Below are 72,089 nucleotides of genomic sequence, written 5' to 3'. Positions count from 1 at the left end.
GTAAATAAATAAACTTTTAAAAAAAGAAAAAAAGAAAAACGTCCATCTTAGAGTCAAAGAAATTCCTCTTTCCTAACCCCTACAAGCCAAGTGCCTCCTGGGCACATTCACTTCTGTGTCAACACCCCTGAAATTCAATCCATCACTGTTAATCCCTGAATCCAAATCTGCTTCTGTTTCTGTTGTCCATTTTTATTTCCATTATCAAAACCTGACTCGAGTCAGAAACCTTGACTCCTCCTTCCCCCTCATCCTCTACATCCAGTCAATTGCCGGGTTCTGCTCATTCTACCTCCTGGATCTGTTTTGGCCGCATCCACTCCCTGTGTCCCTGCTGCCCCCATCCTTGCTCATCCTGCCAGCCTCCCTCTCCTGCGGGACTGCACAATCCTCCCAATGACCTCTATCTTCTCCTCTCTGCAGCTAAGCAGTCTTTAGTAGTTACCCAAGGCCCTTAGAATAAAACACCAAATCCTTATTATGGCATCCCTGGCCCTCTGTTCTCCAGCATCACCACATACCGCATGTCTCCCCGCTCTAGAAATTCCAGCCACACCGACCTCTCTTAGTTCCTCAGGCAGTCACAGAAGGTCTCCCCTCCTCCCTTTTGTGCATGTCCTCCAGTCTTCAGTTAAAATGTCCCTTCCTCACAGAGAACTTCTCTGTACCCCGGATGAGCCCAGGTCCCCTGCTCTATGCCCCCACAGCACAGTGGTCCTTCATTTTTGTTAACACACGGCACACTCGTGATCATTTATCCAAATCCATCTTCCCCACTAGACAGCAAGTGGTGTTCCTGAACTAACCTTAATGCCTGGCACACAGAGAGCACTCCTTAAATTTTGATAAGTGTATTAAAGAATAATGTCCATAAAGGGCAAATGTTATTGGGGTGCCTGGGTGGTTCAGTGGGTTAAGCATCCGACTCTTGATTTCTACTCAGGTCATGATCTCATGGTTTGTGAGTTCCAGCCCCAGAGCCTGCTTGGGATTGTCTCTCTCCCTTTCTCTTTCTCTGCCCCTCCTCTCCTCATGCTCTCTCTCTCTCCCTCTCTCAAAATAAATAGATAAACTCAAAAAAGAACAAATGTTATTATTTTATTAAAGAATAAACATCCATATGTATACTCTGTGAGCATGGAGTCTAGAATCAGTCTGCTGGGTTCATGTCCCAGCTTCCCCAGTTATTAGCAAGGGGACAAGTTATTTCATCTTTTTGGGTTTTAGTTGTCCTTTTAGAAATGGGTACAACAAGGCTATTTATGTCTTATAAGTTGGAGCAGTTATGAAGCCTGAATAAATTAGTGTGTGGAAAGCACTTAAGACATTGTCTGGCACATAGTAAGCACTCAAACAAATATTTGCTATTATTATTATCTCATTTATCTGTCTTAACAATCTTAGCAGGAATGATAGTTGATAAATTGAGGGCTGTATACAGTAAATGTCTCCCGAATTTGAGGATGTGGTGAGGAAAATTCACTGTCTTGAGATGGAACCACCGAAAGTCAATATAAAAAAGCCCCACATCAGCCCTGAGTTGAAGTAGTCCTTCCTTCGGTGACAGGTCACATGTAAGCTGCTTCAGACAAAGCTTTGGGGATCCATCCAAATGAATCAAGGTAGCAAATGTATCTTCAGACCCAGTCTCCAAGATTAAAGGAGATAATGCACATTAAGAGCACTTAGAAAATCATAAAGTATGATATAAACGTTTGTGGTTTTGATTACTGCTATTAGTATCAGAGTAATTCTATCACCCAATCGATGGTATTGTGATCCAACTGTCTGAAACAACACGATTGCTTGTAATCACAACAACCTAATAGTGGGGCAGAGGAGCTGAAGAGCTGGGAAGGAAAAAGTTAGTATTGTTTATCCAGCACAATCTAATCAAGAGGGATGCTCGTAGGAGATGAGAGTCGTAAAGTTCGTGGAACAAAATTTCTCCTGACACCGTGCAAATATTTTGGCTCTAACTGTCGATGCTTATCAAGCAAGTACTTTTTCTTTGATCAGCCTTGCAGGCACCAGGAAAGGGAACAACTTGAATACTAATTGCTATAAAGCGAGTAAATGAGTATTCATTCATCGAACACTTATTGAGCCGGCACCACATGGCAGTAAGTAGTGCCTGCCCTCATGTTACGGTCCAGAGGGGAGACAGACAAACAAGTAATTGCACAAATGAAACCACGACTGCATCTCCTGCCCAGTGCTGCATTAGTAAGATTGGCTTTTCTGATACTTTACATGGAGCCAGGAGTCAACCAGATGATGGGATGAGGAGAAAGCTGTCAGACAGAAGGCAGTAAAAAGTTTGTTGTGTTGGGATGCCTGGGTGGCTCAATCAGTTAAGCATCCGACTTCGGCTCAGGTCATGATCTCACGGTCTGTGAGTTCAAGCCCTGCATCAGGCTCTGTGCTGACAGCTCAGAGCCTGGAGCCTGCTTCGGATTCTGTGTCTCCCTCTCTCTCTGACCCTCCCCTGTTCATGCTCTGTCTCTCTCTGTCTCAAAAATAAATAAAAACATTTTTAAAAATCTTTAAAAAAAGAGTTTGTTGTGTTTGAGGACCAGAAGGACCAATATAGACTGGAAGGAGTCAAGGGATAGAAAGACCACAGGAACGACCTGGAGAGAGAAGCAGGTCAGATCACAAAGGGCCATGGAAGCCACAGAAACCGTAGGGAATTATTTTGAGTACAAATTATAAAAATAAGATGAGATACGATGTCATTTGTGCTCTATAAAGATCCTTCTGATTGCTACAGAAAGAATGGGTTGGAGGAAAAATTAAAGTAGGAATAGACCAGATAGGGTATTTTGCGATAGTCCAGACAAGGGATAACATTAATGGGGACAAGAGTGGTGGGAGTAGATATAAGAGGACAGATTTGTGATGATATGCTTAGGAATAGGATTACTAGACCTTGGTGATAGACTGGAAGTGATGGAGAGGCAGTTCCAGGATTCCAGCCTGAGCAACTGGCTTGAAGAGGTGCATCCATTCACTAAGATGAGCAAGGGTAAATAAGGGATAGATTAGATGTGGCTGTGGGTGAGAATGTAGGTGTTATGAAGTAAACAAGAGTTCAGTTTGAATATGTGAAGCATATGAGATCCCAGAGGAAATGAGAATTATCCAATGGCCATTTAGATACATGGCAATGAAGTTTAATAGAGTGGTCCAGACTGCCGCAGACATTTGATGGTCACTGGTGTGTAAATACAAACAGTGCCTGAGATTAGAGAGATGACCTAGGAAGAAAATGTGGAAAAGAAGCAAAGAGGGGTGCCTGAGTGGCTCAGTCCATTAAGCGTCTGACTCTTGACGTCAGCTCAGGTCTTGATATCAGGGTCATGAGTTCAAGCTTCGCGTTGGACTCCACACTGAGCATGGAGCCTACTTAAAAAAAAAAAAAAAAAGCAAAAAGAACCACCAATCTCTTGTGAGCTATAATCTCAGGAGTCAGATTCTTACAACCCATCAAACTCTGGGTTGATTAATAAGATTGGATTTCTGAACCAGAGCAACCTGATAATCATTTCTTCATCCATGGTGACTCTAGTAAGGTAGCTAGCCAAAACAAGCAACAGACCTCTCCATCCGTGACAGCTATATTCTAAAACATGAAAGCTTTTATTGTTCCCATTTTACAGAGGGAAAAATGAGATTATGAAAGTTTAAGTGATTTGGTGAAAACTGCAGAACCAGTGAGCAACAGACAAGACTGAGGGTAATTCAGGGCATATAATTGCAGTTAAGAACTCTTCCTACCCTTCAGGAATAGGTCACGATGGTCATTGTAAGCTTGTGAAGAAATGCAGAAGTTCGTGATCCTGGTGGGAAGACCACAGAACAAAGAAAGCTATTAATCAAAACTAAGTATAAACCTGTGGGACGAAGAGATCATCATGAACTCAGGTAGGTAATAAAGGGTCCACCAGTGTGGAACCATGAAGGATAACGAGGAATTGGGGTAGGCGAAAGGGGGAGGGAAAGAGTCTCAGACTTAAGGACACAATGAACCAAGATGCAGGATACATTGAGGTGTAGAAAAGAGCTGATGGCAAATGGGCTTCCTTTCATAGGCCACCCCAATAGATGGTTGGTGGTTCAATGTCGGGGGATTAACAAGACATGTCAAGGGCAGGAGACAAGGAAGCAGGGGCAGAGCGCAGTTACCTTTCCCAGACTCAAGGGTCTGTGTGGGTAACTACAAAAAAACATATCTGGATAGACCAGAGTAAGGTCAGATTATTTCCGCCTGGAAAGCCAAGCTGGAAACATTGAATTTAGTTCAGTAATCTATGAGGAGCCTTTACAGGTTATTGAAGGGGAAGGAAATATAAAATCTTCAGGAAATGAGTATGTTGGTGGTGGTGCTGTGCTACAAGAGATAAAGAGGCAAAGAACTGGAATCCTAAAGGAAAAGTAGGAAGCCCTTAACTTGATATAAATCAGTGGCTTTTCAAACTTTCCTTAGCAGAGAATCCTTCCTAAAAATGAACTCTTGGGGCACCTGGATGGCTCAGTTGGTTGAGTGTCCAAGTCTTAATTTTAACTAAGGTCATGATCTCATGGTTCATGAGATTGAGCCCCACATCAGTCTCAGCGCAGAGTGTGGAGCCCGCTTGGGATTCTCTCTCTCTCTCTCTCTCTCTCTCTCTCTCTTTGCAAGTTTATTTACTTATGTTGAGAGAGAGAGAGAGAGAGGGAGAATGCACGTGAGTGCTCACAGGAGAGGGCAGAGAGAGTGAGAGAGAATTCCAAGCAGTGGGGGTCAAACTTACAAACCCTGAGATCATTACCTGAGCCAAAATCAAGAGTTGGACCCTTAATAGATTGAGCCACTCAGGTGTCCATACCTGCTTGGGATTCTCTCTCTGCCCCTCCTCTGCTCATGCTCTCTCACACACTTTCTCAAAAATAAATAATAACCTTTATAAAAACTAAAAAAAATATATATACACACATATATATATATATGTATATATATATGCACTCTTATTTGGGGGCACCTGGGTGGCTCAGTCGGTTAGGTGTCCGACTTTGGCTCAGGTCATGATCTCGCGGTCTGTGAGTTCAAGCCCCGCGTTGGGCTCTGTGCTGACAGCTCAGAGCCTGGAGCCTGTTTCAGATTCTGTGTCTCCCTCTTTCTCTGACCCTCCCCCATTCATGCTCTGTCTTTCTCTGTCTCAAAAATGAATAAACGTTAAAAAAAATTTAAAAATAAAAAAAAAATAAACTCTTATTTGAAATCCCAATGTATGAAGCCGAAAAAAATAGTGGCCCTTTTATTACAACAATTTATTGTATGGCTTTAAACATATAACATATGCTTTTAATAATGTGAAACAAAAGATAAAGGAGGTTGACTAAATAAACAGAAAAGTTTTAAATGCTTTAGCATCCAAATATCTAATTAATTTATGAATTTTATTTAGGTTTTATAATAGCACAAAAATCCTGATACACACTGATAAGTACCTGTGTATGGTACATTGTGTTCGTTTTTGTATTTTATAATTTGTCTGCAATTACAGGGTACTCTTCCGTTGAACTAATCTTGAAGGTACTGTTGTAGGATCTTTTTTTTTTCCTTAACAAAAGTATGAAGAGCCAGAACAGTGTGGAGCCATCTCCGGGGTAAGATGATCACGATTGGCCACGGTGTAGGCTTCACTTGCTACTGCTCAGTCACCGTGGCATGAAGACAGCAAGTTCGTGGAAGAAGCTCTTGAGTGTGGCCAGGCACCTCAGCAAGCAGAGTGTGCCTGTACCATGGTAGTGGATTCGTTTGTAATTCTAGATGTGCAGTGCACAGTCCTGAAGTGAAAAGAGAGCAGTGTAAAGTTTCAGCCTCCCCAATTTCAAAGACATTAGGTTTTGCACTTGTGTCTGTATCTGCTGGCATCACAATTCTTTATTTTGCTTGGATTGCCCCCAAGAAGAGAAACTAAGGTGGGGAGGGAGAGTGGGGAGGAGAGGAGGAGGTATCAGGTATGAGATATTTTTCTAACTCTAAAGAGAGTCTGTAACTTCTTTAGTAACAGGCGTGGGTTAACATAGATTATTTACAAATCCAGGGAACAAATTCCATTCCGGCACGTGAAAGCTGGGCAAGTGCACAGAGAAAGAGAGAGAGACAGAGGTGGAGAATCCCAAGCAGGCTCCACGCTCAGCGCAGAGCCTGACTTGGGGCTTGATCTCACAGCTGTGAGATCATGACCTGAGCCGAAATCAAGAGTCAGATGCTTAATTGAATGAGCCACCTAGGCACCCTTGTTTTCTATGCCTTGGACAGAAAATCAATCTTTAGGAGTAGAAAAAACCATTTGCACTTATTGGGATATTTAATTGATATTCCATTTTTTAAAGTTACAAAATTAAAAAAAATAAAGTTACGAAATTAAAAATCTGGTTTCCTTTGAGTTTAAATTAGTGATCTTGTTACACAAATTGAGACTAATTCTCTCACTTTTCTTTGATTAATATTTGGTTAGCTCATGGTAAAGAAATTAAATTAAATTAAACAATCAGTATCATTTACAAACTTGGATAATTACATCCCCTTAAACATTTTGAACTGCATTTATAAACTTAACAGAGTCCATTTTTATTCTAAATGTTTTAAATGCTTGCAGAGCAAATTTATAACCCAAAGAGGAAAACCTTCCCTAAGTACTTAAATAACTCTTATAAATCTAATGCATTAAATGCATACATATGGTTAATTAAATTCTCTTAAACATTCCCATTACGTGGAAAAAAGATGAGTGTTAATACTGACAGGAATAGGGTCTTGGGAAGGAGAGTGTAGTGTGATAGAGGCAAGCTGATGGAAGGCCTATCAGAGTGCCACAGGGCATTGGGACCAAGATGTCTGGAACACAGGTTCTCTGCAATCTGGGTCATGGGAGTCCCCACCCCAACCTACTCCTTCTCATCTGCTGTGAATATTTTGAAAAGGCTCCTTGATTCCTGGTGTTGCCCAAGTGTCCCTAAACTTGACATGCCTTCATCCAACCCCCATCTTACACCGTTGACCTGCTTGTGACTAGCTGGCTGGAGTGCAGGGAAAGGCTGCTTCAAGAGATGTGAATTTGGCAGCAATCATCTAGTGTTTCCCTTGTAAGCAATCCTTGCAATAAATGTTTACAGAGTAGAGCACCACAGCTGGGGAGGTCCCCCGTAGCGAGGGGGTAAAAAGAAGACACTCCTGAAAAAGAAATTATAAAATTCTGTGTCTAACTATGTCTTGGACAAATTAATAAAGTCCTAAAACTTACCTTTTGTACTTAGCACATATAAGTAACCAAGGGCTGGGTTTCTACTCCCCTCTTCCCTCAGATATATGTTTACTTATTTATTATCAAATACCTTAAATAGAAATCTGGTGCTAAAAATCAACATTTGAATCCTGACAAGAATGTAATGAGGGTTTAACTAATAGCCTAATATATATAGGTTCATTGCAGGGTTCGGGTAGAGACTTTTTCAGAGGGTCTCTCCCTTAATGATACAAAAAACTCAAAAGAAAAAGAAAATGTTTTTTTCTTTTTTAAAAACAGGAGCTGCCATCTGCCCAGCACTGAGTGATGCACTGGGGAGGTTGTGGGAGGAATTGAGATGATATTCCTTTCCTCCAGACTGTACAATGTAGTTGAGGAGATGAAACTAACCCACATATAACAATAACAACAACTTAAGATGACATACAATCAAATGCTAGGTAGGGTGTGACATTCAGTAGACGATGTGGGGGATGAGAGAGGGGAAGTTTCCGGAAATGGTTGCAGAAGGCAGGTTGGACTTCAGAGAGATGCAAAGACATCAGCTGAATATCACAGAATGGGTAGAACTCATACCCCAACCCAGACATAGATTTCTCTGGGTACCTTGAAAGAAAGGCCCATTAGGGAAATATTGAAAATTATGGGTACGCTGACCACATTTTCCATAAAAAAATATCAGAACACATGGTCCGACACACGGTCGAACAACAGGAAAGAATATTTTTAATTGGGGCTGTTCCAGAAAATCTACAACATATGGTTACTCCACTTATGGGCCAAGAAAATCCCAACTACAATGAAGGGCTGAACTGACCAACCCTAGGTAGACAGACATGGCCACTACCATTTGAGAAGCTCTCAACTATATTCACATAGTCATCAGAGTTTGTGTTCTTCATTAAAGTTTCTGTTCATCTTTCCAGAGGAAAGGTCAGTACTTCAACAATAAAAGACAGGCTGAGAATTTATATTCAGATTTCTTAAATTATGCTCCTTAATATTCTCTAAATTTACATAAATAGTTTTTGTGCTAGGCAGGGCATATGAATAATGAATACAGAAACATTTTTTTTTACCTGGGATTATAAAATAAAATCCAATGTAAAGCGTCCTTCACTATAAGAAAAAGGGAATATTCATACCCCTTGAAGTTCCTAGACTTGTTATCAGAGCCCTCATTCATACTCATAACATGTAGGTAAAATGTGTCTTAAACTACCAAGATTGTTATACGTAACTTTGCCTTTTGCTTCCCTGATGTCTCACTGTTTTTTTCATCAATAGTTTGCTGTCTAAAATAAAATACATGCCAGGAGCTTCCTTATCCAGTTTTGCAATTAAAAGTCGTAGCAATTATTGGAAAAGGAACAGTTTTAAGGACTTGAACTCAAGTCTTGGCAGGTGAAAACATCTTCCATTTCGCCTTTTAGCCCATCGCAGAGCTCCAAGATCACTTGCCAACTCATCCTCAATATTATTAAGGAAATGCACATTTTTCTCCTTTTATGGTTAGTGAATACATTGGCCAAGATGATGTGGTAATCATTGCTGAAAGACAACAACAAAGCCACACATTTGAACATTTCCCTTGCTTCTAAATCAAAATCTTAAATGTATCTTAAAATATATTAATTTCTGATAAAAGCAAAAATACATGTTTTTAATAAGATTTCCTGGCAGTAGACTTGTCCTTTTTTTTTTTTTTTTTTTTTTTTTTTGCAACCTTCCATTATTATGTCAGGCCTCAAAAAACTTAGGTATGTTCAAAGACAGAGTCCAAATTTCATCAGCAGAGTTGTCAAAAAGGGGGAAACACCAAGAGAAACAACAACACAAAGGGAATGTTTCACCACGATTAAAATAAAAAGTTGTTTTGGGGCACCTGGGTGGCTCACTCAGTTAAGCATCTGACTTAGGCTCAGGTCATGATCTCATGGTTTGTGGGTTCGAGCCCTGCCTCGGGCTCTGGGCTGACAGCTCAAAGCCAGGACCCTGCTTCAGATTCTGTGTCTCTGTCTCTGTCTCTGTCTCTGTCTCTCTCTCTCTCTGCCCCTCTCTCTCTCTCAAAAATAAATATTTAAAAAAAATTTTTTTAATAAAAAAAAAAAAACATTGTTTTTTAGCCTTGGGAGAGAATCCAATCTGACACAGGTTACAACATGGATGAACCTTTAAGACACGCCAAGTGAAATAAGCCAGACACAAATACCGTATGATTTCTCTTACCTAATGAGGAACCCAGTGTAGTCAAATTCAGAGAGACAGGAGTTCTGATTGGCAGGGGCTGGAATACAAATGGAAACAGGAGTTATTATATAATAGGTACACAGTTTCAGTTTTGGAAGTTGAAAAGAGTTCTAGGGATGGATGTTGGTAATGGCTGCATGATGGTGTGAACAGATTTAATGCCACTGATATGTACACTTAAAAATGGTTAAGATGGTAAATTTTATGTTATATGTATATTTACCCAAACTTATATTTTAAATCAAAATTTTAATTATGAATCAAGTTCTAGATATTCACATTACTAATTATCTACCTGGATAAAAATTCTCTTTCCCAATCCTCAAATGTAGGTCCAATGATGACTGGCAAATTATCAGTGACCTTTGGAGAATTGAGTCAAATCCTAAGTACTCAATAAAAACCGGATGGTTGGCAGGGTGGGGGTGGGGGGGGTGGGGAGGGTGGGGGGGGGGCGTGCCTGGTTGACTCAGTCTGTAGAGGATGCTCTTGATCTAAGGGTTGTGCGTTTGAGCCCCATGTTAGTGGTAGAGTTTACTTAAAAAAATAAAAATATAAATAAAAAATAAATAAAAAATTAAAGCAGGTTGGTATCATGATCTAACAGTTATTTTCCTTGCCTCTTTGTATAAGTAAATGTCAACACGTTAATATCATTTTAATATAATAATAATAGCTAAATTTCTTAAGTATTTACTATATACTGAGTACTGGTCTAAGTGTTAAAATCTTGACAATCCTATTATATTTTATATATGAGAAAACTAGCCTTAGAAAGATCGTTTGCGCTCTGTCACCAGCTAGTCACCTGTAGATCTGGGATCATTCTGGTTTCAGGGCCCATGCTTTAAAGCACTAGTCTAATGCTAGGTTTTTAGAAAACAGATGAACCTAGTGTAAGTACTACTATTCTCATGGGTAAAGGTCCTTGCTCAATCTTTCATTTCTTCAAACATTTACTAAGCACTTACTATGTTCCAGGTAATACGCCAAGTGCTGAAGATGAATAAAACTAACAGGACATGATCTGATGAACCAAAAAAGAGAGAGAGAGAAGTAAAAGGTACACAGAGAAAGTGTGACAAAGAATACTGTCCACATGACCACAAAGAGGAAGGGCTCAGTTCTACTTGGCATGGGCCACTTTGTCTATTTTTTTCCCTTTGCATTCTCTGAGAAACATTTCGACTCTATTTTTTTTTTAAGTAGGCTCCACCCCCAATGCTGCGGCTTGAACTCATGACCCTGAGATCGAGAGTCACAGGCTGTACTGACTGAGCCAGCCAGGCTCCCTGAAACCTTTCAACTCTTTAGTTTTGGTGGATGATATGTAAATAAATTTGGCAACAGAGAAAAGTAAAACAAGTATTCTAAGACACTTGAGGATACAAGATACTAGAGGACAGAAAACACTCTAGATGGTGTATTTTCACTGTAAGGAAACCAGCTGGAAAGGCCAGGCGACAACCTAGAGACGAGTAACTGGGATTGGGGGGAAAGGTAATAGGGAGACAAAGTAAGCAATAAACAATATTTAATGTACATACTAAAATAAAGTTAGATGAACTACCAAAGAATTCAAGGACACGTGCTTTATTGCCAAGGATCCCATAATCCAGCAGAGAGACAAAAGGCACAAATAAATACATTTTTCAAGCAATAATTCATAAGGGCAAATTAACATCACGTGAACAATATGTAAGTGTTAATCAGGGACCAGGCAGAGGAATAAACACAATAAGACCCCAGAGGTTTGGGGTCCAATTTAGAAATCAAGAAGGGATGATGTTGGTGAAGAGGAACAAGGGCATTGCAAACTGGGAAGGGCAGCATCATAGCATGGAAACTGGAAGAAACTGAGTCCCATAAATTCACTAGAACTTCAGAGGAAGCAAGCTTTGACAGTAAGTGTCCTGTAGATGATTATTTACAGATGACCTGGAGGAATTCGAAGGAATGCAAAGTGCCCACAGGTTCATGGACAAACATCAAAAATATACTTCTAAAGCTGTATAGATGTTAATTTTGCTGGTTATAGAAAAAGGGGAATCGCTGCAGTTGTGCTGATCCAGCTAGCCAAAGGCTGCACTTCGAATAGTTAAGCGGCCAAGTATTCATCTTATTAAAACATAAACAGGGGCACCTGGCTGGCTCAGTTGGCAGAGTGTTCAACGCTTGATCTCAGGGTCATGAGTTCGAGCCTTATGTTGGGTGTAGAGATTACTAAAAAAAAAAACAAAACATTAATTAAAAAAATTACAAAATAAAATGTCGTTAACAGAAGAGTTCAAATTTCTCATAGAGCCCTTAACATGTGGAAAAGGGGTGAGAGAGCAAGATACCTCCTCAAACAGAAAGCCTGCTCTGCAAAGTCTAATAATAGCAGCTGTCACATATCGTATGGTCACACAGCACCAGGCACTAGTCTAAGGGCTGAGGGTCTGCTCCTTTCATCCTCACGACCCTGCAGGAAATGGTAAGTGGCACCGCTACCCCCAGAGCCCAGGCCCCTCACCACTAGGCTATACCAACTTTCTACCGCTTTTCAAATGATGATGTAAAATTCTGTCTGTTCCTGGGACAGAGGGGCAATGAGTTATACGAATGCAATGGAACAAACATTTTCTAACCGTGATCTATCCGGCCTCAAGACTCTGTTTTATTTTTATGAACTTAAAATGAATTTAATGAATTTACTTACAGCATGCCGCATGCCATGAAGGATTTGTGACCCAAACAGATACAGGTTTACAGGAAGTAGACTGTGAATTAGGTAGACTCTGCATATGGTACCATAAAAATTGTTCTGAATTTTGAAAATTCTCAAAAATGAGTCACAGAGAAGTAATTAGACTGGACAGAGTTTATTCCCCAGACCTCTGTTTGTTTACAGCTCTGGAGACTTAGAACCAGCCGAGCCCTTTTTGGGAATCATGACATATGCTCATCTGGGAACTCAGCAGGTATCAATTCACAACCCAATCTGTTCCCTGAAAGATAATGAATGACTTTGTAATATCAGGCATCAAAGAATAAATATTCATTTTCTGACACTCTGAAGAGAAGATAAATTTAAAATGTCAGTTGCATTTCATCCTAACCAGATGAAAATTTGTTTTATTCCTGTCAACCTATTAAATAAAGAAGCTGCTTTATTTAACAAAAACACTAAAAAGAAGACAGAGCAGCAAGGACTGTAGGGCAGTGAACAATGCCCCTCCCTAGAAACGACCAGTAGTGCTGCGAGTGTAATAATAATGCCTAGTCTTTGATCCTAGCCTATCTCGTCCTCTTTTTGACGCCAGTGTTGTTTCATGGCTATGTTATGAGCTGAGTTTTGCCTCCTCCAAATGCACCTGTTGAGGTTCTAACCACCTGGTACATGGGACCCCTCAGAAAGTGACTGTATTTGGAGATAGGGTCTTTGAAGAGGTAATCAAATTGAAAAGAGGTCATTAGGGTGGGCATTAATCCAGTATGACTAGTGTCCTTATAAGAAGAGGAAATTTGGACACACACACACACACACACACAGTTCTAATGAAACGAAGACTCAGGGAAAAGATGGTCATCTACAAGCCAAGGACAGAGACCGGGGAATAAGCCAACCGTGCCGCCATTTTCATCGCAGACTTCTAGCCTTCAGAATTGTGAGAAAATAAATTCCCATTTTTCTAAGCCACCCAGTCTGTGGTAGTGTGTTAGAGTGGTCCTAGCAAACTGATGCACTGTACTCTCGCTAGACCATAAGCTTGACAAGTGCCAAACCACCTGGGTGATTCTCTACTCTTGCACCCCCAGTATATATCATGGGCTTGGTGCACAGTTGGTGCTTAATAAACATTGTTGAATGAATAGCTGGCTTTAGCGAGAAGTCTTGGTCCATTTTATTGGAGTGCAGGGATACAACCATTACCAAGTATTAGCAAAAGAAACTTTCTCCTTTTATCAAAAAAAATAACGTTATATTCATACCTTTGGAGGGGTTCCCCTCCATTCTGAAAAATAGAGAACAATACAAAGAAGGGGGAAAATCACTTAAAACCCTGCCGATTAGAGATGACCACTCCAACATTTAACACTCTCTGGTCTTTTTTTTTTTTTTTTTTCCTATACATAAATATACTTTAACACAATAGAATGATACTGCACCATCTACCCTATGTCATATTTTCCCTACAGTGTTAAAACTTCTTAATAAACACTTTAAGTGCTTCTAAATGTATCATATCATAGGTATCTTTCATAATTGAAATCCTCATCATTACACATACAGGTGTTTCTAATTTTTCCTATCATACTTATCACTGCAATGAATATCTTTGTGTGGAGAAGCTTTACTCCACTTTTCTGAATTCTTTAAAGGATGACATCGTAGCACTACATTACTGATTCAAAGGGTATGGTCATTTCAATCAATTGGTAGGGCCTTTAATACACATTCTTCTATTGCTTTGTGGAAGAGATGAGCTAATTTATACTCTTACAAGCAGTCCATGAGATTTCCCACCATGCTTTGCCCTTAAGTATGGTTTTTACAAATCTTGTTAATTTGATAAGCTAAAGTGGCATCTGGGAATCATTTAAATTTTCATCCTTTGAATATTAATGAAGCTTTCCATTTTCCTCCATGCATTAGCCATTTATAATTGTGCATTTTGAATGTCCTGCGTGTGCCTTTTGAAAAGGGGCTTTTGAGGAAGGAGTTTCCAGCTAGGCCTCTGCTACAATATTGCCTGCCCTTCCACAGAGGCCTCTACTTCTAAGTTACTGAAACCAACACATCCTAAAGCTGTCCCAGAATTTTATGAGCTGCTACAATGTAATGAACTCTTCACTGTTCTGAAGAGACAGAGAAACTTGTTCCAATTAGTCACTTCTTACTAACCAATTTTTGATACATCAAGTGCAAGTGCATGTCGATATATTTAACTTAGCTGTCTAAGTATGAAATCAGTTTTCTTTGTGGAACAAAAGTTCTCACTTCAAAAAAATGGAACTTTTAGAAGGAAGGCAGAGAGTTCTCTATTTCCAATACAATGTTGGCATAAATGCATCTATTTTCCTCAGCCGCATTTGTTCAATTCAGGACACGAAGGAAATTCAAAATACATATATTTTCCAACTGATTTATTCTAGAATTCACATCCATAGTGAAACAAAATCTTATGCCTAGAATAAACCTTAGAAGTCTTCTAATCAAGTACTTCTACGTTCAGAACAGGAAAGCACCAACCGAAATGTTTGTTAAGGTAGTAGTTGGTGGCAGAGTTCTGTTTTGGAGACAGAACAGTTAGAATTTGCAGAGAAATTGCTGATGCTGCATAGGTTGGGGGAGCTGGCCAAGTACAGTGAAGTAAAGACCGTGCAGGTTTGAATCACTTAGTTTGCTTCCCTTCCCCCTCCTCACTTAGCTAATCTGTACCCATCCTTGAGCTCTGTTTCAGTGTCACAGTGGAACAGGGGTCCTGGGCCTTTCCAAGGATAGCCCCTGCCCCTCCCTTCCTCATCCTCTCCCTTCACACCTCCGGATGTCATCTGTCTCTTCCCTCTCTTGTGTTGTCATCCTTCCCTCTCCATCTGTTCTCAGACTAAAAATACATTCGACTTTCCTTTTCCTAAAGAAAGCTTCATTCTAGGCTTTCCCAGCTAACATGACCCTATTTGTCCCCTTTTCAAACTCCTTGAAATGTACACGTTGTTTTTCTTTTCCACCCATTTCCTACCCACACACACATATTAAGGTAGCTGCTGCTCTGACTCTGCCCCCACCCCCAATTAGGTTTGCCTGTTCTTGAACTTCATATAAATGGACTCATACAGTGTGCACCCTTTTGCATCTGGCTAAAAGAAGCATAAATATGCATTTATTCTTTTTTTTTAAATTTTTTTTAACGTTTATTTATTTTTGAGACAGAGAGAGACAAAGCATGAATGGAGGAGGGTCAGAGAGAGGGAGACACAGAATCTGAAACAGGCTCCGGGCTCTGAGCTGTCAGCACAGAGCCCGACGTGGGGCTCGAACTCACGGACCGCGAGATCATGACCTGAGCCGAAGTCGGCCGCTTAACCGACTGAGCCACCCAGGTGCCCCTCTTTTTTTTTTTTATTTTTTTTAATCTTTTTTTAAAAATTTACCATTCCAACCATTTTCAGTATGCACTTCTGTGGCATTAAGTACATTCACGTCGTTGTGAGACCATCACCACTACCTGTCTCCAGAACTTTTTCATCTTCCCAAACTGAAACTCTGTACCGTTTAGACACTAACTCCCCATTCTCTCCTCCCCTCCAGCCCCTGGTAACCTGTAATAGTCTTAACTCTTTCTATGAATTTGCCTATTCTCTGTGTCTTATATGAGTGAATTCATACATGATTTGCCCATTTGTGACTGACTTACTTACTTAGCACAATATCTTCAAGGTTCACCCATATCCTAAAATGTATCAGAACTTTACTCCCTTTTTGGGGCGCCTGAGGGGCTTATTCGGTTAAGCAGCCACCTTCGGCTCAGGTCATGATCTCACGGTTCGTGGGTTGAGTCCCGCATCAGGCTCTGTGCTGACACCTCAGAACCTAAAGCCTGCTTCGGATTCTGTGTCCCCCTCTCTCTCAGCCCCTCCTCTGCTCGTGCTCTGTCTGTCTCTCTGTCTCTCTCTTTCTCAAAAATAAATAAAAGATTAAAAAAAAAAAAAAGAACTTCATTCCCTTTTAATCAACTATACTCCACTGTATCTTTGTATCACGTTTTGTGTATCTGCTCAGCCATGGATGGACATTTAAGTGGTTTCTGCTTTTTGGTTACTGTGAATGGTGCTATATGAACATTGGTGTACAAGTAACAGTTTAAGTCCCTGCTTCAATTCTTTTGACTGTATGCCTAGGAATGGATCATATGGCAATTCTGTTTTAAACTTACCACAAAATGGCACCACAATTAGCCACAGTGGCTGCGCCATTTTACATTCCCACCAGCAATGCCTTTCTATCTTCACCAACACTTGTTATCTTTCTTTTTCTTTCCTTCTTTTCTTTTCTTTTTTATAATGCCATCCTAATGAGCATGTAGTGGTATCTCCTTGTGGTTTGATTTATGCATTTATTCTTAAAATGCTTTCTGTCCTTGGTTCCTCTCTTCATATTGGCTCTTTGTTCATTTCTCATTCTCCTTGGCTGACTCGCCTCTTGGCCTCTTCATTGTGAGTTTCCCTGGTTCCTCGCCAGCCTCTCCTCCTTTCTTTGCACATGGTCCCTGGAGATTTCATCCACTTCCATGGTGGAAGTATCACACCCATACTGAGAGCTCTTAAATCTGTATTTTTTCCCGTTAGGACCACTCTCTGAGCACCGTATTGCCTTTAAATCATCACCTTTGGAAAATAAAAGAATGTGAAGTTTGAAACTTGGTTGAAAACATGGACACAATTAATGTTCTTTGATGCTGGTAAATGAGATTAGGGAAGGAGGAAGAAAGGAAAGACTCCCACATTGTTTTAAAATGGTAGTAAAAAAAAAAAAAACACTTAAAATTTACCATCATAACCTTTTTTAAAAAAATAGACTATTTTTTTTTACAGCACCATTAGCTTCAGAGAAAAATAAGCAGAATATACTCCCATATACTCCCTGCCCCCAAATATGCTCAGTTCCCCCATTTAAAAATACCCCACCAGAGTGGTGCATTTGTTACAATCAACGAACCTATCTTGCTACATCATTATAACCCAGATTCCATAGAGTACATGAAGGCTCACTGTTGGTGTACATTCCATGGGTTTGGACAAATGTAGAATGACATTTGGCATTTGACATCTGGTGCATATAATGACATATATGCACCATCACAGTATCAGACCAAGTGTTTCCACTGCCCTAAAAATCCTCTGTGCTCTGCCTATTCATCCCTCAATTCCTCCTAACCCCTGGCAATCACTGATCTTTTTAGTATCTCCCTAGTTTTGCCTTGTCCAGAATGTCATATAGTAGTTGGGATCACCTAATACGTAACCTTTTTAGATTGTCTTCTTTCACTTAACAATACATATTTAAGGTTCCTCTATGTCTTTCATGGCTTGATAGCTCATTTCTTTTATCACTGAATAATACTCCATCGTATACCACTGTGCATACCATTGTATACCACAGTTTGTTTATCCACTCACCGACTAAAGGACATCTTGGTTGCTTCCAAATTTGGGTAGCTATGAATAAAGCTGCTATGATCATTTGTGTGGACATGAATTTTCAACTCATTTGGGCAAAATCAAGGAGCGCAATTTGCTGGATCATATGGTGAAAATATGTTTAGTTTTGCAAGAAACTGCCAAAGTGGTTCCCCAAGCAGCTGTATCACGTTACATTCTCACCAGCGATGAATGACAGTTCCCGTTGCTGCACGTCTTCACAGCATTTGGTGTTGCTAGCCAAAGAAGGAATTCATAAGCCAGATTTCATTAAAATTGAAAACTCCTGCTCTGCAAAAGACACTACCAAGAGAATGAGAAGATAAGACTGGGAGAAAATATTTGTAAAAGACACATCTGATAAAGGACCGTTATTCTAAGCATACAAAGATCTCTCAAAACTCAACAATAAGAAAACAAACAGCCAGATTTTAAAAAGGGGCAACAAACACCTCACCAAGGAAGATACGGAGATGGCAAAGAAGCATATGAAACGATGCTCAACGTAATATGTTGGGAGAAAATTGCAAATTAAAACAAGGTAGGGAGTGCCGTGATACACTTACTAGAATGGTCAAAATCCATTGTAACCATTTTTATAGAGCTCAGTAGTGGTATTATTCGCATTGCTGTGCAACTAATCTCCAGAACGCTTTTCACCCTGCAAAACTGAAGCTATACACCCATGAAGCAATAAAACCGCATTTCTGCCTCCCTCCCAGCCCCTAGTAACCACCATTCTACTTTCGGTTCCTATGTATTTGACCACTTTAGTTTCCCACTATAAGTAGAACCATACTGTACTTGTCTTTGTGTGGCTGGCTTATTTCACTTAGCATAATGTCCTCAAAGCTCATCCATGTTGTATCACGTGACAGGACTTCCCGTGTTTTTTTTACTTTAAAAAAAAAAGCATTAATCCTTTCACTTAGGAAATCTATGCTGTGCTGGTCCTTTACCCCCTCTCCCCCCAAACAACATTCCCCATCCTTCCCTCCTACTCTGAGTCTCAGGAGGCTGACCCCTGTAGATTGCCTCACCCTTGCCCTCTAATTTCTGTTTGGGTTTGGCTAATGGAGACAACAGAGTTATTTTTTTGTTCCTCCACACAGCACTCCCTTCTTGCCTCGCCCTTCTTTCAGGCAGGGGCTGCCCTTGATTCTTCTTCCCCAGCATTAGCTCACTTCAGGCTCCCTTCACATCATTCCCTTCCCCTCCAGCCCCCACCCACCTCCCCAGGCCGCTTCAGGCTTGGATCAATTTCCTGTTGTTGCCTGTCCCTGCCTGCTTCACCATCCCTTTTTTGTTCCTATAACCTCACTCATACCTTGGCAAACAAAATCTCTTTATTAAAGTCTCTTCATTAAACCCTTCTGAGTATGCCATCTGTTCCTATGACTCCTGCTGTGATCCTGAATCAGACTCATGCAGCTATATAAAAAAAAAAAATTAATGTGTAGAAGGCTAGGAAGTGAAAAATAAAAATCTGTATCTACCCCCCATAGCCTTTTACTTCCTTCTATTCCATGTACAGTTGTTGCCATTTTGTTTGTTGTTTGGGTTTGGGGCGGGGGGGCGGGGGGTGGGGGGGGGGGGAGAGTAGTGGTGACCTTACCTTGAGCTCACTCATCTATTGGGTGAGCTCTGGCTGGTCTCAGACAAAGTGTTAAATCCTTCTCCCTTGTTGGTAACTGGTTCAAAAATCCAGGCCTAAGTCATCAGCACAGGGTATCTCCTTTTCCCGGGGGAAGGGGCTGAGAATGGGATTCTTGAGTCACTGCCATGATCCAGTTCAGGCCAATGAGAATCCAAAGAGCAATTTGCCCGGGGGGGGGGGGGGGGTCCTCTCAAGAGCACCATGCCTGAAAGTGAGGCCTAGAACTTCTAGAACCAGTTTGAGGAGTCAGCAAAGGAGGCTGAGACAGGAGAATCAGGGCAAGAGTTGGGTCAGCAGGTTAAGCTAACCCTAGACCCAACCAGCCTCCACACATCCAATTATGGTATCTGATAAACTTAATGGTTTTCTGTTTACTTGCAACAAAAGCATCGTAAACAAGACTTGTACATACTGTAGAACACACATACCCCAACGGAATCTTACCACAAGTATTGTAGAGCAAATTGCTTTTTTCACTAAACCACAGAATCTTGAACACCCTTCCAGGTAAGCACATGTGAATCAGCTTCTTTATTTTAAATACTGCATGGTATTTTGTCAAAAGGAAACATAGCTTATTCATCCTTTTCCCTACTGAAGGACATTTAGCTTGCTTGCAGTTGTTCCCTATTTATAAATATGGGCAAAATGACACAGGCTTTGGTGTGCCTGTTTTATTAAAAAAATTTTTTTTTAATTTTTAAATGTTTATTTATTTTTGAAAGAGAGACAGACAAACAGACAGAGCACAAGTAGGAGAGGGGCAGAGAGAGAGGGAGACACAGAATCCGAAGCAGGTTCTAGGCTCTGAGCTGTCAGCACAGAGCCTGACGTGGGGCTCCAACTTGTGATCCGTGAGATCATGACTGAGCCAAAATTGGATGCTTAACTGACTGAGCCATCCAGGCATCCCTGGTATGCCTGTTTTAATATGCACATAAGATAAATTCCCACTAGAATTGCTTGGTCAATAAATCTGAGGATTTAAAATGTTCATGAATACTGCTATGGTGCCTTCTGAAAGGTTACACCAATTTACATTTCAACTAAGAATAGATGAGCATAATTATTTCTTCACACCCTTGCCAACATTGGGTATGATAAAAAGTTTAAACCTTTGGTGATCAGATAAAAATTACATATCATCAGTGTATTAATATTTTTATTTATGAGTGAGGTCAAAGCATTTTTATGGTTTTTTTCCTTGTAAACTAGTCATGTCCTTTTGGCCACTTTTCGATTTAATTTTATTTTTCTTATTGATCTAAAGTAGCTCTTCGTGTATACTTTTAAAATAGCTATTTATTACAGATGTTATACATTCTGTTCCCCTGCTTTTGTTAATCATTTTCATTCATTTGTGGCACATTTTAATGAGAAAATTTTATGCAGTGTAATGTATTGATTGATGTTTACCATCATTATTTAAGACTATTGCTTTATGTATAGAGTCCTTCTTTCACTCCAAGATTATCTGGGTTCATTAATGTTTTCTTCCAGTAATTTTATGGGTTTAAATTACATCTAAATCTCTGATCCAAGTGAAAAGTTTTTACACAAATCTGTACTCTTATTTTGTTGCCGTGAGTATATACTAGTATTGTAAGTTTTAAAAAATTGTCACTAGCTAGTCTAGCACAGATAGATTTTCTGTGAAAATCTTAACCAAAAAAAAGACCAATAACAGATGTAATTTGAAAAACACCGATATGGCAAAAGAATGAAACTAGGCTTCCCATATTTTGCTTTGAAATGTGAAAGAGCACCATATGCGAGCCTCTCTCTGCTGTGTCTAAACTCCTCTTCCGTGTGTACATACCGTTCAGCACATGAAGACTTCCGGCTTGGTTTTGGTGGCCACCCCTCCTTAGGCTCCATATCAATCCACAGAAACAAAGGAAGAAAAGAAGTCAAGAGAAAAAGTAACAGAGTAAGATACAAGCATAGTAAGATGTAAGTAACCTGTTGTAACCGGTTAGAAGCAGAATCAACAGTTTCCATCAGGCAGCAACAACTCTTCCTGACACATTGGGACTGCCAAATAGCACAACTCATTTCTCCACTCCCACTCCAAAAAAACTACTCCCCCAGCCTCTCTAGGCCATAGCCCCAAAGTGTCCCCACTTTGCATGAAGTTAAGAGCACAGCCTCTAGAGGGGCATCTGGGTGGCTCAGTCAGTTAAGTTTTGGCTCAGTCACGATCTCATGGTCTGTGGGTTTGAGCCCTAAATCGGGCTCTGTGCTGAGCAAGGAGCCTTCTTGGGTTCTCTCTCTCTCTCTCTCTCTCTCTCTCTCTCTCTCTCCCTTTCTCTCCTTTCCTCTCTGCCCCTCCCACTCACTCTCTCTCCCAAAATAAAAAAACTTAAAAAAAAAAAAAAAAAAGGGCAAGTTTTGGAGCCAGATTGCCAAGTTCACACTGGACTCTGCCACTTATTAGCTGTGAGACCTTGGCACATTGCTTGAATATCTCTGGGCCTCAGTTTTCTCACTTGTAAAATGGGAATAATAAAAGTAGTACTTTCCTTGTGTAGATAACCTGTGGAAGCATTACCTAATATACCTAAAGCATTTAGCCCAAGCCTAGAATATAATGGTGCTCACTATATATTAACTCCTATCTTTATCAGAGACCGATTAAGTCTGTCTGAGCTACAAGTTCATTGTAGAAGTCCAAAGGTATATCAGAAAGTTAGGAATTGTACGACATTCCAGTTTTCCTGTTGTTTGACATGTTTGCAAAGATCACGCAAGCTCTCCCTTTCTACTTCGTTAAGCTATAATATATGGATAATTAGTTTCTTGTTGCAATTAACTGCTAATTGTAGAATGCAGTAAATATGCAATTTGAGGGCTACTGTTATTAAAAGGGTTCTTATTCACCTGACTTAAAACATGTTATTTCTTCTCCAAATGACTCAGTGCTCTACTCACTATGATTACGCAGTGAAGTTAGAGAGTTACTGAATCATTTCAAGCCTATTTATTGATGCTAAGATCTCTCTGTGTAAACGGCAAAAAAAAAAAAAAAAAAAAAAAATCTTAGTCACACAGTAAGACAATGGCACCATAATGTAAAGAAAAAAATGTCTTGCTTTGTAAACAGTGGAGCTGAGTGCATTTTGTGATAATAATTCTCCCCAACAGCTCTATGTAGGAAGTATTTTCTACAGTTGTCCTATGAAGTTTCCCTCTTAAAGAAAAGTGAACTAAAACTTTCCAAGATTATATTACTAGCAGGGATCATTAGGGCTTATTTTAGGAAACAACCCTACCACATCTTTATGTAGGTATACATGTATTTTTCAAAAAAAATTATTAATACAATTGAAATGCATTTTATTTATTTTGCTATTTGGTTTATCTACTAGGGCTTTCATTACATTTTTTTGTTTTCAAGATCAACAAAAAGATGTAAGTAATTTAATTTAATTACAATAGGTAAATTAATTAAATTCTTTAATTAAAAACTTCCTGCTGTTATGGTTGTAGTATCGTCTCATAACTCTGAGGTTACTGATTATAGCTAATTTAAAATCATATTTGCTCTGGTAACTATTTCCTTGGGCATTCATGCTTTTACTTATTGGGTTTGGTGCCTGCCTTTCATGGGCGGGCGGTGCCTTTCTTTAAAAGCCTGATGATTCCTGGGGTGCTGTTTGTTTTTGTAATTCAGCATCCCTGTCTGGTTCTCTGTGAGCTTGTCTCTGGTCCTTGTGGATGGGCCAGAGTAGAGGGCTGAGAGGAGCTCCTCGTTCGTTTCTCTCCCTTTCCTTCTGCACTTCACTTCTCTGTGGAGCACTGTTTCTCAACCTTTGTTTCATTATTGTCCTCCAGAGGAAACTTTATAGTCACTTTTCCCACTAAAACCACTTAAGCCCAATGAAATATCACAGAGATGGCCACAAATTATTGCAATATCTAAATTCCTCTTTCCCCACTCTCACTGAGAGTGATATCACGTACCCCAGCTGAAAATGGACGCCCTGAATAATGCCCTTGCCTTTCCATACCAAGTACACTGGAGGGAAATGCTCTTACTGCTTTCTGCTTAGAAAGGAGTTGTCCAAAGAATTTTCCTGCTCCTTTATCCAATCTTTCTGAATTAAAAACATTCCTACTTCTAAAGGCTCTGATGTACTAGTTTTTTTGTTGTTGTTGTTATATATATTTTTATCTATAGACTTTATTTTTTAGAGCACTTTTAAAAAGGCTCACAGCAAACTGAGCAGGAAATGCAGCATCCCCACAGACCCCCTCCTACCTCACCCCAGCCTCTCTTGCTAGCCAGGCACATTGGTTACAATCTGCACTCCTTTTAAAACTGAGGTTCAGGGGCGCCTGGGTGGCTTACTTGGTTAGGCATGTGACTCTCGGTTTCGGCTCAGGTCATGATCTTGCTTTTTCGTGGGTTTGAGCCCCACTTTGGGTTCTGTGCTGGCAGCGCAGGACCTGCTTGGGATTTTCTGACTCACTCTCTCTCTACCCCTCTCCTACTCATGCTGTCTCTGTCTCTTTCAAAATAAATAAATAAACTTAAAAAAAAAAAAAGCATGTTAAAAACTAAGGTTTGCTCTAATCCGATGATAAAAGCTTTCAAAATTTCTGGAATTTTTAAAAAACTCAATCTCCTGATACTTTGTTATTTTCAAGCAATAGAATGAATGCCTCTTCATCTTTATAATTTTCGTAATTTTGAGGAACTGGGGCAGGTGGGCAGGGAGGACTTTCTTCACACCCTCCATCTCAAGCCAGGCTCCTAGAGAGTTAGTTCTACCATGAGTTTTTTAAAAATGGGGTAGAGGGTACCTGGGTGGTTCAGTGGGTTAAGACTCTTGATTCTGGCTCCGGTGATGACCTCACACTTTGTGAGATCCAGCCCTGAGCCTACTTGGGATTTGTTTCCTTTCTCTCTGCTCCTCCCCTGCTTTCTCTCTCTCTCTCTCTCTCTAAATGAATGAATGAATGAATGAATAAATAAATAAACAAGTTTGTTCGTTTATTCATTTATTTATTTATTTAGAGAGAGAATGAGCTCGAGAGACAGACAGATAGGCAGACAGAGAATCCCAAGCAGGCTTCACACTATTAGCACAGAGCCCCATGCAGGGCTGGAACTCACGAACCATGAGATCATGACCTGAGCTGAAATCAAGAGTGGGGCACTTAATCGACTGAGCCACCTACACGCCCCTCAAAGTAAACAAATAAACCTTAAAAAATTGGGCAGGGGGGCAGGGAGGAATTAACTTCCATTGACTGTTATTGTAATGCATACCAATGATCTTCTAATTTTAGCTCAATAATTCTTCTAAATTCTAAAAGGCAAGCAAATTATTCTTAACTAAATATCCAGCATTAAAAAAAAAGTAATCTCTAGGCCCAATGTGGCTTGACCCAGAGATCAAGAGTCGCATGCTCTACCAACTGAGCCACTAGGCACCCCTAAATATTCAACATTTTCAATAAATAATATATATTAACTTATGTGTGATAAAGTAGGATGGCTCTATTTTTATGAGTCCCTTCTGCAATGTACTATATTTTTGATTGTTGAATTTATGATATATTTGATTTATATAATAAATTAAAATTACTTATCAATAATATACATTTAAGCAATTTTATAGAAAAAAAACCCCACAAACCCCATTAGATTCTATTTCTATTACTCTGTATTCACTTTTAATCTGTCGGTATATATGAACATATATGGCATAGTTCTAATATTTTATGCATACTATTTCTATTACTGTTTTGTTACCCAACACATATGCATGTCTACTTATATTTACAAGTCTACAAAATGTCATTTTTCCTACCCATGTAATTATTAAGCAGAATGGAATCATCATGTTTGCCGACATCTTGTTAGTATTAAGAATATTTTTTATTGTGTGGAAGAGTATGAATACCATCAAGCAGCTTTCTAACACACTTAACCCAGCCCCACCAAACACTGGGTTCAAAATTTTAATTAGTTTGGAAGTTTTTAAATTGACACTTTTTTTTTTTTTTTACATTTGTGACCACATTTTCCCACGTAATGACTTCCTATCTGTATTCTCACATGTATGATAGTGTTTGTGGTAGGTTGTTTTTGCCTGATCTGTCTGGAACAACCAAACGGTCCCATACTTCTTGTTTGACACTCCTCCCACTGAGCGGGAACAGCTCTGCTTCTCCTCTACATTTTGAGTGGCCTTGTAATTCTGGCGGAAATGACACTGTGTGACCTCCAAGGCTATAGCATGTTTGGGTTCAAGAGAAGTGTATCAAAAGATACACCTTGTCTTAAAACTCAGCCACCTACCTGTGAGGAAGCCCCAGCAGCCTATAAAGCAGCCCATGTGGAGCCAAACAGAGGGCTTCAACCCATAGTCCTGGCTGAGGTTCAGTTACAAAGCCAGCCCCAACTTGCCAGCCATGTGAATGAGTCATGTTTACGCCCTAGCACCAGACTAGTCACTCTTGCTAATGCTGTTGGCAAACAGGAATATGACACCCCTGCTGAGTTCTGCCCAAATTAAAGATTTATGAGCAACATCAATAATTGTTTTGTTTCAAACCACAAAATTTGGGGCTGGTTTGTTACCCAGCAACAGATAATTGATACAGTGTGCATGAACCATGTATCGGGTGCAATTTGGAATGTTGACATGCACAGGCATACCTGGGGGTGGGGGTACTGAGGGTTGGGTTCCAGACCACAGCAATAAAGTGAAAGCAATACAGTGAGTCAAATGAATTTTTTTTGTTTCCTAGTGCATATAAAAGTTTTGCTAACACTGTACTGTAGTCTATCAGTAGCAGTGCAATAGCATTATGTCAAATAGAAATGCGTACTTTAAAAATATTTTATTTTTATCGCTTCTCGGCCTTTTGGCTAAGATCAAGTGTAAAAATACTTTATTTTTAAACAATGCTAACGATCATTTGAGCTTTCAGCAAGTCACCATAAGCTCACAGGTCACCAGGACAAATATAGTAATAATGAAAACAATTGAAACATCGTGAGAATTGCCAAAATGTGACACAGAGACACGAAGTGAGCAAATGTTGGAAAATGGTGCTGCTAGACTTGCTGACACAGGGTTGTCACAAACCTTCGATTTGTAAAAAAAAGTATTATCTGTAAAGTACAAGAAAGAGAAGCACAATAAAACGAGGTATTCCTGTATTTGTCTAATTCTTTATTTGGAATAACCACTTTTTTTTTTTTTTTTTTTTTTAATCAGAGAGAAATACAGAGAGGTGAGAGGCAGTATAGCATAAAGTATAAAGGCACTCTGGAATTAGACTGCTTGGGGTCAAATCCTGGCTCTGTCGATCACCAGCAAATTATCAACAGATACCTTGTCATCTGTTAAATGGGGCTGATAATGACAACCATTTCAAGAAGTATTATGAGGATTAAATGAGTTAATGTATGTGAAATACTTAGCCCAGTGCACAGCCAACAGTAAATCCTGTTTTAAGCGTTAGCCATTCCTAACAGTTACATATTTTCACATGTAACTCTATTCTGTTGCTTTTTTTTTTTTTAATTTTTTTTTCAACGTTTATTTATTTTTTGGGACAGAGAGAGACAGAGCATGAATGGGGGAGGGGCAGAGAGAGAGGGAGACACAGAATCAGAAACAGGCTCCAGGCTCTGAGCCATCAGCCCAGAGCCTGACGTGGGGCTCGAACTCCCGGACCGCAAGATCATGACCTGGCTGAAGTCAGACGCCCAACCGACTGCGCCACCCAGGCGCCCCTATTCTGTCGCTTTTTTAAGAATTGCATTGTGACATACACATTTTCTTTACCTTTTTTTTACACTTGTCTTTACTTTTATACTTAGTATCAGCCAGGATTTTTGCTAGTGTAATAACAGAAAACTCAATAAAAACTGAATTAAGAAGGAAATAGTTTAATTAACTTGCTAAGAGGTCTTAGTTGGACAAGATCTACAGTTGACCAGTGTATCATTTCAACGATGCCATCAAAGATCCAGATTCTATCCAGCTCTTAGATTTGCTAATATTGGCAACAAAGTGGCTAGGTAATTCCAAGCATCATATCCAGGTATGGAAAATCCAGAAGTAGGCAGGCCATCTCCTCTCTTGATTATATCATGGGAGCAAGAAAGGTTTTCTTCACAGACTTACATTCGTTGCCAAAAATTGTGCATGTACCCAATTCAGAAACAAATCCCTTGCTATATATCATTGGAGTGGAAAGAATGTTGGACCATCAACCACAATGTTTACTGAACTTTCTAGCATATGCAACTTCTTTTTGGTAAAATATAGTCTGTTTCATCAGTAGTTCTGATTTCTTCTCTGACTCAGGTATTTAAGAGAGTGTTCTATGCTTTCCAGATGGTTGGTGACTTAAAAAAAATAATTTTTGGTATTGTAGATGAAATTACATGTAGAATTATGGTCTTTTGTTTATTATGCATCTTTGAATCTCAAGGAGAAAGTCTATTTTTTTTTTCTTTCCATGTCTGTTAATTCTACTCTATTTCATTGTTCAGCTATGTAATTAGTTGTTTAATTGATCTTCCATTTTGATAGTGGGACTTTAAAGTCTTCAATTATGAATATATTCCTGTTTACTTCTTCTTGTATTTCTGCATTAGCTTTTGTTTTAGGTATTTGTTTGCTTTATTTCTTTTTTTTTTTTTTTTAATTTTTTTTTCAACGTTTTATTTTTATTTTTGGGACAGAGAGAGACAGAGCATGAACGGGGGAGGGGCAGAGAGAGAGGGAGACACAGAATCGGAAACAGGCTCCAGGCTCCGAGCCATCAGCCCAGAGCCCGACGCGGGGCTCAAACTCCCGGACCGCGAGATCGTGACCTGGCTGAAGTCGGATGCTTAACCGACTGCGCCACCCAGGCGCCCCGCTTTATTTCTTGAAGACAGATTTAATGTTGCTATTTTATGTGTTAATATAGTTTTTACCATCACATAGCAATCTTGTTTCTCACTTGTACTATTTGTTTTAAATCTGTTTTACCTAACACCATAATAGAAACTCTGCCTCTTCTTCTCTCTCTCTTCCCATTTTCTTTCCCTAATTTATTTTTGTTTTGTTCCTAGACAAACATGTTGAAACTCAGACCATCTCTAAATAGCTGTCTTATCTCTCATTTTGATAATGATGCCAACAACAACTTTTAGCTTAGAAAATCACAAAAATATCTATTGATTATATTTTTTATGCCTATTCTAATTTCCTGGAACTTTGAGAGCCTATGAGTCCCTGAAATTTGCATGTTTAAATAAACTTAAGTTTTACAAACCAGTTTGTACTTCATTATGGAGTATCATCAACATCATTATGGTTAATACTATATTTTCTGATAATGAAGGTATTTAGTTGGATGTAAGGATACAACTTCAAACTTTTGCCAATCAGTAATGCCATGAAGGTTATTTTATCATCCAGTTTTCTATTCAATAGTATTTTGAGGGCACCACAATTTTATATGGAATTCTCTCTAAACAACTGCAGACTTTTAAATTGTTCTCTAAGTAGTCCCATAAGGATTCTTAGAAGAGTTTGGGTATTGTGTATTACTATGTACGTGAGAGAGAATGGAGCACATGTCTGTAGCTGAGAAAAGACCCCAAAGGTATCAGGTCCTAGAGCCTATAAATATTAACTTATTTTGAAAAAAGTCTTTGCAGATGTGATTAGATTAAGGATCTTGAGACAGGGAGATTGTCTGGTGGGCCCTAAATGTCATCACAAGTGTCCTTATAAGAGACAGGCAGAGAGTGATTTTACACACACACACACACACACACACACATACACACAATGGGGAGGACTGAGAGGAGAAGAAGAAGAAGAAGAAGAAGAAGAAGAAGAAGAGAAGGGGGAGGAGGAGGGGGAAGAAGGAACAGAGGAAGATTTGAAGATGCTGGCCTTGAAGATTTGAATGACAAGGCCACAAGCCGAGGGAATTTCAAAAGCTACCAGAAGCTGGAAGAAGCAATGGATGGATTCTCCCCAAAGCCTCTGGAGGTAGCAAGTCACTGCCGACACCTGATTTCAGTCTAGTGATATTGGTTTAGGACTTCTGGCCTCCAGATTTCTGACAGAATAAATTTCTGTTGTTTTAAGCCATCAAGTTTGTGATAATTTGTCAGGGCAGCCATAGGAAATGAATACAATGCCAATCGATAATATATTTTCAGATATCAGAAAATAATTTTAGTGGTGTCCTATGCAATGACAGCAGGTTTCCAGGATAATGTAGTAAGAGCCAACCTTGGTATCCAATATGAAACCAGAAGGCTGTATGGAAATGACCCCCTGGTAAAGTAAGTTGCCTTCAGACCCAGGAGACTATTCTGCTAGGTTCCTCAATAGAATCAGCTTTAATTTATCTAGTTAAGGCGAATATGGAAACACTCTAGCTTCAACAAAACCGAGTTGAACAAAACACCCTGCCTATAAAATGCCAACTGAATGAAATGTACAAGTGGAATGCAGCTATACAGGTAAGGCATATCCTTTCTCTGCTGACAGAGATTCCCATTTGACAGTATGTCTTTGTATTTGGGTTACTTTAGAACCAGCTGGTGGGGGGGGGGTGGCATGGGCACTGGAGACAGATGCAAGGCTTTCTCTGTTTCTCCACCACTTTTTTTTTTTAAGGTTCCTTTCTTGGTCTTGCTTTGTTTTTAAAACCAGGAAAGCAGCCTGCATTCCCAAGGTCATTAGCTCCTCTCCTGTCTCTTCTTTTCAGGACCATGTTGTTTTGTTTTGTTTTTCCTTAACCTAGGAAAAAATGCAACCACAAATGTAATGTTTATCTTTCAAAATAGCAGCTGAAAAAGGCACAGGATGTGTGAGACTAAAAACGCTCTTTTGGTTTCCTCTCCTTTTTTTGTGTGACTTTCTTCAGGTTCCTCCCAGAGGGAGCCTGCTGTAAGTAACATTTTTCTGCTCGGCTTATGGGGAAGAGTTCCTCCAGGGAGAGTGGCATCACCTCAGGAACATAACCTGGTGTACTCTGTGCCATTAGGCACAGGCTTAACTGCACTTCAGTGATGATTCTCCACCGTGTTGTCTTCTTCATTATGTCATGACTCCAAGTGGATTAGTCTTCAGTCTCTCCTCAGTTTGGAAATAATCATGGGTCGTGGATCCCAGTGCTACTGAAATATTGACTTTTCTTGGGAACTCTGTAAGAAAAACTTCTTGGAAATCTATCTTCGACCAACTTAGCTGTTTACCTTCTTTTTGGGTGCATTCCATCAGACAACAGGATTTAGTAGTTCAAATTCTTGCCTCACAGAACTACTTGTTCTTAATGACATGTGTCCTTTCTTCCACTTCTCATTTCCTACACCCTCTTTGCTCAATTCTCTCTTCCTTTATTTCTACATCTTTGCATGGTCTTCTACAATCATCCACCTATTTGCTATTGACTAGGGGCCTTTCTCATCCCCATTATTTTGGATGTGACTTTTATAAAGTATATAGGAACCGTGGCCAGCGTTTTTCAAAAAACTGAATTGAATTGCTCTGATTACGTGCCATTAAGGCTCCTTATCTGCAGTACACATATGTTTGTTTCTGTTACATGCACTCTAACCCTTCATAAAATTAACTCTGGTGTTAACTCAGAATGATGGCCATGTTATTTGTTGGTGATGTCTAGAACACAAAGTTTTATTATGCCTCCAAAGTATCGTCTTTCTCTTTGCAGAATGTAATAAATTCACTTACAGAAAGAAATGAGTTTCAAAGCTTAAAAGTTCACTAATGCAAAGAAAGGCAAAACTGGGTATGGTGTATCTGGAGAAGCATGCTCCATGGGTAGTTTGACCCGTAGCACTGAAAGATGAGGCATTAAAAGAGTCACGACCAAATGGTCCCCATCTGAGTAGTGCATAGCCACATTGAGGTAGCACCCCTCCTTTTATCTTTTTTTTTTTTAACTAGGCTCCATGCCCATCATGGGGCTTGAACACAAGACCCTGGGATCAAGAGTCCCATGCCCTACTGAGTGAGCCAGTCAGGTGCCCCTATCGCCCCTCCTTTTGGTGACTTAAGGAGCTTTAACTGAGACGATACTACCTTAGGAAAGTTCCTAAGTGTATGGGCATTTCTAGAATGACTAGAAGTTTTTGTTTCTTTTCTATTGATTGGAGGTTTATTTGCCCTTCTACACTGTTTTGTTCTTTCAGGGAATATCTTACTGCGTCTGTTCCTTCAGTTCTTCTATGCCTAAAAAACTGGCCCTGAGTGAGTACTTAGAAAGGAGAAGAGATCCTCTCTTTTTATTTCTTAGCAGTTTTCACTGAGGAAACCAAAGGCAGACCACTTCCTTGGTACGTCTTTTAGCATCTTATCAGATTTCCTTTTATTATATTTTTTCTCTCTGTGTGGTCTCTTAACACAAATGGTAGTTAAACGTGCTATTTCTGGCTTAGGTCAGGTATTTTCTCACAGTGGATTTTATAGGCCTTTTATGCAGTGTGATCAATCAGCCCCAAGCATATCCTAAGGAGAAACTTCTGCGTTGAGTATACCTCACATGGCTGAATTTCCCCTGGCCTTCAAATTTGTATATCCTGGGGGCGCCTGGGTGACTGAGTCGGTTATGTGTCCGATTTTGGCTCAGGTCATGATCTTGCAGTCTGTGAGTTCAAGCCCCACATCGGGCTCTGTGCTGACAGCTCGGAGCCTGGAGCCTGTTTCAGATTCTGTGTCTCCCTCTCTCTCTGCCCCTCCCCCATGCATGCTCTGTCTCTCTCTCCCTCTCTCTCTCAAAAGTAAGTAAACTTAAAAAAAATTTTTTTTATATCCTGAATCAGCTCTTATTTTATCTGTCTGAAACATCCTTTAAGGGAAATTACGAAAATAAAAAAGAGGTTTTTACATAAATATTTGGGTCTAGGTTCTTCCGAGTTTTAATAAATCAAACCTTTGTCTCTCTTTGCTTAAAATAAGCCGAAGGAGAAGGAGATGAAAGATAACACAGAAACCGCCTCTTTAGATGCTGTCTGCCTCAAAGTACAAACAATTTTTCTCTTGGGTTTAAGTCCTCTCTGTTATGCAATGATTCAAAGCACAACAGAAGAAAGTGGATTATACCAGATTGAAAGTAAAAATCCAAGTAGGTTTCTCTAGCTCTGGTGGGCCTATTTGCATTTCCCATATTCTTTTTCAGGTTAGTTAAAGTGGTCCGGGACCCAGGCAGATGTGTCCAGTATGGACTGGGGAATCAATAACTCCTTTTGTATCTGAGTGCTTTGTAGGGAGTAGTCTGTAACAGGCAGGCTCTTAAGCACATTTCTTTAAGACCTCTTTTTTTGTCCCTGGTGTGGGTCACACAGCACAATGTATTTCTTACATTTTTATGTCACCTGGAGCTCCTTTCATTATAAGCTCTCAATTTCCTTTACCATTATCACCTTACTAAAGAGATAAGTATTTGCAACAGTTTTCATCATCAAAACAATCTTAAAATTTTTTTTTTAAATAGAAAGTATGGGGGCAGAAGAAGAAACCAGCTTATTTCACCAGCCCAAGGATCTTGCAATTATCACCAAATTTAAGAAACACAGTTCCTCAAGTATATGCCCTACCTAGGAGTGCAGTAGCATGGAGATTGATCTAGGTAACATAGGTCAACAATGTCAGTTGGTTCTAAGGGTTTCCTTGTCAATAACTCATTGTGAGATCTTTCCTAGGTCTTTGTGTCTATTAAGAGCAAGGAATGCAGGGGACAGTTTTAGGCAGGCATAGACTGTCATGTTGCTCTAGAACATGATATCTGAGTAAATAGGAAATAGACTTCTCATCAATATCTATGGCTGAAAGCCATCTAGACTGGAACCTACCTAAGAGTCATGAAGACTAAGTGTGGCAAAAAGCTCTTCCTGTTTTTGTGCTGCTAATTATGCTGCTTTATGAATGATTTTGTTGTTGTTGTTGTTTAGTAACTATTGGCAGATGCAATGTATCTTGGGGTTCCGAGGTGGAAAGGTCACTTTAGTGATCTTTGACCACAGTTCCACTGACCACAGTTCTGCAGGAGACCAAAATCATTCAAGTTTTTCTTTGATTTTTGAATATTTTGCTTAATGATCATAAGAAAGTAATTTTGTGGTGGCTTTTAAAAATAAGTCTGTCTAAAGAAGTGTGACCTTCCCATTAGCTTGAATTGCAATCTGTTCTTGGACTAGGCAGAAAAAGAACTATCAGAACTTCTTGAAGTCTTTTTTCCAGGACTTTGATTCTATTAGCTAGAACACTGTTTGAACACAAGGCAAAGTCCTTTAGCTGTTCAGTCTGAAAACATGAAACTTCACATTTATGGTTTTCAGAAATTTGAGTGTCCCAAGCCAGCCATGTTTGTTTTGTGATTTCCTGCCCAGTGCACTTTTCCTATTTTGACTTAATCAAAACAATTTTTTAATGTTTATTAATTTTTTTTTGAGAGAGAGAGCGCAGGTGGGGGTGGGGGTGGGGTGCAGAGAGAGAGGGAAACACAGAATCCGAAGCAGGCTGCAGGCTCTGTATTGTCAGCCCAGAGCCCAATGTGGGGCTCAAACTCACGAACCGCGAGATCATGACCTGAGCCGAAGTCAGATGCTCAATGACTGAGCCACCCATGGACCCCCTGATTTAAATTTAAATTGCACATATATTTTTAAAAAATTGCACATATATCTTAGATGTAATTAATGAGTAGGTATGAAATATAAGATATAATATACAAACATATGTAGAGATGTGGAATATCAAACCCTGATTAGACTATCTCACCCATTCTCATACAGGTTCTAGACAAAAGAGTTTTTAAAATTATTTAGCAGTTAAGTTTACAAAATATCTCTGGGAGATAATGTATGTTATCATATGTTCCACCAATGAGTGCAGCTACACTTTAAACTATTTTCAGAGTTAGGATTAAGTAATATTATTTTCTATATTTCATGAGAGTGTCACAATGTTAAATAATTTACCAGAATTCACATAAAGTTAGCATTGTTTTTGTCTCCACTGTGGGGAAAAGGTTAAAAAACAAAGAAGAAAAAATTTTTAGGGATTGCAGGGGGCCTTTTAATTAGATCCTAGGGTGATTAATACATTTTTTAAAAAATCAGTGTTTTTTGTTTTTGTTTTTAGAGAGACAGAGAACTTGAGTGGGGAAGAGAGGTAATATTAAGCAGGCTCCATGGTCAGCTCGCTGCAGGGCTTGATCCCATGACCCTGGGATCATGACCTAAGCCAAAATCAAGTTGGACACTCAACTGATGAGGCCATCTAGGCACCCCTAAAAGTCAGTGTTAAATGGAATCTGCCTTCAGGTGCTTTTTACGTGTGTCCTATTATATGTACCAGGTTTATCTCATTTTAGGAAAGTGCACAAAAAAGATGGAATTAATGGTCTGAAAATTTAGTCAAGCATCTAAGAAACCCACTGAAAGAAATTTTGTAGTACTAACTTCAGATTCCTTTTCTGTTATAATAAAATGGCATTAAAAATGGCAAACTATTGCTTTCTCTGTATTAATTAAAATAATAATTTTGATAAAGATAGAAGGAAGGCAAATTCCCGTACCGAAAGCCAGCCAGAATAGAGTGACAGAGCACTGGGGATATAAGTCTGGCTTGGTGACAGAGGGCCTCAAAATTTAAATTATATACATACACACGTTGTGTGCATAGCAGGGGGCTGTGAATCATATACGTAGTCATGACAGAGAAATATCAGTGCCTCCTCCCACAATTCATGTTGCCAAAATAATGATTATGATAGTAGCAACACTCTCCTTGCCTTCTTGGATGAAGCCCAGTATGACACTTGGTAAGATTTAACTGGAGTAGGGTAGGCTTTTTATGATATTTGGCCAGGCTTTGTGCATATGTCTTTTACTTGACTTGACTTAAACACACACATGCTCTCTATTATAAATTATCAATAATATTGTGTTTACAGTATCCCTTCTTTGAACATAAATAAAATAGCCCTATGACCCAGCAATTGCATTACTAGATAGTTATCCAAAGGATACAAAAATGCTGATTCAAAGGAGCACATGCACCCCAATGTTTATAGCGGCATTATCAACAATAGCCAAGTTATGGAAAGAGCCCAAATGTACAATAACTGATGTGGTATCTACATACAATGGAATATTATTTAGAGATCAAAAATAATGAAATTTTGCCATTTGCAACAACGTGGATGGAACTAGAGTGTATCATGCTAAACAAAATAAGTCAGTCAGAGAAAGATAAAAATCATATAATTTCACTCATATGTGGAATTTAAGAAACAAAACAGATGAACATAGGGGAAAGGAAGGAAAAATAAGATTAAACCAGAGAGGGAGGCAAACCATAAGAGACTGTTAAATACAGAGAACATTCTGAGGGTTGCTGGAGGGCTGTTGGGTGGGGGGATGGGCTAAACGGGTGATAGGGATTAAGGAGGGCACTTGTTGGGATGAGCACTGGGTGATACATGGCAGTGATGAATCACTAAATTCTATTCCTGAAATCATTATTACACTATATGTTAACTAACTTGGATTTAAATACAATTAAAAAATTAAAAAGAAAAGAGTATTAGAAACTTATCTAATTTATCCTCATCAAATAAATAAAGGAAGGAAGGAAGGAAGGAAGGAAGAAGGAAGGAAGGAAGGAAGGAAGGAAGGAAGCTTTCAATGGCCTGGAAACTTCCTTCTTTCTTATTCACCCAGAATGCCAATCAATCTTCACAGAGCAATCTTTTTGTTTTGTTTTGTTTTGAACAGGCTATTTGCAAAAACTCTCAGCAATTTTCTCAGAAAAAAAATTCTACACTACTCATTTTAACACGACATGGAGATTTATAGCTCCATCCTGCCTATCCTGCTGTTATGCCCCACATTACTCTGCATGTACCTGCTGGAGGCCTCTCAGCCCTCTCTCGCAGTGGTCTTGGTGTCCTTGTTCATGCCATTTCCTTCACTCAGGCTGTTCTTCCTCCTCCTTTCTCTGCATCCAAATCTTTTCCATTCCTCTAACTAAAATCCTGTCCCCTCTATGAAACTTCACCAGGCCACTCCAGGTCATTCTGGACCTCAATGTCATACTTTGAACAGTTGACTTATTCGAGTATTACTGGTAAAATATAAGCCATGGTGAAGTTTAAGCAAGACTAGGGCTCATGGTTGTTTGAGTGGATTCTGACCATTGGACCCGTCTCTGTGCCTCTCTTCTATTTCTCACTCTATCTCTATCTCTGTCTCTCTCTCTCTCTTTTTTAATTTGTTTTTCTCATCTTTTCTCTCTTTTTCTCTCTCTCTCTCTTTTAAAGGTGAAGGGACATACTCCAAATGTGGAGGTACTTGGAAAGCCATGCTTTGAAGGGGGAAGCTAATAGATGGTAACTGGAGGACTGGAGCACCCAGTGTGGGGGCATATCCAGTCATTCCACCATCAACACAACACAATCCCAAATGCCAAGAGAGCTTCATTTATTGTTAGGACAATTCCCAAAGGCATATTACAGCCTGAGATTCTGAGAGGAAAAAAAACAAAGCCCTGAAAAACTAATTCAGTTCATCAAAGAAAATAATGACATGATATAAAATAAAATAACTGAAAAACATATAGGGTATTGAGGTAGGGAGGTGATAAGAAATATAAACTCGGGAGGTAAGACATTTAGAAACAATAAAAGATATTTAAAGTTATGGAGAGAAGAGCAGTGCTTGCTTAAATCTGAAGAGAGGTAAGTTGAAGCCTTACCATTGCCTGGAAGAAATACATTTTTTTTTAAATTTTTTTTATTTGAGAGAGAGAGAGAGAGAGACAGCACCCTTAAGTGGTGGAAGGGAGCAGAGAGAGAAAGAAAGAGAATCTTAAGCAGACTCCACACTCTCCATAGAGCCAGATCCCACAACACTGGGATCATGACCTGAGCAGAAAATAAGAGTTGGAAGTTCAACCAACTGAGCTACCTAGGCACCCCTGGAAGAAATATTTCTTAAATAAAGTTGAGACAAAGCCACAAAAGATGCGCAGCCAAACCACACATTGGGTTAAGAGAGAAGATATCAAAAGCACATTTCAAAGCGCATACTGAGTAATGTTGTTTCACTAGGGGCCCCAAATTTGCAAAAATTTCCAATCCTCTTGCTAAATCTGAAAGGCAATGAATTGAAAGCATGGAGATGTAAAAAACCTAAAACAAAAATCCTTATCCAAGCATTTAGATTTATAAATCTAAATGATCTAAGATTCTTAAATACTTTTTAAAAAAAATGTTTATTTTTTTAGACAGAGGGGGAGACAGAAAGAGAGAGAGTGCGTGAGCAGGGAAGGGACAGAGAGGGAGAGAGAATCCCAGGCAGACTCCTTGCTGTTAGCACAGAGCCAAAGGAGGAGCTGGATCCCAGGAAACAGTGAGGTCATGACCTGAGCCCAAGATCAAGAGTCTGATACTTAACCAACTGAGCCACGCAGGTAGCCCTGATCTAAGATTCTTGAATTAAGTTCTCTATGTTTTGTTTTCCCTCATGGTCTTTTTTTTTTTTTTTTTTCAACGTTTATTTATTTTTGGGACAGAGAGTGACAAAGCATGAACGGGGGAGGGGCAGAGAGAGAGGGAGACACAGAATCGGAAACAGGCTCCAGGCTCCGAGGCCGTCAGCCCAGAGCCTGACGCGGGGCTCGAACTCACGGACCGCGAGATCGTGACCTGGCTGAAGTCGGACGCTCAACCGACTGCGCCACCCAGGCGCCCCTTTTTTTTTTTTTTTTTTTTTTTTAAGGTTTTATTTTAAATAATCTTTACTCCCAATGTGGGGCTTGAACTCACAACCCTGAGATCAAGAGTCTCATACCCTATGGACTGAGACTGCCAGGCATCCTGTCTTCCTCCCTGGTTAAACAGAAAAACAAACACCAACATCAAGAAGAAATTTAAAGCAAGGATCACTTTTAAAATAGAGTTTCCTTACTCTCTCAAAATTAATGTGAAAAAGGAAAACAAAGGTCTTCTAGGACCCCTTTACTTGCAGTAGTTAATGGTTACTTACCATTATGTTTTTAGCTTTCTTTTGTTGAGTCATCAACTATTCTCCTCCCCCACTCCTTAGATTCCAGGGTCAACAGGCAACCTTTTATTAAATCATGGGACTGCATTTGCTATGTTTGGTCTTGATCCAGCTTCTTTATTATCTGTGCTGTTGTGCACTACACTGTTTTGTAGACACATCAGATAAAATGGGGAAACAAAACCGGGAGACTATTCCCAGACTATTTGCCAACTGATTTTAAACTGTTGCTGGGTGCTGGTATGCAAAATAATAAATAGTCTTTTATTCCTAAGTCTTGTAGAATAGAAATGGGGGGGGGGGTTGTTAATTTCCGATTCTGTCAAATGCCTTCATTCTTCCTTTGCCTCAGTTTCCTAATTTAATAGTGTCCAGAATTTTTTCTTTCCTTCCCTAATTCTATGTAATGCAAATGCCTTCAATATTTTTCCATCATCCCATCATAACAAAAAGAGAAGCAGGAAGGATATATGTATAATCATTAATAATCCTCCAGATCTTGTTCTGGAATTCCTTAGTTTTCAATGGTAGTGTCTCAGGAAATCTATGAAACTATGCCAGTAGTTCACAAAGTAAACCTCACAGGGTTGATCCCTCATCAAGTGAGGGTCAGGGAGTATCAGTAAGGTGCTGCAAGACATATGGCTAGCTGGGATCAGAACTCACCAGAACTGGAATTCAACTCTTGGCCATTCTCAACTGAACTCTCAATTTTCAGTGGAATTTCAACGTTTATTTATTTTTGGGACAGAGAGAGACAGAGCATGAACGGGGGAGGGGCAGAGAGAGAGGGAGACACAGAATCAGAAACAGGCTCCAGGCTCTGAGCCATCAGCCCAGAGCCCGACGCGGGGCTCGAACTCACGGACCGCGAGATCGTGACCTGGCTGAAGTCGGACGCTTAACCGACTGCGCCACCCAGGTGCCCCTTCAGTGGAATTTCAGAATGCCTAAGCAGGCTTAGGGTCTGGATTGGGTTTCTGAGTCCAGTATGACCTTTGGAAACATGGTCTGAAAGATTTGACAATCTTGGGTTGTTTCACAGGGATTTTGGGGTCTGATTCTACCGAGTCTGGGACCTAACCTCATTCTGGAGCAGAGCCACATTCCCAAGGACCTCAGCCTCAGCCTACTTCCTTCACAGTTGACCGAGGTCAGAGTTGACACAGCTGAAACATTCTACACTGTATCCACCTTTTTGGTGGAACCAGGACAGAGTGGGGGTGGAAGAGTACAAGATCAACCATTTGTTCAAAGAGCTACACAATCATTAACCCAGTTAACAGTGCAGGCCAGTATCCTCTCTCACATTAGTTATAAGAAGAATCTTTTCAAAATATAATTTTGCCTTATCCTTATTATTATTATTTTTTAATTTTGCAGAAAATTACTAAAGACTCATCGAGTACCTTGCCTTTGAATCACAAATCATCCGGTGTGCACGTGGGTTTTGTTCAAATCTGCAGCAGAGTGGAACATTTTGTTTTAAGAATGTGAGAAGTACGAAATACAAATCTGCCAAGAGTCTTCCTCCGAAGTGCTCTGGGATTAGGCAGGGTAGGTATTGACCTTCCAAGGGAGGGGGTGAAGACATGGCAAGTCTGAGTCCGGTAACGCCCTTGGGTGAGGTCCCAGGAAGATAAAAGTAGTCAGATCACAAGGATAGAGCGTATTAAACATTTCTGCCCTCCACTGGGCCAGTTCCATAATATAGAGAGGAAACGGAGGTGTGGACGCCCAAAACTTCCAGTCTTTGGACGTGCGGTGGGGGCAGCGAGCAGGAAAGGGCCTGCCTGCTACTGCTTGAGGTGAAGCCACTGTGCGCGGCGAACCCAGCAAAGTTCACCTGACTTCGTTACAAACCTGCAACATTGAGCCCGGAGGTAAACTGGGTGTAAAAGAACTCAGAACCGGAAAATCCAGGCCCGCACCCAACGAGCGCCCGTCCCCGCTCCCCGCCAACCGGCAAGATCCTGCGTGGGACCTAGGGCGGGGGCAGAGTCTGGCGCGGCGCCCGGCCCCGCCCCTCCCGCCTGCGGTCCCGCCCCTCCGTCCTCCCCGCTCCAACCCCGCCCCCGGGGGTGCGAGCCGTCTCCGCCCTCGCCCGGGAGCTGTGAGGCTGCGGGAGCGCTGCAGCAGTAGCCGCCTCAGCAGCCGCGAAGCCGCTCGCTTCACCTCCGTCGTCGCTGAGCCGCTCCCGGCCGAGGAGGCTGCAGCCGAAGCCAGGAGCCCTCAGCCCTCGCCTCGAGCTCGCCGCCGCCCTCCGAGGGCGCCCCAGGCCGCGCCATGGTGAAGGTGACGTTCAACTCGGCTCTGGCCCAGAAGGAGGCCAAGAAGGACGATCCCAAGTGCGGCGAGGAGGCACTCATCATCCCCCCCGACGCCGTCGCGGTGGACTGCAAGGTCCGAAGGCCGGGGAGGTCGAGGGCCGGGGAGGTCGAGGGACTGGGAGCTCGGCCCGGCCCGCAGGGCTACGCGGGGCCCGGGGCGTCTCTGCGCTTCGCGGTGGCGCGGGGGTGCGGGCGAGGGTCCTCGGGAGGGTCTCCGGGCTCTCCTTCTTCTGAGGCTGCTCCCCCTTGCGTGTCCGGCCGCAGCTTCTCCTTTGTAAGAAAGTGCGTGTGCAGGAATCGGTGCTTAACACGGGATCAGGGGCTTGCGAGGCCTGGAGAGAGGGATCGAAGAATTGTGCCGAGTTCACGGTCGTTGTGCAGTCGGGGGAAGGTGCGTTGGGTCGTGACTGGGTTCGTTCCACCTGGAGACCGGCGGCGACATGCAAAACAACGAAAACAACCACAGAGTTTGGCACTTCCTCCCAGTGTAAATAATGTGCCTAAAATGGCTGACATCATTACAAGCCTAAACCTCTGTTGCTTCCTACTTTCGTTTCCAGGCTGAACAGCACTTGGACTAAGTCCAGCTGCTGTAAGTCTCTTAATTTTAAAAGCATTTTCTTTACCTCCTTTTTCCACGGCCCTTCGGTATTGGCAGGTGAACTTCACTTTGGGGTCTGGAGAGGGGGGGCTGAGGAACGGGTGACGGAAGGAAGCGAAATGACGATCTTTTCAGAGTAGCCTTTGGCTACTGATTTTATAGTTAAAACAAATATTCCCGGTAAAGATCCGTAATTACTGTGTACATGTTAGTGTCAAACCGACAACTGGTTTTTCAATTATATAAGCGTCTTTATGAGGACCCCTTACGCTAAGTGAAACTAAGCGGGAGAAACTTGTCCAAGTCCCTTATAAAATTCTCCTTTATTTCGCAAACTCCCCCTTTTAGTCCTAATTAAAAATCAGGAGTGGGACCATAATTGTGGTAGCTTTTAGCGGCTTACAATAATAATTCATTTAGAATATGATTGTAATTGTCTCAAGTTAAAAAGGAAAGACTCCTTGCCTATTTTCTACGGGATCTTTGGGCTGCAAAAATTCAGTCCTCTAGGTAGAAATTAGCTGTAGAAGTTATTTATGCTGCACAACTTACTTTTTCCTTAGCATTTTTCACGACGTGTTATCAGTAGGGCACACTTAGTTTTCACTTAAAAAACAATAATTGTGTGCAGGTGTGAGTAATAAGTTATTTTTTTATATGGTTTAGTGAAAGTTACTATTGAAAAATATGGCACTGACATACTATAAAAAATTTGAGATTATGTGAAGCTGGATGTGCCTGTACTTATTTTTTGGGAATGTTCTGGTTAAAAACAAAAACATCAGGGGTTGATTTTTAAATGACTGCCTTGCCTTGAAATAGGAACAGTGAACTGATTCCCTAAAAGGATTAAGAGTTTTGGTATTGGTATTGTTTTTCTGAATCCATTGCAAACAGTCTTGGTCTTAAAAGAAAATGTTTGGAATGCACAGAGGATAATTCCAGTAGCAAATTATTATCCTAGCTCTGTGTTTATTTAACATTCATTGCACCTAAAATAGATTGTCAAGTGCCCTGTCATAACAGTCACAGTCTCAGATACATATAGAGATTTTAATCGTATTATGTATCTTTTAAAAAATCCTAGAAATAAATATAATTCCTCCCGTTTAAAAAAAGGGAGGGAGAAAGCATCAGATGATGTCACTTCAGAGAGCTTTTCTCTGTTTCTCTGTACTGAAGGAGATTTAAAACTCTGGATGAACGACAGAATTAATTTGCTAGGCAGCTTTAAATCTGACTTTTAACATTTTCTGTCATTTCTGAAATGTTAACTTTGTTTTCAGATTTTCAGAATTTCTCGCAGTTTCAGCATACGCTAATTTTGTTTTCCCAGCAGTTGTGAAAAAGTAGCCATTGGTAGCTCTGTGCTTTGTTTTCTATTTTCTTTTTCTATTTGCTTTCTATTTTCTTAGATCCTATATCTAAATAGAAATACTTGAACTAAGCTGTGAGGGCCAGAGTATTCCTTTGTAACCACACAGCAGTCATGGATGAATAGGCAGATAAAAAAATGACTAATTCTTTTTCTAGCAATAAGCTCAAAGACTTCTTTTCTTCAGTGAGTGACAAAATATTGCTCTACATTAAAAGTAGAACCCGTATAATCAGTCACTTAACGGTAAATGAAGACTTTGCTTAGTAATAGACGTTGTGAAAGAACTTCTGATCTGCATCTTAGCTTGGGCTGTGATTACATAATGTGCTCTAGCTCCTTGGGGTGACTTTACCAGTAACCACTGGTTTGACTGCCCATATTCTGCACCGAATCAGCCTTCCTTTTTTCCCCCTGGGGCATTTCCTTGCCTTCCTGGTTGGTTGAGAGAATCAAGTAAAGCTAATTATGGACCAGAACTCCTGAACAAGACATTTTTAATACCTTTAAACCCTCCTGGACCTCAATGTCCAAAAGACATTTGTTTCTCAAAATGTACAGTTAAGGGTCACCTGCCCTGATGTCATTTTGGATTCTGGTTAAAAAATGCAGATTCTGTTGGTTAGAATCCACCAAAGAATTCTGATCTCTACCACCAAGAATTCTGATCACTCCAGTCATCTGTCTTATGTAACACACATTCCAGTACTTTAATGTTGCTTCTGTCTTTTGCTGTTTCTTTAGCTCTTATTGCAGGTTCCATTGCCCCATTTTTCAGTCTTGTCTTTGCAGTAGCTGTCAACTCCCAACAGCCATGTCTACTGATTATCTCAACTAGCTCGCTATTTACTATTCTTAATGTTTATTTATTTTTGACCGAGAGAGAGAGAGAGAGAGAGAGAGAGACAGAGACAGAGAGACAGAGCATGAGTGGGGGAGGGGCAGAGAGAGAAGGAGACACAGAATCCGAAGCAGGCTCCAGGCTCTCAGCTGTCAGCACAGAGCCCAACGCGGGGCTTGAACCCACGGGCCACGAGATCATGACCTGAACTGAAGTCAGATGCTCAGCCAACTGAGCCACCCAGGCGCCCCTATTTACTATTCTTTCACCACATTTTCCCTTTAATTTTTCACCTTCCTCTGCCTGTCCCAACTGTCACAAAGCTCAGAGATAAAGATACAGAAATAGCAGAGTATGACCTCTGTTCTGTGTAACAGGTGAATTTGAAATCCCATGCATGTTTTATGTTAGGTGCAGCAATTCATTCACTTACATTTGTGTCTATAACTTTGAGCCTTGGAAAACTGTTATATATTTGCAGATATGAAAGAAAATACTTAATGTACTGAGTCAGAAGTCCCAGTTTTGTCTTTACATAACTGAGCTTGGGCTTAAGTTTTTCATTTTCTTTATCTGTTTGATGAGCGGGTACAGCCACATGGTCTATAAGGACTCTTCCAGTTTTACAACTTGATGAAGATGTTAGGATTACATAATTATATTTGGCAGGAATTAAATTGTTTTAATTGTGAAAAATAACAACTACCTCCTCACCCTAACCAGACCGTGCCCTTTCTTCTTCCCCATGTTTAGCATGTTATCTTCGTATTAAGTAGCAGTGGGTCAAAGAGAAAAGAAATGGACCAAGGTTTTATGTAATAAACCAATTTTTTATTTTGGGTTACCTCACCAAGAGAGTGCACCCACATGAGCAAGGGAGGGGGCAGAGGGAGAGAGAGAGAGAGAGAGAGAGAGAGAGAGAGAGAGCGCGCGTGCAAGGGAGAATCTTAAGTAGGCTCCACTCTCAGCTTAGAGCCAGATGCTGGGCTCAATCCTAGGACGCTGTGATCATGACCTGAGCAGAAATCAAGAGTCAGACACTCAACCAACTGAGCCACACAGGTGCCCTTTGGGTTCCCTCATTTTAGAGCAGTAGTTGGTAACAGCTTTTTTGGTAATGCCTAATTATGAAACACCTTTCCCAATATCAAAACTCAGAAAGCTTAAATTTGCTTCATAGGTATTCCTGCCGCTGTACTGCTGAAAAATAGCATTGCCTCTCTTCTGCCCTGCATTGTAGTTGTAGACGTAAAAGGGAGAGAAAAGGAAACTGCTTGTGTGGGAGAGAAGATGGGGCAGGATGGAAGTGGGAGAAAAAGTACAGGACCACTACCCCGGTTAAGTTCTGAGTTACCCATTACAGAATGGCTATTTGGACTTAGTTCTTTACACTTTCTGGTGTTTCCTGTTTGCATAAATAGGACTAATGGGTTCAGTAATTTAGCTTTGTGGTGGTGGTGGTGGTTGGTTTTTGTTTTTTTGGTGCGGATGAAGGGGAAGGAGGAACATAAAATATATGACATTTACTTAAATGTGTTGACCTTTAAAGAAGAGATTGGGAGCTTGGTTGTTTTTAAATAATCTACATATCATTACCTAGTTGTGTAATTTAGTGCTTGTAAACAGTGGCCAGTAAAAAATTTATAGTCCTTAACATTTTGGTTCTCCAAGAGGGTATTTATCGATAGTTGAAGTGTGAGGGTTTAATATTGGGAGATAAATTAAGTGTCCCCTGTGCATACCACATGACTTGGCAGGACCTGACCCCTCCTTCCACATGCCTCTGGGGTTGCTGCTGCTACTGCAGAGGGTGGACAAGGTTGCATATTGTGCATTTGGAGGACAAATTACATGCCTGGGGTCTTCACAGTGTCACCTTAAACATATTTTGTCTGTACTAAACAGAAGCAAGTGTATCATCCTTAGCAAAATAAGCGCATCAGATGTTGTAGAATTCAGCTCTGCCATATAAGTGAATATAAGCGTTTTTTTTAACCAGAAATATCTTTTAGAACTCATGGCACAGGCTTAGTTATAGTTGATTTAGAATTTAACTTATAAAGTTTTCATTATATATTACTAAAGCTTGATGTGCTTTAAACTAAATGTTCATTGAAAAATGTAGTAAGTAGTAATTCTAGGACATTTTATTTCTCCTTTTCTATCATATCATAACTTAATATCTAGAGTGCCTATTTAAAGGCATTTTCTTTTTCCAAAAGGAAATACTTTCTGAATTCATATTATAACTAAAGCTACTTGGACTGCTTTGTATATCATAGTGTCAATAGAGGAAGATCCAGAAAATATTTATGTCTTTTCAAATACAGAATCGGTGAATTCATCCTTTTAACCTTTTAGGTAAACTGTAGGTACCTTTTAGGTAAACTTGGCAATTCTTATTAGAGCTTAGACTGAGGAGTTAAGGAATTTGCCATCAAAAGGCTTTTTCAGGTCATAACTCCTGCCTGTTTTAATACAGGATTTGACATTTCTGAGTTTCTCAGGTGGTTTTTGTCCAAATGATATAGAAAACAGTCACACTGGAACTAGGTTTTCAAGAAGCTTATGTGCAGAGTTATTTCTTGGCTCTCTTATTTTCTTTGCACAACACTTAACAATGAATGTCTTTTACAGGGTAGATGGCTAAAAGTTTAGAAATTTTAGTACAGATATGACCCAAAGAACATCATTAAAAAATCATTTAGTTGTGATTATCCCCTTTAATTAGTATTTATGATACATATTCTTAATAGCTTTAAAGATATCTACGATATAATCCTCTTTTATGTGTTACCAGCAAGTGAATGAACAAAATTATTTTAAACAGTTGAAGATTTTTTTTTTAAGCTCTTTAATTGATTTGAGGGGAAAAACAATTTTATGAAGTATTTCTTTAATTCTGTCACTTGGGGAAAAATCAGGAAAGAATGAACATAGGCTTTATTCTTATGCAGAAGAATTTTAATCTTGAGTTATAGAAATGAAAAAAGTATTCTTTTTTATATGATAAGAAGGATATTCTGATTTTTCACTTAATGTATTATCTTTTAATGTTGATAAGGTTCCCACAGTAATTATAGGACTTAGATCTAGTGTGTGTGTGTGTGTGTGTGTGTGTGTGTGTGTGTGTGTATGTATCAGAAGAGAAATTAATGTTGAAATAAAATTTGTGTAAATGCCTGAACATTTTCAAGTTAAATATCTAGGAACTTTATTTGAAAATTGACACTAATTATGGTGTTAGATATTGGAGATTTAAAAATATTTGCGTAAACCTTTTTGGCATAGTTGAATTTCATACTTTAGGAAATGAAGTCTTGATGGGTTTTTGTATATTTGAAAGTTTGTTTTAATGCCAACATTATTATTATTATTTTCTATTTGAGAGAGAACTCTCATGGGTGTATGTGCATGTGGGCTCAAGTGGGAGAGGGGCAGGGCAGAAAGAGAGTGAGATAGAATCTCAAACAGGCTCCGAGCTGTCAGCCCAATTGGGGCTCTGTCTCAGGAATACTGAGATCATGACCGGAGGTGAAATCAAAGAGTCAGACTTTAACCAACTGAGCCATCCAGACAACCCCCGGCCAAAATTATTTTTAAAAGTTTGTCTGTTTCCCAAAACACCTCAGTGGCTTAGTCAGTTAAGTGTCCGACTTTGGCTCAGGTCATGATCTCACAGTTCCAGGGTTCAAGCCCTTATGGGGCTCTCTGCTGTCAGTGTGGAGCTTGCTTCAGATTCTCTGTCTCCCTGTCTCTGCCCCTTCCCTGCTGTCTGTCTCTCTCTCTCAAAAATAAACATCTTAAAAAAATTTGTCTGTTTTGCAGAACGTATTAAGATTAAAGCCTAAATCTTGAATTGTTTACTCTGCTTTAAATATGATTATTATGTTTAAAATTATTTAATACCAAGCCCCAAAAGGTGAGTTGCATTGTTAAATAAATTAGTTGGATCACTGTAGTGTCCAAAAGAAGACCCAGCTTTGTGTTGGGAAAAATGATTTCCAGAGTCCGTCTGTCTGCGTGTGCATTTCTTAAAATTCATTTTCTCAGCCAACCTTTTAGTATTTCTGTTCTGCTATATACACTCTTCTATCAGCTTTTATCTTTTATTTTGTAGCTTTTGTCTTCAATTTATTTTTTCCTTGCTTTCATCTTAGTGCCAAGAACATTTCCCAAGCGAGACATCAGAATTAGCCGGGGCAATGATAGACTCTTTAAGCAGAGATCACAAACTCAACGCCTCCTGGGCCCAAGCAGATAAATTAGTGAAGCTGGGCTTTTTACCTATTAAACAAGTTAGAATATTCTTCATTTTCATTTAAAAAAAAAAAGGATCCAGTGTTGTTTGATTCTCCAGTTTTTAAAGGCAAGGTAGAATCAGGGTTTTTATTTGAAACCTGAGTTTTAAATATTAACAACTAATTAATACAGGAATTTCAGGCAAGAATTGACAGCTTGACATGGGCCACTGTTTTAGTCTCCTTTATAGTAGAGAGCAGGGCTGGCAAATTATGGCCCATGTGTTCAAATGTGGCCTGCTGCCTGTTTTCATATGGCCCATGAGCTAGGAATTACTTTCACATTTTTAAATGGTTGAGGGGAAAATCAACCAGTTTCTCCCTTTTGCCCCAGTATCCTCACTCAGTAAAGGGGTACAGATCAGGAAGCCGTTGAGTCTAGTAACTGAGAAATCAGACTAGGCAGTTCTACTTTAGGATTTAAGTCCTATCTCTACTAGCCCTTACTGTGATACTCAGCTATGTCTCATTTTCTTCTTCTGCAAAATGGCGAGTATGATAATCTGTAAAAAGTTTATCACTGTGCCTGGAATAGAGTGAGAGTAAGACACCATAGACATTAGCTGCTGTTATTACTACTACCATTACCGTCACTTATAACTACAGCTGTCACAGGGTTTGGCATTCCTTAGATTATTAAATAGCTATGTGATGTGAGACCAGATGTAGCATCTGTCTAGTTTTCCTGTTTGCTTTGATTCCACTTTGCACATGTCACTTGTTTTAAGGAAACTTACCTTAAAGATTTCTAGAAGTAGAAGATTTAAAGATAGAAGTAAAGTTAACGAAGCAGGGCAGTTACTAATTTCAGTTTTGTTTTGTTTTTTTATAGACCAGTGCCCCACACTAAAGCCATTTTCAGATAGGGTGAGATCCTACTGGCAAATGTTAATGTTGTAATCTGGATCTGGTAACTTGCACAAGTCAGGAAACCTCCCCAAGACTCAGTTCCCTCGTTAGTAGGATAGTGTGGTGACACTGGCCTTCTAGAGAGTTGTTGGGATGAAATTAACAATACCTGCTACATAGAAACTTAAATGTTAAGACATTTCCTTCATTCCCTATCTATTAAAATAAAGACCCACTTTTCTTCCTCATCATTCTTGTTCTGGAATATTACTTCTTGTGTTTACTGTTATTGTTTATCTCTATGTCACATGTCAGTTACATAACAATATTGTTATTAAATCACGCTCTCCAAGGATTCTGATGAGGATTCCTTTCTATAACATGAAACCCTTAGCCTTCAGTAGTTGTATTCATTTTCCTGCGAAAGTGGATATTTTCCATCACATAAAGGATGTTAATAGAGTTTTATAAATTTAATTTTGGGTTTTACCAAGTAATACTTTATTTTAAAATGCAAATAATCCTGCCCTATCACAGAGGAACCCACTTTTTAAAAATCACACTATAATTATATTCATTACAATGCAAATTTTGAGTGTACAGTTACGTAAGTTTAAACATACGCACCTGAATAACAACCCAATCAAGATAGAATGTTGCTGTCAACTCACAAAGTTCCCATGTCCTTGTAGAGTCTCCTCCTCTCCCCTTAGAGGCAACCACTATTCTAATTTCTATCTTTGAAGATTAATTTGAGGCAATTGGGTTCACTCTGGCTTCTTACGGTCTTTTGTTATCAGAGTGGCCACTAGGCTACACTCTGCCTTTCTGAAAATTAGAAAAGGCTGCCCTCTGCGGTTTTGGTGAGCAGAGCACAGACTGGATTCTGGCTTCACTGATCTCCTTGGCCCTGTATCCTTGTACTCAGAACAATCTGCCCAGCCGTATACGATGATCCTAGCTCCGTGTTTCTATAAATTAGTGTTTCTCAAACTTTCTGGTCTCAGGACCCTTTTGTACTCTTAAAAATTGTTGAGGATCCCAAAGAGTTTTTGATTAATGCAGTTTATATCTATTGATATTTACTATATTAGAAGTTAAGACAATATTATTAACTTAAAATAACAATAATAAACCTATAAAACATTATCATAAATGACAATTTTATGAATACTGAACTTTTCCAAATAACCAGAAAAACTTTTTAAATTTATATTCAAGTCAGTTAGCTGGTTACAGTGTAAACTGGTTATAGTGTAAAATAACCAGAAATTTTTAAGAAGGGTAACACTTCTACATTTTTTCAATACTCTACTGAATAACTTAGTAGAAGACTATTAATAATAGCTGATTCTCACATCAGCTTTTGTGGTCAGCTTATTGTGCTATCAAAAGTTGACTATACACTAGTCAGAGAGTGAGAATGAAAAAAAAAAAAAACAGTGTCTTAGTTTTTTTATGAGAATAGTTTTGACCTTGTGGAACCCCTAAAAGTGTCCCTGGACCACATTTGGAAAACTACTCTCCATATTTGCTTATGCTGCTGTTCATAGTTTTTGTTTTGTTTGTATTTTTTGCAGTTTTAGCTTATCACCTACTGGCTTCCTTATATGGAAAGTGAATATTTAGCCTTTTCTATATATTAACATATTACAAACATAGTCTATTCTTAAGGTATATTTATAGTAATTTCTGGTTAAATTGATATTCTTTCCTTTTATTGTAATTGACGTAAACATCATTTACACCTGAGTAATGTAGCTTTATTCTATTTCTTTTCTCATACAAAACCTTTTTATTATCCCTAGAGTTTAAAAAAATGTTTATTTTTGAGAGAGAGACAGCAAGAAAGACAGAGCATGAGTGGGGAAGGGCCAGAGAGAGAGGGAGACACAGAATCTGAAGCAGGCTCCAGACTCTGAGCTGTTAACACAGAGCCCAATGCGGGGCTAGAACTCATAAACTGGAGGATTGTGACCTAAGCTGAAGTCAGGCACTTAACCAACTGAGCCACCCAGGCACCCCATTTTTCTTAGATTTAATCATTGTTTCTTGGGCCAAGGAGAGTTGCTTAATTTTCTATGTATTTATTGTTAATTCATCTTCAGACTCTGACAGCAGGTCCTGCCTGTCTGTATTTACAGACTTACTAGGTAACTCATCGAGTTTTCTGTTTTTCTTGGTGGTATTCCACTTGTCATTCTTCACTTTTGCCATCCCAACTGGTTGTACTCTAAGCATGTTGCTATACAGATGTCCAAGAGTAATTATTATCTTAGAATTGAATTGCCTTTGTCTTTATTCTGTGTTGGATCTGCAGTTGTATGAATCTGAGAAAAAGTGTCTGAAATCAGTTTTTTAACAAACTTTGCTTGTCTGAGAATCTTTATCCTCACATTTAATTGACAATTGGTAATTTATTTGGGTATAAAAATCTAAGTTAGCAATTTTCTTTCACTGTTTTGATGGCATTGATTCATTTAACTTCTGGACTGATGCCATTCTGATTCCCGGTTCCTTATACATGACCAATTTTTTTTTCCCCTCTAGAAGTTTGGGATTTTTGTCTGTATGCTTTTGGCTTTCAAAATTTTTATTGACATAATTTGTTTAATGTCATTCATTTCCATTCTCTGGCTTACAGTTTATTAATTTGCTTATCCCTTTATTATTACTCTGTTGAGCTTTCAGGAAGAAGTAAACATGACTATTTAACTGGAAATCAATAATAGGACTTTTAACTCTGCTGTCTTGGTAGCTTTTTAAAGATTAAAAATGGATTTTATGGTAATAATAGCTAATAATGGAAACCATTATTATCTGCATTATTATCAGCACCATTTTTTAAAGTAATCTTTACACCTAACATAGAGCTCAAACTCATGACCTCCAGGTCAAGAGTCCCATGCTTTTCCAACTGAGCCAGCCAGGTGCCCCATATTAGCATTAGTTTTAAGGTCAGACAGGATGGCCTAGAAAGATAGATGAGGCATCTTCTGGTTTCCCTCTATAAAGTTCTAAAACTGTCTCCTTCATGAGTTATTTTAGAGACAACTCACTCCCTACCGGCTTTCTGGTTTTGCTTTGTGGCTTTATTACTCTACTTAGGTTCCATTTTTAAAAAAAAAAAAAATTATTTATTTTTGAGAGAGAGAGAGAGGGAGACAGAGAATCCCAAGCAGGCTCTGCACTGTGAGCACAGAGCCTGATATGGGGCTCAAACTCATGAACCATAAGATCACAACCTGAGCCAAAACTAAGAGTCAGATGCTTAACCAGCTGAGCCACCCAGGTGCCTCAGGTTTCATTTTTATAATTAATATCTTGCCTTTTCTATTTATTTTGAAATGTCTATATGCTGGTAAGCCTGACTTATTTTCCTTTGTTGTTTTTGCTTTGTGTGCATAGGATTTTAATACTTTCTGTTACTGTCCTTTGTAATTTGATGAGCAACAGAAAAATCGTATTAATTTTCAACATAATAAATACAATACTACTGTTATAATAGTTAACACATAGTGCTTAATATGAGTGTGCCTCAGTTCAAATAAAATTATGATAGCAGAATTCTGAAGAAACTCAGGCTAAGTCATTTCTGATTGGATATGAGGTTTATCCAATTATTACCTGGTGTCACTTCACTTATTATCAGTGTATTTGCGTAAGCTATTTAGTCAGGTGGTTTACCTAATAGCCCCATGCTTTTCCTTCCCTAAGATGTACATGGAGTGAGATGATATTCAGGCCTTACTAGTTCTGAGATACTACACAAATAATTTCACTTAACTTCTCTGGGCCTCATTATATGTATCTGTAAAATGATGTGTTGGACTAAATGACCTTTCATGGTACCAGTAGATCTTTTCTTTCTGAAAACTGTACAGATCACGTTTTCAGAAGCATCTACTTCGTGGCCAGACACTATATTAGGAATTTAAAAATTACTAAGCATCCTAGCCTTCAAGAAAGCACCTAGTACAGCTGAGAGAGACCAACCAATTGTGTAAACCAAATTAGTAACAACCTATTTAAATGTTGCAAAAAACGCACACCCCTGGACTCTAGAGCTAGGAGAGTGGTGGGATAAGGGAGCAAGATCAAATGTGAGTGACTACTGATGTATTGTGCGTGTATTTGGTGCTAGGCATAGGTTCAAAGCACTTTTTATGTGTTCATGATAGACAAGTATCTCTCATCTCAAGAACTGGAATTTTTTTCCAGTAATTTTGTCTAACTTTAAAAATTCTAAACTTGGACAGAAGATTTAACTTTCTACATTTAAATTATTTGGTGCTTTTAGAAAAATATAGTTGGAATTTTCTTACCAAGAGTTCTGCATTTTAAATGGAATTACTCATATTTGAACATGAATATGAATTATCTTGTTGAATGACTTTGAAATCTAAGATTTTTACAAAAATGAGTCCAGAATGAGTTTGCTTCCCCCCACCCCCAATCTTGACACTTAATTTTATAATGAGTTATAGCAAGTAGAGCATTCCTATCACACTTTTACTTTGAAGAAGACAGTTGGTATTCTTATTAGGAGCAATATGAACTCATAATTCAGCCAGTGGCAGAAGAACTCTATCTTGACCACTTTATCTGTCTCTGGGAAAGGCTATGATTAATAGTAAATAGCAGTTGTGGATAATGCTGTTGTTTACAAACGTCTGGTTGTTACTGTTAGTGTAGGCTTTTCTTTTGACTACTCAGTACCTTTTGATCTCACTTCATAAAATAGAAAATTCTCTTCAGTAGAGATTGAATAAACACTGAAGAATAATGAGTACCTTTAAAATATGTAAAAAAAAACAAAAAAAAGAATAGAAAATGTTTAAGGTATGCCTATATTAATATTCTGCTTTGTGTCAGATACTCTGCTTGTCCTTAATGATATAAAGTGATTAAGTTGTGATCCAGCACTAAAAGCATTTTATAGCCAATTTTTTTTTTTAGTTCTGACCTATATATATTTTTTTAACCCAGGCCTGTACCAATTTATATAATGCCAGTAGTCTGGTTCAGATTTCATAATTTTTTACAGTAGTTAAATTATTATAAAGTGGCTTAAATCTTTCATTTTTTTTTGTTTCTGTATTGCTGCTCATGTATTGTTGTAGGATTTGTTCACAAAAAAGACATTAATGAAAATCTGTTTTGTAGACATTGTAATTTTCTATTAATTTTGCTCTTTTTAAACCTCTCTCTAGTTCAAGTACAAAATAATGCAGTAACTTTATTATCCATCTAATGCCAAGCACTTAGAAAACTCTTCCTTTTTATGTGCCAGACACATTTGTCATGTGGACTTTATCATCATAGTTGAGATTCTAGCAATCTTGCTTGAAAAGTACCTGAAAAGCATAATTCAGATACTAATTTAAATGAACAAGACAAAATGCAAACAAATCTTTGATATTTTTATAGAATTTAGCTTCTTAGCCATAGATTTTGTGTTCTACATATAACAGAATATATATTTGGCAATAGTGCTATAAATAATTAGCAGACTGCTGGATCGTGTCTTTTTTTTTTTTTAGTTTTATTTTATTTATTTAGAGGGAGAGAGACGGCCAGCGGGGGAGGGGAAAGAGGGAGTGAAAGAGAGTCCCAAGCAGACTCCCCTCTGGCAGCATGGAGCCTAGGCAAGCCCAAGCAGAGCTCAGAACTCGGGAACCATGCTGAGATCATGACCTGAGCCAAACCCAAGAGTTGGCCACTCAACAAACTGAGCCACCCAGGTGCCCCGGATTGTGTCTTCTTGATTCTTTCATACTCAGGAAAGAAAACTAATGTAGGAGTCAGGTGAATAGAACATATACAAATAGTAAATGAGTGGCACTGGTATTCTACACAGCAGTGATCTGTTGGAGCAATCACCTACATAACTTTTGTGGTTCTAAGAATATAGGTAGGAAAGCATTTTTGGAAAATGCTTTGTTTGTCATTTTAGAATTCTTGCTTGAGTAAGAAGCGATTTAATTTTCCCCTCTGATACTGTAAAATCTTTTTCCAGTTGGTCTTTTCAGTACTGTTGTAGATTGCTTTGTATTGGCTTCAACCCCAGTGGATACTTGTTTCAGCTTAACCTTTCCTAGCTAAATTAGATGGTGGCAGGATAATAATAGCTATCATCAGTTGAGCACTTACTGTTTCCTACATACCAAGCTGTGATCTAAATGTTTCACATATATTTCCTCATTTAATCCCTACACCAACTCTGTGAGATAGGTGCTATTATTAATCCATGTTTATGATGACATAATTGATTCAGAGAAGTTAAACTTGTCCACCTGTTTCCCATTCTCCAAAATTCTGACATTTTTGTCTGCTGTCTTTTCATTTTTGTCTTCTCTTACAGGTTTATATCTTTTCCAGCTTCTTTAGTAATCATTTACTTGAGTCTGAGGAAAAAACCCTGTCCCGTTCCTTGCAAGTTGGGAAAGGAGAGGAATTTGAGTTTACTGGAGTATTATTTGCATACTGAAAATTCAGCCTTTTTAGGTATACAGTTGTGTTAATTTTGACAAATGTAGTTGTATAATCATCACAGTCAAAATGCAGAATAGTTTCCTTACCCCAAAATGTTCATACCGCTTCGTAATTCTGTCTCTCACTCCATTCCTATTTCCTCTTTCTGTAGTTTGCTTTTTCCAGAATATAGATGGTATTATACCTGTAAGTAGCCTTTTATCATTCTCATTGTCTTTATATTTTCTGGGAACTGGGTGTTGTCTAGAACAGATCTTCCATTCCTGTAGTTCTTGGTCCATGGTTTTATCTAGGCTTGTTCAGTTCCAGCTCTTCTCTGTTACCACTTTTGGTTTGCTGATACTATCCATATCCAGATTTATTGTTTATAAGAGAATTCCTGTTGTGTCATTTAAAGCATTGGGGTTTTTTGGTTTTGTTTTAAATTTTATTTTGTTTTAGAGAGAGACCGAGCAGGAGAGAGGGGCAGAGGGGTAGAGAGAGAGAGAGCCAGACTTGGGGCTTGATCCCACAACCCTGAAATTATGACCTGAGCTGAAATTGGGAGTTGGAAGCTTAATTGACTGAGCCACGTACATGCCTCAAGCATTAAGGTTCTCTATTCACCATACTAATTCAGTCTGAAACTCAGAAGTCAAAATCCTTTATATAAGGAATGGTTTAGACTGGTTGGTTTATAAAAATTGGTTCTCAGAAGGAAGCACACCTAGTCAGAGTAGGAAATGAAGATCAAGGTTAAAAACTAAGCAACACGGTAGAAAAGAATATGGTATGTTGGCCTTCAACTGGGGAGAAAAATGATGAGAAGTTGAGAAAACTAGAACAATGAGGAGAAACTCATTTGTAAAAATTTGAATCATTAGATTCTTTTTAAAAATGTTGTCAGCTAATTCTGTATTTTGGAAAATAGAATATAGGCCAAACACATCCCTGGGCAGCTGGCCTGTGTAACTCTATATTTATCTATATTACCAAATGTGTTTTAAAAATGTACATGTTTCTAAGTAACCAGATCTATTTCTGCAGGTTCAGTAGTTCATGCTACTTTGAGTTGAATAAACTGTATTGATTCTTGTCCATATTTGTCTCGTTGTTATACTTAAAGCATTTTTATGCCTTTTTTCTTCTCCTTTTTCTTTTTCTTTCCTTTTCATTTTTCTTTTCTTTGCTTTCTATGGTAATACAATTTTTAACCCTAGGAGATGTTTTCTTCTTTAGTATTCTGGTTCCTAAAGCTTTGTTATTGCATTTGCTATAATAAATTGCATAATAGTATAAGTGGGAGCTTTGGAAAAAATGTCTCTTCATTCATCCTATAAAGAAGTCTCAAATGGAAGTGCCTGAGGATGTGAAGGGATTCGTTAGTATAGGAACAGTATAAAAATTATATGAAAACCCTTGTGTTTTGTCTGAGTTAAGTTGATAATGGAGGCACATTTACTGAAGCCTCTTAGGGAACTGACTGAGGTGACCTAATTCTTAACTAATTGAAGTACCAGAACAGAATTTACCCTTCATTTTGCATAAAATATAATTTGTTAAGTAATTTTACTTCATCATATGATGATAAGATTTATTTGAACCAGAAATTAGTTCAGTGAGAGAGCGAGAATGCTTCCAAAAACTGTCTTTCCATACTGCTGTGGAGGGATGATTATAGGCCAGAGTGTGCTTCAGTGTCTTCATTTATAAACTGGGGTAAAAACTTGAGGTTTTAGGAAGATTAATGAGATGATAATTGTACAGCACCTATGGGAGCTCTTTTACCTCATCAGCATAATTTAAGGTGCACCAGTTTTATTGCAGTACAAGGGGAGGAAATGTCTCTAACTTGTTTTAAATTAGGCCAGGTAAACTTATATACCCTGGCAAGGAAGCCCTTGTTCATGGGTGTTTCCCTTTTTTTTGTTGATTTTTTTGTTGTTGTTGCTGTCCTTTAATTATGAAATAATCCAAGCATAGAAAATCAGAGAATGTGTAGTACCATTTGATATGTTTTTAAGTCTTAAATATCATACAGTGGTAATATCCAACTTACCTTTTTTTAAAAATTGGGCATTATGTTTCTGAGATTTATCTCAAAATCAACTATGCTAGTTGATTTCATTTTAATTATTATTGTGTGACCCTAAATCCTTTATTCTCCACTTGATGGACATGTAGGTTATTTCTAATGTTTTTCTTAATTGACCATTCTGCAGTAATAATTTTTAGACCTTTGTGTACATGTATAAAACTTTATCTAGGGCCATATTCCTAGGAATGGAATTGCTGGGTTAGAGGGTGTGTGTGTGTGTGTGTGTGTGTGTGTGTGTGTATCTTCAATTTTATTAGATTCTGCCAAATTGTTCTCCAAGCAGTTGTACCTGCCAACTGTATGAACATTCTCAATTCCCATTACTCCACCCTTTTCCTAGCATTTGGAAAGCATTAGGCTTTCTCTATTGCCTGGTATTATAAGAACTTGTTTGATGTTTTTTTTTTTTTTTTTCTCTGCACTTTCCATATTGAAGTATAATTTGCATGCAATAAAATTTGCCCATTCTGTGTGTATAACTTGATTGAATTTATGGTAATTGCATAAAGTTGTATATCCCCCACCATCAAGATATGAAACATATCTGTTACCCTAAAAAATGTCCTTATATGCCTTCAATTTCCCTTCACCAACCCTTGGCCATGGCAACCACTGAGCTACTTTTTGTCACTTATATTTGCCTTTTTTAGAATTTCATAAAAAATGGAATCATGCAGTAAATAATCTTTTGTGTTGGATTTGTTTCACTTAGCATATTTTTGAGGTTCAATATGAAACATACCACAATTTATCTATTCCTCATTTAGTGGATATTTGTGTTGTTTCTAGTTTGGAGCTATTATGAATAATGATGGTATGACTAGTCACATATATAAATCTTTGACTCAGTTGATTTTTAATTACTGATGTTCAGCAGTTTTCTGAACTTTAGTTTGAATTATTTTTCTTTCTCAGATTTTCTAGACAGTGATATCATTTACACATAATGATAGTTTTGCATCCTTTATTTCTTTTTCTTTTTTTTTTTTTTAATGTTTATTTAGTTTTGAGAGACCTCAAGCAGGGGAGGGGCAGAGAGAGAGGGACAGAGGATCCGAAGTAGGCTCTGCGCTGACAGCAGGGAGCCCAATTTGGGGCTGGAACTCACGAATTGCATGATCCTGACCTGAGCTGAAGTCGGATGCTTAACTGACTGAGCCATCCGGGTGCCCTGATAGTTTTGCTTTTTTTTTTGTAATCTTTATATCTGTTCTTGTGCTTGTCCGTTGTGTACTAGGTAGGATGTGTAGTATAATGTTAAATGGAAACATTCGGTTTTAGTGAGCAGCCATTATAATTCCCTGACTTGAAATATTATGGTATAAGTCTGAAGTTTCACCATTAAATATGAGGTTTGCTATGGGTTTTTGATCATTAGCCTTATTTATGTTAAAGAGTTTTACCTCTTGGTGCACCTGGGTTGCTCAGTTGGTTAAGTGTCTGACTTTGGTTCAGGTCATGATCTCATGGCGTGTGAGTTTGAGCCCTGCATTGGCTCTGTGCTGACAACTCAGAGCCTTGAACCTGCTTTGGATTCTGTGTCTCCCTCTCTCTCTCTGCCCCTCCCTTGCTTGTGCTCTGCATCTCTCTCTCTGTCCCCCTTTCTTGCTTGCGTGCTCTCTCTCTCTCAAATAAACATTTAAAAAAAAAAGGAGTTTTACCTCTTTCTAGTTTGCAAAGAGATTTTATTATGAATAGGAGTTGGAGTTTGTCAAATGCATTTTTGACATATTTTGAGATGGTCATGGGGTTTTTCTTAAATTTCATATATGTGGCTTTGGGTTTTCTCTTTACAGTGTTAATTTAATCATTTAAATGCACTTTTAATGATCACTTAGATTAAAAAATTTTCTGTCTTCAGTATGTTTTAATCCTTTCTCCATAATTCAGATTGTAATATGGGATGTCATTTATCTGTCATGAATAATGTTAATTTTGACTGTAAATTGCTTAAGGTATGAGCCATGTCTTAATCACATTTGAATTTCCCACAGGATCTAGCACAGTACATTGCAAATAACAGGTCCCTAATAAATGTTGAACTGGGCTAAGTACTTAGGGCTGCTTTTCTTTGCTAAATAGCCACACTCTGTTATGTGTCATGAATTCTTATGTTGCCCCCACCCTTCATTATCATGCTGGCTGCTGATGTAACTCTTATGGGTCATTAGAAAAGTAAATAACCAAGCTTTAAAAACAAATCTAAATTTCATTCACTCATCAAATATTTGTTGAGTGCCAACCAAGTACTAAACTTGGCTTGGAGCTACCAGTAATGCAAAATGAATATGAATGGATACTCACAAGAACCTTATAGCCTAGTAGGGAGAGAGAAGATCTGTATATGAATTATTCTAATGCAAGGTAGAAAATGATCACTAGAAATAAAAGGAAAAAAGATTAGATAGACTTTGAAGATCTGATAACTCTTCTAGGAAGTACATGACTGTGGTGCATGGACATGGATCTATGATTTGGCCAAAGACCCTTAGTTTCTGATTAAAAAAAAATTTTTTTTTAATGTTTATTTATTTTTGAGAGAGAGAGAGAGCATGAGTGAGGGAGGGGCAGAGAGAGAAGGAGACATAGAATCTGAAGCAGGCTCCAGGCTCCGTGCTAAGCTGTCAGCACAGAGTCCAACATGTGGCTCAAACTCACGAGTGATGAGATTATGACCAGAGCCAAAGTTGGACGTTTAACCAACTGAGCCACCGAGGTGGTCCTCCATTCTTAGTTCTTGTACCTTCCCCACCATGTTGGACACTCAGCCATACCACATGTGGTCTTTGGAGATGCTGTGCATTCTGGCTCCATGATTTTATTCATTCTTTGCCCTAAATATAATGCCCTTTAACTCTGTCTTCCACGTGGGTAATGAGCATTTGTCCTTCAACATTCCACTCTAGTATTATCTCCTCTGGGAGCTCTACTCCAAACACTAGCATCCCTTTTTCTGTGTTCTCCATTTTTCTGTTAGAACCCATATCATGTTTATGTTCTCTTTGTATATTTATTTTCCAGGCTGATCTGAATGATCTCTTTCTTGGCAGAGGTTACTTACACCAGTGCCTAGTACAGTTCTTGGCACCTAGTAGACATTTATAATTTCTTAAAATTATTGTTTGCTGACCAGTTAAAAATGATACATCAAAAGGCCTAGAAATTTGTCATCAACTTGACATTTGGGGCTGCATATTCTTTTACAAGTGTCAGCCCATGCTCTTTGGGTATTCATTTATGTGCTACTAGAGAAGGGAGTCTGCCAAGCAGGGTGGATGTTGTACGCACATTTGACTGTCTCAGCAGCTGATACCAAATGTTTGGAAATGACTGTTGCCATCTGTCATTTTCATCCCCCCCACCCTGCTTCCACCCTAAAATTAATTATGCTAGGAACTGTTTATTGTCTCCTTACATATTTATATCAGACAGGGGCTCAAGCAAAATACTAGACTTTATCATTCACGTTTTATAATACCTTATGACTCTGTGGAATTCTTAAAGCTTTCCGTTCACAGATGGAATATCTTCCATGATTTGATAAATTACTCTAGGCTTACTCTTTTTACACACTATTTTGTAGTGCACTTGTATTAAGTATTTGTACAGTACTTGGACAAGTTCACCTACTACAGCAAAGCGTAACGCTCTCACAGTGTTTGATCCAATCTTTAAGTTATAAGGCATTTGTTCTATATTGTTAAATTCTGTTTAAAACCTCAGTTAACCTAGGCACACACTATCTGGCTCTAAATTGTTCTTGGTTGACTGGGACGTCTGGGACTGGGCTTTTTCTCAGTAGTGTCATGTTGAAATTTCTCATCTTAGCATTGAAAACATAACCTTGACTTTCATTCTTTCTTGGTTGTATTCTTGCTTCAACCATATCTAGTATTGTTCATATAGTTTTTCTTCCTTTTTATTTGTATTCCCTGTATTTATCTGCAGAGGTGTGGGTCAAGTCTACTTTCTCCCTTAAGCCATCCTATATTCAGTTTTCCAAGTAAAGATCAGAGTCATGTACTTGAGTGGCTGTACATGCATACTACTAACTAGAACATCTTTTATTATGTTGGTTTCCAGTCAGTTGGAGCTTTTCTTTTGCTGTCTGTACTATGTGTCTTGAGCCATGAGTTAGATAACACTAGCAACTAATCTCGTTTGTCACCTTTTTGACATTAACCTAGGTACAAATCAGAAATTAGCTGTAAATCTGTAGTGACAGAGTAGTGGAACTGAGTTAGAAGGGCAAAGGGAGTATTTAAAGGACTGGATATTGTGACCCCAGATGGCATTCTAAGGCTAAATTATTTCCTTGAGTGGATCAAAATAAAAATTCTAACTAATTGTATGTCTCTTACCTTTGTAAGTTTTTCTCTGTTGAATCTTTCCTCATTTTTCTACTGCTTCTATCTTAAAAATGAAAACATTTGTCAAACGGGGATGTTTTTTAGGGTAGGGCAGTGGAATTATGGGATTATTTATGGATGTTTGTCTTATTTTTTTAAGACTCCAGTTGTTTAAAGAATTTGTTTCGTATTATTTGTTGTGTCCCTTATTTTCCTGTTACTTTTTCTTGTGTATTGTTAGGATTGCCTTTATACCTGGTGTGAACTATTAGCCATCTGTAGCAGACTAATACATAATTTTATAGTATAATGTAATATACACTGAAGGCTCAGCACCATAATACTTAATGACGAAGTTGTGTTGTAGCTTTTCCTGAATTTTTAAATGTTAGAAGATATTTTAATCACCAAAAGTTGTGCACAGACAATAGAAATTATAGACTATGTTCTTGTTCTAGAGGTATAAGTAGCAGAGGTGTTGAGAATTAGAATAAAAACCCTCCCAAGAGACTGATGGCTCAGCTTGAGTGGCATTGTGGTGACTTCTGGCACCACAACCTAATAATTCCTGGGTTGATTTTGATTAGAGAACTGAGTCTTTATATCTTGGTTTATAAAATGATAATCCTTTTTAGACTTCTTTCGATCCTGACCTTTCTATGATTCTCACTGGATATATGATACTGACCATTTTTGGTCTTTTTCATATTTTAGGACCCAGATGAAGTGGTACCAGTTGGCCAGAGAAGAGCCTGGTGTTGGTGCATGTGCTTTGGACTAGCATTTATGCTTGCAGGTGTCATTCTAGGAGGAGCATACCTGTACAAATATTTTGCACTTCAAGTAAGTGGAAAATGCTAAGGACTTTTTTGCCTTTCCTTCACATGTATTAGAAAATTGGCCCAAATTTATTCTAAGATGCACTTTTTGTCTGTGGCCTTTAGCCAGAGTGGTGGTCCTACTTTAGAGTTGTGTGTAAAAATCTGAACGTAAGTTTGCTGAGCCTTTTGGAAAGTCACTAAAAGCAGAGTAGTGTTGTTTTGAAATGTTGCTGACTAAAGAGTGTAGATTATTGGGTGATTTTTCAAAATTGACTAACCTTCATTTTCCTACTACAATTAGTGGCTAAGGTATAATATTATTAATTGCCAATTGAGTAAATACATCAGACAACATCACATGTTGTCTTGTTGATAGACTATAACTTGATACTCAGTTTGGACTCCCCTACAGTAGCCTTTGCTCCTGGGCACTGAATTCACTGGCACCACATCTCTCTGACTCTTTCCCAGTTTTTGGTTTCTCTTTAAGAATTGTGTGACTTCAGCAGTGATGTTGAAGTAATTTAGGATGAATGTTGTTTTATAACTTGAGAGTGTTTAATAGTAATCCTAGTGGGTTAAGACATGAGATTTTTCTTCTCATGATACTCATGATTTATGATCTGTGTTTTGTGATCTATTTCTCTTGGCAATAATTTCATAGGTTTATATTTTCTAACATTTTAAAATTTGGAGAAACTGTTGGCAAATAGATTTTATTAAAATAATGAAACATTCTGCCATAGTATGTATACATTTCATGTTCATTTTCTATAATTTTCAAGAAAATTGCATGTTGATAGACATTATTGAAATACTAGTCATCTTTTTCAATGCCGTTTTTTTTTACAAGAATTATATTTGATGTAGAAAAAAAACATTTTGCAATTACCTGTCCAGAGATATTTTTTTGCCTTAACGTATTGCTTGTTACATGCTCCTACCTAGTCTTTATGTAGATTTTTTTAAAAACAGTCTTTATAGTGATTTCTGTAATCTGTTAGGCCGCCTGTTATTTTCCACTTCATTGTAATACATTTTAAGAAAAAATCACAACTACTTGTATTCCTGTAAAAATTACAGAAAAACGACTCCTTTTTTTGGCTAAAAGAAAAATCATTTAGTCAGTGAATCATATCAAAAAGTTTTAAAAGTATATTTCAGAAAAAAAACATTCATTTCTGAATATATTCTTTTATAAAAATAATGCCTACAGGTAGAAGTAGGCCTATGTGTTTCTTCAAATTTAATTGTCACCAGATGAATAATTGCTTTTATATTCTATTTTTGTCGACTATAAAAAGTAAAGGAAAAATCAGCTGCTTTTCTCCTTCTGAAACAATTTTTTTTTTACAGTACTTCAAATCCCTGTCTTAAAGAATGTGTTAACTGTGTAATTAAACTGTCTGACTTGTCATCTAAAAGTAAGAGTTTGCAAGCAAAATGCTATTTAGATAAGCGGTGGCAGCTTAAGTAATGCTTACATTTAAAAACCTATCTCCCTCTGAATTGCTGAAATAGTGTTTAAACTCTCTATAGCCAGATGACGTGTACTACTGTGGAATAAAGTATATCAAAGATGATGTCATCTTAAACGAGCCTTCTGCAGATGCCCCGGCTGCTCGCTACCAGACAATTGAGGAAAACATTAAGATCTTTGAGGAAGATGAAGTTGAATTCATCAGTGTGCCTGTCCCAGAATTTGCAGATAGTGATCCTGCCAACATTGTTCATGATTTTAACAAGGTGAGTCAGGTGTCTAGAACTGTAAAAAGAATGCACGTTCTTTAATTTATGTTTTTTGCAGTTTTAATTTCAGTATTTTCTGATTTATTCTATTTAGAGTTTACTTTTTATTTAAAAAGAAAATGGACTTAGGTTTCTTCTTCCCTACAAAATGCCCTAACATTTGATGGATTTCTTTATCTGAAGCCTACCCTCAATGGACTTGGCCTTCTTCCATGTTAACTTTTCTTCCCTTGGCTGTGTTTACCTTAAAGCCCACCTTATGGCTGCTTCTCCTTTGCTAGTAAATTGCTATTTCTTACGTGCTCTCATTTTCTTAGATAAGAAGTGATTCACGCTCCCATTTCTGTGTAGCATTTTCAAATATTAGTAATCTTAGTTCTGTATCATTTTATTAATCTATTTTTAAGTTCTCATTTTACATTTCCCCCTAGTTTTGAATATTGTTATGCAATACAAAAAAGGTGAAGTGAGAATACAGTGACTATCCCAGATCCTCCACTTATTTCCAAACTTTTATCACATTTTCTTAATTTCTTTTCTCACATTTGACACTTGACCCCTAGATACTTGAGCTCTTGTCTCTTGTACATAACGTCTACATAACCATGTCATTTATTACCTGTAAGAAAGTGAACATGATAATATGGTATTATTTAATATCTAGTTAATAGTTATATTCCCCCAATAATTTTTGTCCCAAGAATTTTTTGTTTTCTTAAAAAATTTGGAAGTTTACCTATTATCTGTGGATTTTGCATCTCTGTATAGTTTGCCAGTTTGAACATTCAGGCGTGTCACTGAATTGAGCTTTGCAAATATTTCATGCCTAATAAATGCAACTGATAAGTGTTTATAAAGTAGTTTGAGAAATTACATATCTTCAAGGTAATAAGCCTATCCAAAGCAAATAGTAAATAACTAACACTGAGCTCGTAGAAATCAAAGTGTTTACATGATTTAATTGAACTCCTGTTAATCCTCAAAACCATCCCATGAGATAATCCTTCTCAACCACAGTCTCATCTGAACCACAAGAACACGGAAAACCATTTAATTGACTGTTATATCAGTTTCTCTAAGGATGGTAGTAACTAGTACTATTCTAGATGCATAGGACAGAAGTTAATTCTTACATGTAATGGATGGATACCTTGGAGGGCATTGGGGTTTACTACATGTGAGGAAACTGATTATCTCTCTTAATCAGATGATAAGGCTATTAATTTTAATAGTTTTTTGTTAATCACTTATAGAAACAAACCCCTGATAAGAATTTTGTTTACTAGTAGTGATAATTTTTCCTCTTTCAATACTACCTTCTGTTCCTATCCCACCAAATACTTCATTTGTTGAAATGCAAGTGATTTACACATTCTAAAGCCAGCCCATTTTAATGGTACAAATTATTCTTAAAAATCAGTTGCTATGTTACAAATATTAATCTAATGAAAATTTATCTTTTTCTTTCCAGAAACTCACAGCCTATTTAGATCTTAATCTGGATAAGTGCTATGTGATTCCATTGAATACTTCCATTGTTATGCCACCCAGAAACCTACTGGAGTTACTTATTAATATAAAGGTATAAAATGTTCAGATATTTCTTATTAATAATGCTGTTATCTTAGAATTCATGGTTGAGATATTAACCCTGTAAGTGCCCATCTTACTGGAAATACAGCCAAGAATTTTATAAAGAGGAATTAAGATGTGTGGTTTTGGGTTTTTTCCTTTTTATATTTTGAAATAAAATATAATTTCTTAAATTATGTCTTTGTTTTCCTAATGGGCCAGATAATCAGTAATAGACTTTTAGGAAGTACGATCTGTGTTGCAAACTATTCAACTCATAGACAATATGTAAGCAAATAGGCATGATTGTACTGCAATAAAACTTTATTTGTAAAAACAGATGGTGGGAAGTAGTTTGCCAACCTCTGTTGCACACATTTCCTCATCTGTTCAATGTATGTTTTGAGGTATTCATAGAATTTATTTTCCAAATGTAGGCTGGAACCTATTTGCCTCAGTCATATCTGATTCACGAACACATGGTTATCACTGATCGCATTGAAAACGTTGATCACCTGGGTTTCTTTATTTACCGACTGTGCCATGACAAGGAAACTTACAAACTGCAACGCAGAGAAACCATCAAAGGTAATACTTTTTATTGTTAAAGTGCTTGCAGCAAAGTTTGTTTTACTTTGTTGTGTTGAACCTAGATTTAGATGTAGGCTGATATTGTTATAATATGCTTCCACGAGTGAGAAAGTAAAACTATATTGTATCACTCTATAATATTTCTAAATTCCCAGAGAATCACCTAAATTCTAAATTCACTCTTCTCAGATAGAATAGGTGAATGTGAAATGTCAGTGCCTGGAGATGTTGTCAGCTCACGTTCCATGTAGTCACCCAGTCCAGCCTTCCATCCCGCCACTTTGGTTCAGTCACATTGTGTGAGAGTTCTTATCCAGAAGGTCTCTAGAGGAGCTCTTTAGGTGTGTGCTCAGGGATCTGGATTCTAAACAGAGAGTTTGCCTTTTGGATCACGTTGAAGATCATCATAGTCAGGTTAGTTAGAAGGGAATTTGGCTAAAGAATTAAGAGCATTGACAGAAGTAATGTGCCTTTGCCAAATCATTTAGCCTTTTTTTTTTTTTTAACCTGAAAAACAAGAGTGACAGTATCTCCCCCTTTCCTTTCAAGATCTTTGTAAAAATAAAATGAAAGTACATGTGACAAAGCTGTAGAAAGTAAGAAGTGCCACTTGAATCACTGTGGTGTGATTTCTTTGGAATTGTGGCACCTAGTAAAAGTGCTTTCCTGGCTTTTTGTTAGCACCTTAATAATGTTCTCTCACCTTGGATGATGAGTCACCTGAAACCTGCTTGATTTCTTACATTTTAAAATTATCTTTCTAGCTGATATTTTTTTTAAAAAGCCAGACTTACACATATAATGAAATATACCCTCTTTAGTGTGCACTTCTGAGTTTCAACAAATCACCACCACAGTCAAGATATAGAACATTTCCACTACAAAGTCATAAATTTATATGCGGCATTATCATTATTAATAAGATCTGTGAAGATACTTAGTTCAGACAAGAGGCAGATTATTTTCTCCAGTGTTAAAAAATCAAACCATAGAAGTTCATGGAATATAGAGTATAATATTTCTGTATATGTAAATAATAACTATGAAGATTAATATGAATTACTAAAGAACCAGAAATTTAAAAACTTTTCCCTCCAAACAGGTATTCAGAAACGTGAAGTCAGCAATTGTGTTACAATTCGGCATTTTGAAAACAAATTTGCTGTGGAAACTGTAATTTGTCCTTGAACAGTCAAGAAAAACATGGGAGAAAAATTTAATATTGCATCATAACCCCACCCTTTGTATTTTGTGCAGTGATTATTTTTTAAGATCTTCTTTCATGTAAGTAGCAAACAGGGCTTCACTATCTTTTCATCTCATTAATTCAATTAAAACCATTACTTTAAAAAAATCTTTTCTTCTTTCCAAGTGTGGTGTCTGTCTTTTATCTTGAATTAGTAGTTGTATGAAGTCATAGATAATAATACACCATAGATCTTATGTGTTAGGAAGAATTTAAATTTCTTTAAATCATTTATCCAGATTTTTACGTTTGAATTATGCATTTTCCAGAGGAGGGGTTATCTAAAGAAAAATCATATATATGCATACGTAAGAATGGACCACAGTGACTTATTAGTAGTTGTTAGCTGCCCTGCTACTTAGTTTGTTAGAGCATTTGAGCACACATTTTAATTTTCCTCTAATTAAAATGTGCAGTATTTTCAGTGTCATATTTAACTATTTAGAGTATGATTTCCACCTTGATGTTTTAATATCCTAGACATCTGCTGTAATAATATTTTAGAAAATGTTTGGAATTTAAGAAATAACTTGTGTTACTAATTTGTATAACCCATATCTGTGCAATGGAATATAAATATCACAAAGTTGTTTGACTAAAAGACTGTGTGTTGTTTTTCCCCTATAACAAAACCAAAGAGTAATTTGGTTCTTTATATCTTAAGATAATCTATGTAAAAGAAGAAAGTATCTCTTAAAAATTCAGTTCGCTACATATAGTGGGTAAAAATACAGATTTTTAAAAAATAAAAACAAACTTTTAAACTAACTAAGGTACATTCTTTGTGGGTACTATTGAAGTAACGTCTAAGACTCAACCTTGAGCGATGCTGTGTAGTACATTTTAAACTAATGCTTTTGTAGTTAATGGAGGGGCTATTATTAAACCTAAAGCTTCCAAGAAGCATAAAATATACTGCTTTTCTGTGAATGCTTCCCTCCCTCACAAATGGAGCATTTCGAGTTACAAAGGTGATTCTCTTCTATTTCCAAGGTTACTTCCTATCTGAAATAATTCAGAATCCATCACCATTTTAAATATCTAAGAGTAATTTCTCTGTAAATCCCTAAGAAAAAAATTTCAATTCTGAATCTAGGAAGTCAAAATTTTTAGTTTCACAAAAATCCATAAATGATCTGGTCTAGGAACCAGTTCTAGTCCAAAAAGATACTATTTGATTTTTGGCTCTTAGTTTTATTTCAGTAGTACTGTAGGAACTTTAGGCTGGCTAGTCAGATATGCAGAGATTGAGAATTTATTTTAGAAGAAAATATATTCTGATGAAATGAGAATTGTTTTTTCCTACCTTCCAGGCTCTAAAATTTCATGTTTTTTAGGGAGCTATGAACATTTAAGGGCACATTGTATATTCATTCAGCAGATAACTTACTGGCATCTTTTAGTGCATCCGTAATGCACTAGCATTAAGTGTGAAAGATACACCTGTGAGGAACAACTGCTGCTTAGAGGAGACTCTCAAGTCTAATGAAAGGAACTGGTGAATAGCTACCTAATTACGATACAGTTGCGATTGGTACTGTAATGGGGAAGAACAGGCCCAGGAACTTTGGGAGAATTCAGGAGAGACAATGAGATATTGGAGATGTGAAGTGCACTGCAAGGTCATGGAGGACCTTGTATGCCAGCTTGAGGACTTCCTTCAGTAGATCATGAACTGCTATCGAAGGTTTGTATTTTAGTTTCTGTTTTCCCACCTATAAGAGTAATGCTGTATTAAGATAGATGAACTGCTTGTAACAGCCACCATCTGAATGGCTTCAGATAGTAGGAGTTGATAAGCTTTTATCCTACTCCATTGTGGCAGGCAGGCTCTAGGCTCCCAGGGACCCAGACTTCTCCATCTTGTAACAGTTCCAGCTTTGACTCCTCAAATTTCCCATGGAGGAACAGGAGTTAGAGTGGTAGATCCTGCAGGGTTATGGCTGGGCCTGACCAGTGGGCATACACCATTTCTGCCTGTTTCCATTTACTGGAGCCCAGCCATATGACCCCAGGCCAGTGGTAAATAAGGTGGGGAAATGCAGTTATCCTGTGTGTAAAGAAAGAGAACCAAAATATCTTGCTGAACATACAGCATTTTTACCACCAGCGGACAATTCAAATGAATGAACAAATGAATGAAACAAAAATCACCAGAAAATAATGATCATCCATGGTTCCATCACACAGAAATAATCATAACAAGATTTTGAGTGTGTATGTTTAAAACTTGTGTTATCTTACTACAATAGCAACATGCTCTCGGTGGATTTGGAAAATATATAAAAACACAAGGAAAGTAGAAGTTGAATATTCCTCACCAAGAACTTACTGTTTTTTTGGTTATTTTGGTTATGTGTCTTTACTGTTTTACTGTCTTTTCCATTTATACGTTATAAACACTTTCCCCTATCATTCAAAATTATACATTTTAAAGGCTGCAATTACATTTATTGTAGATGTACCATAGTTTTTTAATGAGTTCTCTTTTATTGAACATTTTGGTAATTTATGACATTTTTGCCATTAAAAACACGGAGATGTGTTTCTTTTAATAAGCTTTTTATACACATATCCATGATTATTTCCATCTGTTCTTGAAATTATTTTTCCTTTTGCATTTGCTCTTCAAAAAATTGTTGAAGTAATAGATGCAAATAGAAATCAAATAGTATCAAAGGGAACTTAAAAAAAAGAAAGGCAGTCTCCTTTCTCCTTCCCTAAACCCACATCAGACTCTTAACTGTTAATTCTGATACTTTCTCCTTCTCATAATACAGTGTTTCTCATACTTACAATGCTATTTTAAATATCTCTTTATGTTTTCCTCCCCAATCTATACTTTTTATTTCCTATTCTTGCCTTACTGCATTAATAAGGATTTCCAGGATGACATTGAGAAGAAGTGATGAGAGGCGACATCTTTGCTCTGTACCTGATAGTGGGAAGGCTTCTAGTTTGTCACCATTGAGTGTGATGTTAGCTGTAGGGTTTTTTGTAGACAGTCTTTATTAAGTTGAGGAAGTTCTTCTCTACTTCTGGTTTACTGAGAGTTTTTATCATGAATGGGTATTGGAGTTTGTCAGATGATTTTTCTCCATTTATTGATATGATCAATTATTGATATAATCAATATGGTTTTTCTTTTTTAGTCTGCTGAAGTGGTGGATTACATGAATTGAGTTTTGAATGCTAAACCAGCCTTGTACCTGGGATAATTCTCACTTGATCGTGGTGTATAATTCTTTTTATGCTTCTTTCAATTTGATTTGCTAATATTTTGTTGCATCTGTGTTCAAGGGAGATTTGATCTGTAGTTTCCTTGTAATGTCTTTGTCTGGTTTGGGTATTTGGTAATGCTGGCCTCATAGAATGAGTTAGAAATTGTTCCTTCTGCTTCTGTCCTTTGTAAGAGATTGTAGAGAATTGGTATAATTTCTTGCTTAAATATTTGTTGGTAGAATTCACCAGTGAAGCCATCTAGGCATGGTGCTTTGTGTTTCAGAAGGCTAATTATTGATTCCTTTTCCTTAATAGATACAGGTCATTCAGATCATCTTATTCTTTTGAGTTTTGGTAGATTGTGTCTTTCAAGGAATTGGTCCATTTCTTCTAGGTTATCAAATTTGTGGACACAGACTTGTTCATAGTTTTCCTTTATTATCCTTTTAATTTCCATGGGATCTATAATGATGTTTCATTTCTGATATTAGTAATTTGTGTCCTCTGTTTTTTTTCTTAGCCTGTTTAGGCACTTAACTGATTTTTATTTATTTTTTTCATAGAAGCAGGTTTTGGTGTTGCTGACTTTTCTTTGTTGATTTCCTGTTTTAAATTTCATTGATTTCTGCTCTGATTCTTACACTTTCTTTTCTTCTGCTTACTTTAGATTTAATTTGCTCTTCTTTTTCTAGTTTCCTGAGACTTAGATTATTGCTTTTAGATCTTTCTTCTTTTCTAATATATGCATTATCTATAATTTGCCTCTAAACACTGCTTTTGTTGCATCACACAAATTTTGACAAGTTGTATTAACATTTAGTTCAAACTACACAGTGGACATTGTGGTTTGAGAGCAGACACTGATTTCTATTCTTTTAAATGCGTGTTTTTCTTAATTCTTTTAAGTTTGCTAAGATGTGGGTTTTTTTTTTTTTAATGTTTATTTTTGAGTAGACAGAGTGCGAGTGGGGGAGGGGCAGAGAGAGAGGGAGACACTGAATCCGAAGCAGGCTCCAGGCTCCAAGCTGTCAGCACAGAGCCCAATGTGGGGCTCAAACCCACAAACTGTAAGATCATGACCTGAGCTGAAGTCAGACGCTCAACAAACTGAGCCACCCAGGCGCCCCTAAGATGTATTTTATTGGTCAGAATGTGGTCTATATTGGTGAATGTTCCATGAGAGCTTAAGAAAAATGTGTCCTATTATTGTTG

At 38.3% G+C, this 72,089-nt stretch overlaps 1 protein-coding gene across 1 annotated transcript; it reads left to right on the top strand.

Annotated features, from left to right (window-relative positions):
- Nucleotides 1–40,578: 40,578 nt before the first annotated feature.
- Nucleotides 40,579–68,256, top strand: ITM2B (integral membrane protein 2B). Its single transcript, XM_030310654.2, has 6 exons — nucleotides 40,579–40,861; nucleotides 62,391–62,519; nucleotides 64,037–64,243; nucleotides 65,718–65,828; nucleotides 66,256–66,406; nucleotides 67,512–68,256. The coding sequence occupies exons 1-6, from the start codon at nucleotides 40,745–40,747 to the stop codon at nucleotides 67,595–67,597; spliced, it is 801 nt and encodes a 266-aa protein (XP_030166514.1). The 5' UTR covers nucleotides 40,579–40,744; the 3' UTR covers nucleotides 67,598–68,256.
- Nucleotides 68,257–72,089: the final 3,833 nt, after the last annotated feature.

Source organism: Lynx canadensis, chromosome A1 (assembly GCF_007474595.2).
Source record: "Lynx canadensis isolate LIC74 chromosome A1, mLynCan4.pri.v2, whole genome shotgun sequence".
Taxonomy (NCBI): Eukaryota; Metazoa; Chordata; class Mammalia; order Carnivora; family Felidae; genus Lynx; species Lynx canadensis.
Note: the sequence above shows the minus strand (reverse complement) of the source record. Positions and strands in the feature narration are given on the sequence as shown.

Coding starts and splice junctions, on each gene's coding strand:
- ITM2B (XM_030310654.2), top strand. CDS start 40,745: ATGGTGAAGGTGACGTTCAACTCGGCTCTGGCCCAGAAGGAGGCCAAG. Junction 65,829..66,255: donor AGTTACTTATTAATATAAAG/GTATAAAATGTT, acceptor TTCCAAATGTAG/GCTGGAACCTATTTGCCTCA. Junction 66,407..67,511: donor ACGCAGAGAAACCATCAAAG/GTAATACTTTTT, acceptor CCCTCCAAACAG/GTATTCAGAAACGTGAAGTC.